Source organism: Diadema setosum, chromosome 11 (assembly GCF_964275005.1).
Source record: "Diadema setosum chromosome 11, eeDiaSeto1, whole genome shotgun sequence".
NCBI lineage: Eukaryota > Metazoa > Echinodermata > Echinoidea > Diadematoida > Diadematidae > Diadema > Diadema setosum.
The window spans coordinates 12,515,782-12,587,870 of NC_092695.1; the positions used below are offsets into that span (position 1 = coordinate 12,515,782).

General features: G+C 37.6%; 4 protein-coding genes across 4 annotated transcripts in view; 1 reads left to right on the plus strand and 3 right to left on the minus strand.

Annotated features, from left to right (window-relative positions):
• The window catches only part of LOC140235295 (uncharacterized), a 5,940-nt gene extending 4,317 nt beyond the window's left edge, over positions 1-1,623 (minus strand). The window contains exon 1 of the mRNA XM_072315324.1: positions 1,357-1,623. Coding sequence (XP_072171425.1) covers positions 1,357-1,555 — 199 coding nt within the window. The 5' untranslated portion in view covers positions 1,556-1,623. The remainder of the gene's footprint in view (positions 1-1,356) is intronic.
• Positions 1,624-10,429: 8,806 nt separating this feature from the next.
• On the minus strand, positions 10,430-20,065 carry LOC140235205 (transmembrane protein 272-like). The gene is made up of 6 exons (XM_072315238.1): positions 19,993-20,065; positions 18,505-18,628; positions 16,645-16,755; positions 13,941-14,000; positions 12,768-12,980; positions 10,430-10,734 (listed from the first exon to the last, which is right to left on the minus strand). Exons 1-6 carry the CDS (start codon positions 20,005-20,007, stop codon positions 10,526-10,528), a joined length of 732 nt encoding a protein of 243 aa, XP_072171339.1. The 5' UTR covers positions 20,008-20,065; the 3' UTR covers positions 10,430-10,525.
• Positions 20,066-26,067: 6,002 nt separating this feature from the next.
• On the minus strand, positions 26,068-45,710 carry LOC140235144 (transmembrane protein 272-like). The gene is made up of 6 exons (XM_072315180.1): positions 45,581-45,710; positions 36,296-36,377; positions 33,203-33,319; positions 31,830-31,889; positions 29,046-29,264; positions 26,068-26,657 (listed from the first exon to the last, which is right to left on the minus strand). The coding sequence occupies exons 1-6, from the start codon at positions 45,581-45,583 to the stop codon at positions 26,473-26,475; spliced, it is 666 nt and encodes a 221-aa protein (XP_072171281.1). The 5' UTR covers positions 45,584-45,710; the 3' UTR covers positions 26,068-26,472.
• A 19,392-nt stretch (positions 45,711-65,102) lies between these two features.
• LOC140235298 (uncharacterized) overlaps positions 65,103-72,089 on the plus strand; it is a 19,915-nt gene continuing 12,928 nt past the window's right edge. Inside the window, exons 1-7 of the mRNA XM_072315325.1 lie at positions 65,103-65,110; positions 65,700-66,160; positions 67,013-67,179; positions 67,830-67,997; positions 69,300-69,488; positions 70,116-70,238; positions 70,990-71,059. Of these exons, the coding sequence (XP_072171426.1) occupies positions 65,103-65,110; positions 65,700-66,160; positions 67,013-67,179; positions 67,830-67,997; positions 69,300-69,488; positions 70,116-70,238; positions 70,990-71,059 (1,186 nt within the window). The remainder of the gene's footprint in view (positions 65,111-65,699; positions 66,161-67,012; positions 67,180-67,829; positions 67,998-69,299; positions 69,489-70,115; positions 70,239-70,989; positions 71,060-72,089) is intronic.

Consider the following 72,089-nt stretch of genomic DNA (forward strand, 5'->3'; position numbering starts at 1 on the left):
CGTCCTTAAACGAGCAAATAAATGGCGATATTTTCTCATCTATTCACAGTGAACCAATTTGTTTACATTCATGAAGCATTTGCATTTTCCATGCTAACTTAATTTATTTATGATCAGATTATGATTATAATCGCTTTATTGCTTCTTTTCGTTTAATTATGTTATGTTGTACCACACTGCAAAAAGTCCGGTGTTAAATAGTGAACACCGAGCTGGTGTTAAATTTTCGGTGCTCATTTATGGTGCTAAATTAACACCTTCGGGTGTCATTTCCGAATTTTAAACTGTTTGTTGAAGAGTTTCTTAGTAACTGCACTTCTTGTTGATTTTTAATCTAAACAAGACGATCAAGAATTTTACATAAAAATACTAGATTTTTGAAAAAAATGTGAAAATAAATTTACACCAAAGTAACACCAGCTGGTGTGGTCTCTTATTAAAGCTGGACGGGTGTTAAACCATTGATATTAACACCACCAAATATCAAATCAACACCATGTGGTGTCATTTTTGAATAACACCAGTACAGTGTCAAAATAACACCAGGTACAGTGTCAAATTAACACCACGAAGTGTCAGGTGAACACTTTTCAACGCCATCACAGTGCATTTTTAACACCTGTGGGTGTGGTCCTCTCTTGAAGTTTGATCGGTGTTAGATTTAACACCCGTGGTGTTAAATCTAACACCAATGTTTTTACAGTGCATAGACCCGACCAAGACCTATAAAGGCTCATAGCCTGAAAAAAAGAAGTGCTGGAAATCCATGTCAGGGGATGTGCACTTCCTCAGTTAATTATATGATGTGTATAATTTTTATATAATAGTTATGAGAGAGAGAGAGAGAGAGAGAGAGAGAGAGAGAGCGATGCATCCAGGAATAAACTCACACAATGTACATAGGCCCATGCAAACATTGCTGACAAAATATAGGCCTAAACACCAATGAACACTAAGAAAAAATAAAGCCTACCAGTTGATAGATGATATCTATGTCTGCTGATTACTTGTGTTCTACGAAAAAAGAAACTGAACAAATCTTGTTCGACGTTCATCCATACATGTATATTCTATCAAGTACTTAATGCTTATAGTAATTCTATGTGATATAATATCATATTTGATTCGGTCCCAAAATACTTTGCGATCTCACGTTTCTAAGTTTCAACTTGTGTTTTACATTTGTTTATTCTTCTAAAATCCATGGTCAGGTATCAAGAGGCAAATTCGTATCCACTGTTCAAACAAGATGAAAAAAAAAATCACCAGGCGCTTGCTCGTCAGAGCTTTACGACCAAGCGATGTTTTCGCAGCCCTTCCTTCTTATGTAATATCGTAGGAGTTGAGGTCCCTTACCTTGATGGCCGGTGCCATTTGTCAACGTCGAGTTGGAGTGATGGGAAGAGACACCCGATGTCGAGGATCTCGAGCCATTATAATATCCCGTTCCGTGGGCGTGTGATGACGATGACGATGACGATAGCGATGGAGCGACGCTGTCTCCAATGCCGCTGTCAGAATTGCCAGCAAACCCTTGAGAGTTGGTTCCATCCATCTGTGAAGCAGAGATGTAAAATGCTGCTTATTTTCAGTGCTGACCAGTCAGGATAATTGTCAATTGCAGTTGCAGTATACTAGTAGTTGTTCCAATCAGTATTTGATATTGGCACAAAGGATCGAATTCGTTTTATTCTATTTTGAAACTGTCGTACTTTACCATTAAAATGTGACCGAAAAATTCGAGCGAACGCGACAGAAGGCAGTTTGGTGACCAAATGCAACTCCAGGCGAGTGAAGTCTCATATAATGTACTTTGTATGAGCATGATACTAGTATTCTGTCGCAATCGCTGAATTGGGAATTCCCCACTTCACAGATCATTCTAGAATCCCGTGGCTAGTCTACTTTCTAGACTCTTTTTACTTGTAGCGGTTGTTCAGTGTACGCGACAAGCCGTAATAAGATGGCATGGCACCCGAGGATTGCAATACGTCGAGAACAGTTTATACATGAGAGTTGGGCGCGTACAGTCTCACGATTATCGCGATCAGATAATTTCTTTCTCCGTTTGAAAATATCACACCAAGGAAAAAGGAACGGAATCCAGACTATCCCGGGCCTAAACTACTCCGCGACCAACCAATCATAGTTCAGACATCTGGCAAATCAAGACACAGCTGGTAGCTTCACATGCAGATATACATGCATGCATACGCACTTGAACATCCATAGGGTCAAACACGCATGCAACCATTTCCAGTTTACCATTGATGGTGTATACGAGTATTATGATATCAATTTGGTCTTTTCTTTCCATCAAGACACATACCAAGGTCCTTTCCTCCATCCCGTAGCAATAGCTTTCCCGACTTCACTATACCTTCGTATGAGGCGGATACCTTCTCCCCTCCCCCTAAACAAGCACACATACTCACACATAGGCCTACCCATGCATACGCAGGAAAGAAACAATGGAAAAATAAAACAACACTCCAATCACTACTCTATATAAGGTGCTCATATTTTTCAGTTATGCAACATGAACTCTTAAATATATATAAATATATATATATATACGAACAATCCCATAAGATTTACAGTTGCTTCCAAATCAATTCCATTCCATGTTGATCTAAATTATATTCAATCGCAAATTACTTGAAGTATAAATGTTACAACCAGTGATAGCCTTGATAAAATCGGGCAATTATTGTCCATTGCTTAAAGCGTACTATACAGTCCATATAAGCTCCTGTTCTTAAAGTGCGCAAAATTAAAAAGAAATACATGTAGTAGTAATGATGATGATGATGATGATGATAATGATAATAACAATGATAATAATGATAATAATAATAATAATAATAATAATAATAATAAAATAATAACAATAATAACAATTATGATAACACCAGAAATACACTAAGTGTTATGAAAATCCAGTCGCGAAATCATTTCTATTCTTTTCTTAGATTAAGTGCACACATTGCATTAAAGTATAATAATGTATTTCTCTCATGTCATCCTAATATTCAATAGCATCTTACATACAGTAATACTTTCCCCGTAGTCGATAAGACCGTTGGGGGCGCCACAGACGACCTCACAGCCAGGTTCCTCCATCCCTCCGTTTCCCTGTGCCTCTCTTTGTGCCTCTCTCATGCAGTCCTAGGTCTGTCCAGTTTCGCAGCTACCATAGCATACTTATGTATAGTTAAATTTTTATGTTCTATCTTTTTAATACATACAACAATCATACAGCAATCATACACGGATAAAGAATCACACATTATTTGTATCCAAATGTAGTCCTACTATATTCAGTCAGAATAGATGATTTGCATTTTGATATTGTAGTGAGGTAAAGTTACAAACCCAAAGACGTTCCTGCAGTCGCCAATCAGTGTGGATGACTTGTGTTGCGCAATCACGTCATGAAGGTTGCTTTTATCAATCTGTCTAAATATTTGATTTGGGATGTCGCAATGGACTCAGAAGTTTTACAACAGCAGTCAAGCGGACTTTGCATTTGTCGTTTAAAATCGTAACGTTGCTCTCATCGGCTTTCTAGCATTTTTTCTTTTCATTTCTTTTATTTAACAGAAATTAAAGGGGGAGGGGTGCACCTGGTGCACCATCCCCCCCCCCCCCCCTCCTGATTCACCACTGAAAACGAACTGCTCCAGTGTTCTCCACATACCAATTTGTACTTCTGGGAAGGAAGAGCTGTGGCGTTTGGGGGTTGGCTGCATACATGGAGGTATACACTGGGCAGGATTTGAATTTAACATCGTTTCCGTTTGTTTTGTTTTTTTGTCTTTGCTTTTTTCTTGCTCATTTACTCGTCGAGATTGTTCGTCACTACACAACAATGCTTCCTATTCATTGGCAAAAAAAAAAAAAATACATGTACTGGTAAGCATGATCATAATACGTATACATTGTGCAATCATACAGTCACATAGGAAGGTACCATATTGTGTCACTGCAGCAATTCTTGAAGCAAACACCAATGACAATGATTCATACACATTTGGTTTTTACTACAAATAAACCATCGTAATCACGGTGGACGCTACACATAAATTTTTCGCTCTTGTGAAGCTGATTTATTCAATGCACATTAGGTAATATGACGGTAACAAAGTAACATGTTATACACATGAAAATTGATAATCAGGCAAAGAACAAGCTATTTTTTTTTTTACATTCTGATTTCACTTTTGACAGAAATAAGAATACATCATATAAGAAAAATCACTGCATATCCAAAGAAAAAACTTTAGAGGGCTTCTGTTTCATAAATGTCAACTATGGAGAGTGTAATGTTGGTTTTGAGGAAAGGGGAACTCTTCCTCTATTCCATTGATTTAATTGTGTTGGCAAATGTCATGCATGACTGAGCAAATTCAACTTTAAAGCCAACAATGACAAGTAGCACTTTTTCCAAGTTTGAGCGTTATCATGAAGGAACATTGAGTGTCTCACCAAAACCAAAATGGAGGAGATATGTCAATGAAAGTGGTCGAATAAACAAGCCAGCCTGCATGACTGCAAGTTTATGGTCCACAAACTTCAATATGGAAACCTGTTGGATAACCTATTCACTGCCATACGGGCCAACCCACATAATCCATTTCTCTGTTCATATGCAAAGACATGGTACATTGTATTTCGCTGCGAGATATGTGTTGAATACGACAGAGAAAAATGGATTGTGTGGGATGGACTTTGTGGCGTAACCAAGTGGCCAAGCTGACTCTTATGGGTCATAAAAAGTAAGCAAAAACCTAAGCACAAACCTGAAGTCGTGCAGGCTGGCCTGTTTATTTCACCACTTTCATTGGCAGGTCTCATTCATTTCAGTGAGACCATAGAGACTCTCAATGCTACTTCATGATAAGTGCAACTTGTCATTGTTGTCTTTAAAGTTAATGTGCTCAATCATGCACGGCATCTGTCAAAACAATTAGGTATCAATTAGGAAAGAAGAAGAGTTCCCTTTCTTCACAACTACTATTGCACTCTCCTAGTTGGCATTTATAATACAGTAGCCCTCTAAAGTTGGATTACCTTTTTTTATATGCACTGTATAGTATATGTAACAACATCATATAAACTTGCTAATAACATGTTAGTTATATTCCATTTCAATTATCAAAAATATAGAACACAATATATTGATTAAGGCATGGAAACACAATTTGTCAAGAGATTCGTAAATCAGTTGTTTATTTTGCTTGCAGACGATTGCCACTTCGATATGAAAAAACACTGTAACATTCCACGATCTTAACACTGTCACAACCAAAACTATCGTGCATCACTGCTATTTTTAGACATGGCTCTGAGAGGGTTTACTATTTGGTGATCTCTGTTGATTCTATAAACGGTTTAAAGCAAGATGAGTGTAATGTTGTGAATTCCCCTTACAACGTGTTTCACATTGACTCCTGTAAGTTACGACATACAATGCACTCCTTGCAACAACTCTCTTTAAGGATAAATCACAGTTGAACAATACACAAAACAACCTCTGTAAACTATACATCACAAAAAATGAAAAATACATGCTAACCTAGCTTTTCCGGGGTCAGTACACAACAACCTAGAAGAATACAGCTAATGGCTGATAGCAACGTTGTTTCCAGAGTCTAATAAATAAACGTTCTCTCTTTAAATATCATATTCTTTTTTCCATATACTATACACAGATTAAGAGACATATGAATCTCAATAAATGGCACAAACAACTGTACATGACACTTTCTCTAGAATTACAGCAGAAAAAAGAAAGATAAAGAGCCTTAGTACTGATTAGCGAAGATAGCGCATTGAGACTGTGACAATATAATCAATAATGTACTAGCTATTCCACACAGAAAAATGTATTTCATACCTTGTACTGAAAAGTAGTAACAAGTTCTGCATCAAGCATGGCGATAAAGAAGATCTCTCAGATTCCAGCGACAGAACTGGTGAGGGACACTGTTACCTGCGTGTAGCAGTCCATCATTACCCCCAAAGGAGTTACAGTACTCTACATGAGTCAGTGAAGAGAGCCCTCTAGTGGTGACATGATGATAACCACACAAAATGAATGTTGGAGAAAGACCAAACTTTCAAGTTCACCTTTAACCACTCAGTTCCACCCATCTTGACCATCTGTTTGCAGTGTTCTCCTTTCACCTCTTCAACCTTGGTCAAATACTTCACATTGACCTTTGATCCCTGACCTCTCATATGACAAATGGCAAATTTGGTGACTTTCTGTCAGAGTCTATGGCCTTTACAAGTCTGTTCTCTAAAACTTTGTTAATACCTCTGGCAAACTTCATGCAACTTCTGGCAAACTTCATGGTGATTCATATTATTTTACGATCTACTTTATGCTTTGATGCCTGACACTAGGATGTATGAAATTATAATAATGATAATGTAACTGCTCTTATAAACTTCACATTTGCAGCATTTTTTTTTTGTTCTGATTGTGACAAATATTTTGAAATTACTTGACCATCATCAGATTGATGTTATCAGTGGCCTGAATCGCAATGACCTCTTTACTTTTTTCCAGGTACTACCACACAGTCATGGAGAAAAAATATCTGAAAGACAAAGAAACCTTAAAGAAATAAACATAAGCAAGCCTTCTGTTCATGTACTCACAAGGTAATCTAACATGCTCTAAATTTCACATAATTACATCTAAGTGACCAAAAATAAGTATGGACTGTTTCTCAAAATATTTATAGGAGCATCATTAGGCCTATTCACATGAAGTGGTCACAACGATGTTTTTAAAGTTGCCCACAATCTTGGCACAGAGGGCACCCTTGAAAGTCAAGCAATCAATCAGTCAATCCTTGTGTTTGATGAACGATTTCTCACACTTAATGTGAGTCAGCTTTACACCCTTGCTAAAACTGCAACCACTGCCACAATTCCACACAGCCAGCAATTTCTCGACATCAATCTTTAACTTGAGCTTTGTCAAAATGAAATTTCTGAGTGGGTTCCCAGAGGCAAAACATTCCACCAATTTCAAAATTCATCCCAGTGGCGACAATTTTGTCAAATCCTGAAGGTGCTGAACACATCAAAGTAAGCAGGACTGGAGCATTGGAATATTTCATATCATATACTGCCATTCTATACAAATCATTGCTTACGGCAGTATACTTCTTCATGTATAGTTAATACAAGGTGCAGTGATCCTGGTAACCTGCAATAAACCATTGTCTCAGCTTGCACTCATCACTGCATGCAAAAACACAATGTTGACATTCATAAATTCATTGACGAGTCGACAGTAAGTCCCTTATGATAATGCTTTCGATATGTTAGTAGCCTTTTGCAAAGGCGGCTTCGCAATGGACTCGCAAACGGCAGTGGACACGCGCGCACATAGCCATCTGATGGGAGCAAGCTCTCACAGCTCGCCAGTCGCATGCTGTGTATGCTTGTGCTGAAATTATAGCGAGCTCCTTTGCAAAAGGCTACTTTTGATACTGAAACTCTACCATTCAGTCTACGTCTTGGGGCAGAGACTGTTTGTTGCTGGGAAGTCAGACGCTGAGCAAACAATGTCTATGAATGAGAACATGCACATATAAATGATGTAGGACTGCACTCAGGTACAGCACCACAAACTTCATTTTCTTTCTTTAAAGTTAAAAAAAAAACAATAACAAACAAACAAGCAAAGGGAAGCTGTGTTAATACCTTGTTCCCAATCATGCATGCAGGAACTTGTATGGCAGAAAAATGAACATTGAGTTAAACAGCCTTGCTATGCGCAGAAGGTTTCATAATACCAGTAATAATCATAATCATTATTATTGTTGTTGTCATTATTATGTTTATGATTATGATGATGATGATTATTATTATCAATATTATTATTACCATTGTTATTATTGTCATTATTATTATTACCATTATTGTTATTAGTATTATTATTACCATTGTTATTACTGTCATTATTATTACCATTATTGTTATTATTATTATTATCATCACTATCATTATTATTATTACACTTAGTATTAGTATGATTATTGTATGATTGTATGATTACTGGTACTTCATTGTACTACTACTTTGGTAATGATCACCATTACTGTGGAATTAAAAGAGCTGATAATGGATAACTGGGGGAAAACATAATATGAATGAGGACTGGCAGGGTAAGGAGCAAACAGTATAGCATATCAAAACCTGAGATTAAAACACGTACCTTCAGCATGAATTTTCTGCGGTAGCCATTTTTACAGCATCACCACATCAGTACGCTGCAACACTGTGCCCCATACATGAAAGACCCAGGTTCATTAAATGACATTTCTGTGTATGTACATGTCACATTACACAATACATTTTTGTTTTCTTTTCAGTTAATTGCACTTAAAACATAATTTTTGTGTCATTTGGTATCATTTCATTTCTTTTTATGGCCAGTCCATGGTCATTGCTGGATGTGCAATGAGCAGAGTTTTAGAGAAAATTCAAGGCTTTGCTTTGACGTACATTCCACTACAAATCTATAATCATTTTTCTTTCCAATGACCAGTAGCTACATATTGTCCAGGCAGCACTTTTTCAAACACTACTGTGACAGAAACTTACAATCTACTCCCAATTTCATTGGCGAACACCGCTTGATACTCACCACACGATGAAACTACATGTGAGAGGAATGGACTTGCAAGGAAAGCTTTCATTATACTGCCGCATTTGACAATTCATCGATTGGTTTGGGTGGGTTTGTGCATTTGAGCAAAATATGCAAACTTCGCATGCAGTCGACCGAGGCGGGGGTGCGAACATGGCACATAAAGGACTTTACATCCCAAGACAGGGGAAAGAAAGTTACAACCTCCCTGAAATGGTATTCAAAGCCCTGTGGTTGGTGACTATTACTCTATAACAGAATTCATCATCTGTTACATCAAAAATTGTATCATGGTACTTGTAGTAAGAACACTTGCTTTTCAACTTGTCACAAAAACTATACTCAGCCTGAAGTACAGATGGTCTGAAGGCACTCTGAAGGCTTGCAAAATTGAAATGGATCTTATCAGACTTCCAATTAGATCATAGACCTTTGAACATTCATAAATCTCTCAACAATTCATATACTGTAATTGCATAGAGTTGAAAACTCATTACATGAATTTGAAAAAGACAACATCCTATTGTATATCATTTGCCGGTAGAAGGAAATAAAAATGTTCTGTCTATTGGTGAATATGACAAATAGTGTTCCATTACTATTTGTCATCACACACTGTAAAACAAGGTGTTTACGCTGCATGATTTTTTTTGCATATTGGAGCCGACAGCCTATTTTTTGCAGCATGAAATTTTTACAAATTGCCACTGGCATTTAATACACAGTGTAGACAAAAACTTTTGTATGCATTTCAATTCCGCGAATCTTGATCTTGAAAAGCAGTCAAATAATTCTTGGTATACAGAAGGTGATTGGTACCGGTACTTGACTCCCCAATAAAATGCTGTGAGTTTTATTTCAATCATTTCCTCTTATTGCAGGGAATGAAGCTTTTTAACTTCTATCTAATGTGTTTGTAGGAGAGCTAGGAGCATTAGAATAAACAGGTGATTTATAACTCAAACAAAATTTTTTAAAAATCTGTAGCGGTGGGGCATACGACTGCACCTGAAACAAACTTATAAGGCATTTGTTTATACTGTATAATATATATATACTATAAATAATTAGAAAGTTGTGTGTCTGTACCATACCTGATATATACACAAACACACACGTTTATTGTAAACTATGTATACTGTACATATTAAAGAAAACATTTCTGATATAATGGACTGCTAGCTTTACTTCAACGTATAATTCTATCAGAAACAAACAATGAAAAAACACCACAATGAAAAATCCCCTTTAAGAAACTGCATACAAGTGAGTTGCATTGTACCAAAAAAGAAAACGAAATCAGAATCAAAGGCACTACCTCCTCCATAAAAGAAACCAAACTGAATGACAGAGAGGCAACTGCAAGATTTTACTCTGCTTTGTTGCTGTTCCACCAATTTCAAAGCAGGAAAACATTCTTAACCTCTGAACTCTATACGTGACACTGAAGTTGGAATCATAACTACATAAGAAAGAGAAAAGGTCATTCAGATTTTTTAACAGAAGATTTGAAATATCCAACCCTATACACAACCATTAGATAGTCAACTACATACAGTGTATTTCAATAATGATTTATTTAAAGTACAGTTGTATCTCCCAATGCCCAAATAACCAACAACTCCATTCTCTTAACAAACAAATAAACAATCAAACAAAGAAAGCAAGCACAACTTTTAGGATTACATCTTTGGGAATGGAAAAACATCAAGCCTGACAACATTGGTCACTGAATCCCGTGATGATATTCTCATGGTGTGAGGCAATAAACATAAACACTGCCATGACTGGCACTGCTTCTACCTCAGCAGGGCTCATCATCTCCCTCCCTGGATGAAATCTCTCCCGTTTCTATGACTCCTCCTCATCATCATCCTGAGCTGTAGTGGCAGCTGCTCCCACAGTACAGCAGACGCAGCAGCAGCCAAGTCCGCACACGATGTAGATGACTGTGATGATCCAGAAGGAGAAGTAGTAGAGGACCGGGTGGCAGTAGTCTTCCTCTTGCTCAGGATCAGTTGTGTTGACCACACGATAGATGCCATAGACCCATACATTGCCTGGGAAAGAAAAAATGTTTCAAAGATTTAAGTTAGTCGAAAAAAGAGCAAATTTTCTTTGCTCAATTTGCCACTAATAAATTATATTCAGTTCGGGTCAGTTTCCTTCTGTTTGCGTTTGTTAAAAATTGAGTTAACGAATCCTCAGACTACATAGGTGGTCAATAGCAAAGAGGTTATTTCTCCTGTGTATTCGCTAAATCCATGGAAGTTATCGAGCAGATCCAGATGCAGACTTGCTAGGTACTATAAATTCTTCATGAGTTAAAGTCGCTTGAACACTAAAACTTGAAGCTGCCCCTCCACCCCACCCCCTGATAAAATCCTGTTTAATCCTCATGCATTTAGGTCTTCTTTTTCTTTTCTTTTTAATTCACTGAGACAAACTTGAAAAAGTCAAATGTTGGATATAAGTTGAAGGGAAAATCCAGGAACTTCCACTGCCATAAAGTAAACAATCAAAGTCACCGAGTGAGTCAAACTACAAATCTGATTTCCCCAGACCTCAAGTGGAATAGTCTTCCCACTATCTTACAACGCAAACTGACATCACACAACAACCTCCTTATAACCCCAATACCCTCTTGGTAGTTTTTGCGTGTGTGCCGTACATTAATGGATATTTACGCAATTTGACCGGTCAGTCCTGTTCCAAAGTCTTAAAAAAAAATTTTTTTTGGTGTGTGATGTATAAAGCTGCAGCTTATCAATTGCACTTTTTCTTTCTTTTTTTATATGGAGTCTACATTGTGATTCTCTGATTTCAATCATGAATACATCAAAGTTTTAAATGACTGTGGTGACTGTTTTTGGATTCTGAGGCAAGGTAGAAAATAAGCACTTGTGTGATTGCCCAGGGCAAGTGAAAATCAAAGTCAGGCTAAGTGTTTTGGAACAATAAGAAAAAATGCTTGCCAGAATTCGAATTGCGAAAGCAAAAAGTTTTGTAGCCACCTTTTTTTTTTTTACACTTTTTCCCCCTTCAAACCCACATAGTCAACCATACAGAAACTCAAAGATGATGATTGTTTAGTGATGCAATGCACTTCAATTTCATTTCAGCAACTTTTCAACACTTACATGAAGAAGCAACAATGAAATGCAACACATACATTTGACCGAACCACGTTTGTTACTCCAATGTGTTTGAGTGTGCAAATCAATGTGTACTGTTTATTCAAATGATTGTGTTTTATCATGAAAGCCTTTGACTACAAGAAATTTTCTTTATCATTTTCCTATATTTTGGGAACTTCCTTTTTGGGGAGGTAAAATTCATGTTGGGGCAAATGTTCTGCCCGTGCGAGCAAGTGGGGAAAAAAAAAATGTAGCACCCTGTCTGAGGACTTACTACTTATGTATGGCCCACTCTCTACACTTAACGTTAGCAAGTAAATCAGCAATGGTCTTGGAATTAAATCATGGTTGCACACATGACCCCCTGGCCACCCGATCTCAGAGTGATTCCTAAATATCCCCTTACATACTTTTCCTGCATTCACACTATGTCCCATGTAGGGGAGCAGTTGCAAGAGATCTTATTTTTATTTTATTTTATTTTTTTACAATTGCCTGTCCGCACTAATACTTGACTGTCCCAAAGCTGCAGGGGCAAATGGGGCTTGGGTCAGTTCCTGGCATTTGACACAAAAGTTTGCACATGTGCACAGTTTATGAATATGCCTGGGCACCACAAATACAAGCCCAAGGTCACTCTCCCTTCCAAATGTTGTCCCTGAACATGACAAGCTTTGCAGGGACACCGGAAAAAGTCCCAGTTTCTGGACCTGACAAGCTCCTGTTCCTGGACCTGACAAGCTTTGCAGGGCAAAGTCCCAGTGAACGTCCACACCACGGTTTCAGAGGGGAAAGTCCTATGGGACCTTGTGTGAACAAGGGGTATGTGTGGGTAGGGGTAGGGGTATAACAAAGAAAGGGACATATTACTAGAAACTCCCTCCCATCTTGTTCACAACCTCCTCCTCATCTCATTAAAAAAAAAAGGTTCTCTGCTGCCAATCCATTCAGCCTACCTGTGATGAAGAAGACGAAGAGGAAGCAGCCCATGAGGTGGCTGATGAAGCCCTCGTACTCCTTGCGGTGCCGCACCTCATCCTCTCTGCCACCCGGGTACTTATACCGGTTCCTCAGATCAGATAGGTTCTTCATTATGGACACGCCCCCCATGACAACAAGGAAGATCGGGATACGGTGATCAATCGGGCAACGTGTAAAGTATATCCCACCTGCAAGACACATTAGAAGCAGGATTCTCAGATGTCTACAGCAATGTCAAAGTTTCACACATAGCATTTCATAGAGAATTTGGGGGGAATTTCGAGTCAAGATTGAAAAGTTTTAGTATGACTGTAACTCTGCAAAAGTTACAATCATAAGAAAGTAGCTAGAATGTAGTGCAGAATACTTGGTACTCTGCCAAATACATGTTGATTAACTTCCACTTTTGAAAAAAGAAAAGAAAAGAAGAGTTTAGCTATCCCAACTTGATCTACATGTCGATAAGGCCTATGAAGAATTTAGAGAGATGATATAGTATTGGTGGAGATGAGGATTGGGCTTTTAACTTTTTTGCGAGACACCAAGAAACCACTGATGAAATAGTACAGAGCATACCATTCTAAAGGGAATTCAAAGTTTATTTGATGAAAATTGGTTTTGGAATGGCTGAGACATCCAAAAACAAAGTAAACAAAGCGATCATTTGTAATAAAAGGTGGGACACCTTTTATTAGGATCGCTCTGTTTTTGCATACCTCAGCCATTTCAAAACCAATTTCATCAAATAAACATTGACTTCCTTTTGGAATTACATTCCCTTTATATTACATGAGAGGTTTCTCACTATCTCTCCAAGAAATGTTAGAAACCTGAAGTTAGTTCTCAACCAAAACTATACGATCCCTTTAACTTACAAATGGAGCACACATATTTGCATGTGAATTTACTTTTCGCTATGGATATAAAAAAGGTCCAAATATTCAACTTCTAAAGCCATGTTACTAAAGCTATCTTCTTCTTCAAATTTCACTTACATTGTACATATTGTACATACATATCACAAAAAAAGAAAAAAAAAAACCTCTTTTCTTCATAACAGTGCAGAAAAACATAGACAGAGTCACAAAAGCAAAGTCTTCAACTGCCACAAAGTAACCATTTGGTTTGAACCATTGTCTCTGACTCACCAACAGCAATCATTGCAATAGGGATGGCCAGTGAGACGACCAAGAAGATGGATACAATGGCTGGAGAAAGAGAATAAGAAGATGTGATTGCAATATGAATCAAACACTTCCTCTGAATACAGTGACCTTTGACCTTGGCTTGTAACCATTCACTACTATCATTTTATCTTTCGTGGAAAAAAAAAAAAAAACTCTCTGCTTATTCTTATTTGTTCCCCCAATGTATTTACCACTGGTCATTCCCATATGAAGTTAAGATTGAAAAATCCCATTTTTAGCTAAAAGTTCAGTGACCATTGACATTAGACCTTGGTTACCATTTCAATGCAAAAGCTGTAGGAACAATAAGAAATCAATCTGGGAGTGTATGATTCAAACTGGATCAAGCTTTGTTTTTTGTTTTTGCATGGGTATAGGGGAGATGGTTCAACACATCATATGTCCAAGAAAATACTGGACACATTCAAAATTTCAAAATTTTCCACTGCCTTTTCACTTGTTTCTTCACATTTTACTAGCACCAAAATGTTATTAAAGTGACATTGAAACAAAAAAGGAAACCCAAAAGAAACTCGATTTCAAAACCGTTTGAAGAAAATGATATCAATATCACATTGGATGCAATGTCTGTTCAGCCCCAAATTGAAGCAAATACTGTTTACTGAAAGAACGCATTTGTATGGTTGACAGATATGAGAAATGTATGCATTCTCAAATCTTGACAACAAATTGGTATTGTTGCAACAAAGATAAAACATGTCGATCATAATGCATAATTGAATAACTTAAACCATACTATAAATAATCAATACTGTTGCTGGTATAAAATGAGACAAAAAAAAACTAGAAATGTCGCTTTGGCGACTGGTATGCCTCCGCCATAATGCATGATTTTCCCAATAGGTCTAGATAGTACATGTGGACAATGTGTGATTACATTTTCACGAAATTGGCAAAATACTGAAATGACAAGTTTGTCACAATGTCTTAAATGTTCACCTTCCTTGACCTAGGTTTAATTGGATGAATAGGAGAGCATGTATCTAGGGATTTAAGGACTTTAACTTGACTTTGACCCATTCATACATTTAGGCATTGAGTAATTTTCAAGGTACAGGTGTGGAGAAAAAGTGCAATTTCTGAATTGAATAGTAAATTGTTACCATTTTCATCTGGCCCTTGACCCTAAAATTCATAAGATAATCACTTTCAGGTAGAACATGCATAAGATGTACTAAGTTTCAAGATAACTTGAGCCACTTCGAGATATGGAGGAAAAAGTTAGTTCAGCACTTTCACTTGATCTTTGACCTTTTGACCTTTGAGGCAAAAAAAGAAGAAAAAAAAACTTTCCAGAAAATTTCTATTAGGTTACACATGCATACACCAAGTGTAAAAAAATAATAACCCTGCTGGCATTGCATAAATATGAGGGAAATAGTAAAATTTTGAAGTGTTGCACTTGACCGTTGACCCCTGACCTTTGACCCCATGAACCCTACATTCTCTAGATAATCACTTCCAGTCAGTACATGTATATACTATGTTCCATGAAGATACCTTGAACAATTTTCCAAGGCATGGAGAAAAAAAAGAAGTTTTGATATTTTTACTTGACCTTTTGACCTTTGACCTTTGACCTCATGACCCAAACTTTCACCAGAGAATTTTAATTGGGTAATACATGTTTACACTAAGATTCAAGAAAATATCTTCAGGCATTCAATAGATATGGCGAAAATAGTGAAATTTCATGTATTTGACCCTGACCTTTTGACCTTTGACCTTTGACCTCATGACGCAAACTTTCACCAGAGAATCTTAATTGGGTAATACATGTACACATGTATACACTAAGTTTCAAGAAAATATCTTCAGGCATTCAATAGATATGGTGGAAAAAGTGAAATTTTATGTATTTGACCTTGACCTTTTGACCTTTGACCTTGAGCATGTGCACCCAAAAGTTGATAGGCACAACTTCACCCCCTAATACACATACATGCCAAGTTTCATTAGGATACCTCAACAGGTTTTGATAGTTACCTTGTCCACAAAATTCATTACGGACGGACGGAAGGACGCATGGACGGACGGACGGACGGACGGACGGAAGGACGGACGGACGGACAACCCGAAAACATAATGCCTCCGGCACCACTTCGTGGCGGAGGCATAAAAAAAAAGACAGAAAGGTCACATTTCCTCCAACTCGCTTTTGTCCGCAGGGTTTTGAACAGTCTAAAAGGGCTGACCATGCAGCACATGTCAAGGGGCACAAGACACACACAAATATAAACTATGCACTTGACACAATTAAATACTCACGCCAAGTTTATCAGCATGCGGCACATTGATTTGCTGATGTACATGTAAGTCAACATTGCAGAGATTAGGACTATGAAAAACACTGTTGCAGATTGCGCATTCTCATTGTGTTTCACTGCCAGTCATAGAAGTAAAATACTTGTTGACTTATGCGGGGTGATGAACACAGAATTTTCCTAGGGTTCATAGCCACATAGGCCATTTGTTGACTTGTAAATGTCAACTCACGCAAAGAATTTCATTTGAAATCACATAAGCAAAAAGGAAAAAGTATAAAAAAGAGACCTTTTTTCTGCGCAACTCCTGTGATAAAGTGTAAACACATACATACAAAATACAACAAATTGCTGCTAAACAGCATCTTACTAATATTTACCTGTGCTAAGGAGCAATTGAAATGCCCTTTTTAGGTAATCTACTGGGTTGTTGGAGTCCCTTTTGGCATCTTTCATTTTGCCAAATAGCGAGTTGTAGGAAGGGGGTGCATCTGGAGGAAAGATAAAACAACACATACGACTAAGTAGAAAGGATGAATGAATGGATGTAATAATCTTTAAAAATACATCAGGGCTGCACAATAACCCATTTTTTTTTCTATTGGACCAACTTGTCTGTCGGACCAATATGTACCCAGTTTTTCCATTTCTTACTGGTCCATTCCTGAAAAAGTTACTGGTCTGACAGTGATTTTTACTGATCCTGACCAATTGATTAGTGCCTGTGTGCAGTGTTGCATACATGTAACTCACATCTATGTTTGATGTGGAAAAGAAGATCAACAATTGAGAGGAACTGAATGAGAGTAACGTGGACATCAGAAAAAACAGTAAAGATGCATTTTTTTTTCAAATAAAGTTGTAAAGTAATATAAAGTAATCAGTAGAAAGGCCAAAGCAAGATTTTTCAAATAAATAAATATCAAAGATCACATTAAAAGGAACAAAAATCAGATACGTGAATTTTCAATTCCATGTACATGACATTCAAGACGGCTTCATAATGATGATTGCAACAAGGCATTACTTATACTTGAGACAGACACATACATGCATGCATTTGCAGCCTACTATGCAATGAACTGTGTGGGATAAGCATGATAATGAAAGTGTTTATGACTGTGTTGAACACATCATACATTGCATCAATCTCATAAATCAACCAACTGGATAGTGGTGCAAATTGCATGAGCCACCAAGGGGTATGCATCAAAAGTTTGGCATTTCCATTCTACATTCATGTGCCTGCTTTGTATTGGAATTACAATCTCCTATAGATGCAATGCACACTGTAGATGCCATGTTGATGTCATGCCCTTACAAGCTTTCTATATCATGCTAAGATCATCCTACTTGCTTTCTAAATACAGCAAGAGGACATCATGTTCTTGGCTCTGAATTATTCCAGAGTTGTAACTGTTATGTAATGATGATGACTTGTGCATAGGATAAGGTCTTAGTTATCATACAACGTCCGAGTAGATCCTTGTAATTTGATTGGAGGATTGTTGGTGACATGATATTCAATAAGTACTGTACTGCATGTACTGTGTGTTGCATATTGAGGATCGCGTCGAGCATGCAGCTAGCGCAGTGTATGTGTGCGGTACATGCATGCGCGTATGTAGGCCTACTTAGTGCTAGTGTACGAGCGCTAGCTGTGACCTGTCTCTACACTGATTGCACAAGCCAGAAAGAGAATCGCAGTGGATATACATGTAAGTATGGCTATATTTTTCATACAGACTTCTAGGCCTACTTAGACCTACCCATCCACAATCCTCCAATCAAATAACAAAGATCTACTTGGACGTTGTACAAAACAAATAGTGTATGGTCTTTACTTGTGCAATGGAACGAGATTTCGCACTCGGTGAAAGATGAGGCACACTATTCAACTCGGCTTCGCCTCGTTGAATAGAGCGTCTCTATCTTTCACCTCGTGCGAAATCTCGTACCATTGCACTCGTGACCATTCACTATTTGTATACTAATTTTATAAACCTTATATCACCTTGTCTAATCTACATTCAGTTATGTCATTGAGACTAGCAATACCACTGTTTCACAGTTGAATTATAACACCATCTCCTTGACTTTACCTGTATGTTTGAAGAACATGGATTATTCTATTTTGATGTCTAGTACAACTGTACACAGGAAGCAAAACAATGCCCTACATTGTGGTTCACTACAAGACAAGACAAGACAAGATGTATGACAAAGCCATCTATTGCTACCTTGTCTTCTGGCTGCAATATTATAGGCTGGAGGAGGGGCGGCCTCTGGAGCTGCAGTGCCCATCACTTCACTGGAGCCATAGGCGGGAGGTGGTGGGTTTTCACTGATACCCACCTCCACATCCTGAGTAAACAGAGAACAAACAAAATATCAATGATAGATCCAGACAGTGGGAGAGAGAAAGAGAGGAGGGCTGTCCGGTGTAGAGACATACATTGTTTAATTATTCAAAGTATGAAAAATATGGAAAACATAGGTGTTTTTGTGTGGGACAGGAAAGGTGAAACCTTTAGACTCAATCTAACAGTGCTGGGGGGGGGGGTATACAAATATTGTCATTAAACAAGGGATCTTTTAGTGTGGAGGTCCAGTGGATAAGACAATTACACTCCTAATTATAAATAATCTCATGCATGTTCTTTGGCAGCAGCAGTGACCACTCTGGAACAGCACAGAGAAAATGACAGGCTAATTATGATGTACAAAATACACAATAATCTTACTCCTCTTTCAGCACAGGACTATATTATCAAACAGGCTACTCAGTTGACGAGAGCCTCGCAACCACACTCCTATCAGGTACCATATTCGAGAACTGAATCACATCGCCATTTGTTCTTTCCAAGAACTGTAAGGAACTGGAATTCCCTGTCGTCAGAAATTGTTTCAGCGCCATCTGTGGGATCATTTCGAAACCGTCTAACGAGTAACGGTTGATCACAGTGCCAGTGGCTAGTTATTTTCGTCAAATTTTCTATGTGCTTGTAAATATCTGTAAATAAATTGTACATTATAATGTAAATAGCACCAGTCTGCAAGAATCTTCAATCTATTGAAGGAGGCAGACTTAATCAGAAGAAGAAGAATACTTGTTAAATACTAGGACATGAATCATTACTGTTGTGTTTACCATAGCACAGACGGTCAATCAAGTCCTTTACGACCTCCAAGTTTCCACTAAATTTCACGTCTTGATGGCAATAAATATGAGTATATAGACTATAGCATAAATATATGCAATTTCATTATAGTAGCCATAGATCTAGTAGTCATTGAGAAGAACAAAAAAAAAAAAAAAATACCCTTTCAATTTGTTGGAATCACAACTCGATCAATACAATTCATCTGTCCGGAGGAATTTTATATAGACTCTAGCCTATAGATCTATATAATAAATATATATACATTTTTTTTTATTTTTTTTTTTACTTTTTAAAGGACAAGTCCACCTTCTGTAGATTGAGAGAATGCAGCAAAAGCAGAGCACATTCTACACGTCGCATCAACTAGCAACTCAAGTCATGAAGTGAAATAACACAAAATTCAATGTATGGGACCGTTCAACGGGTTTTTCGTTCTCCGGTCATACATCCATCAAACTATGAATAATTATGATCATATCGAAATGTGGTCACACCAACAACGGCATACTCGTGTGAACGACGTTAACCACATACGAAATATGCAAGTTTGATATCATATCATACCTGAGGAGCTGCCATTTTCTCGTTCAAGTACGCTCAGGTATCTGTCATGCAGCGAGTGATGGTAGGCCTGTTGTAGGTGCAGAGCAGAGCTAGATTAATTACTGCAGTTAGACGAGACTTGACGTAATCTGTATTCTAGGCGAGACTGTCACCCCCCGTTTGACGTCACTTCTATTCATGAGGCCAAAGTCTAGAATACAACATGCGGTTTGTAAAATACCAGTCAGCCATCGGACTGATAAACATCACAATATGTATAAGCGGACTTATTGTGGTCCCTTATTGTTTCTTTGTAAGTTCTCTGGATCTGATAAACAAGTTGCAAACCTGACAAGAACATCATAACGCCATAATTTACATGGCACTCAGTTTGGACACGGACTGCGCTCGTGCATAGGACACGCAAAGATCTTTTTGCATAAAGAAGAAATCCACTCCAAAATTTTATCAATTTCTTAAGAAAGAGACTCGAAATTCCTGCAGAACAGTTGAAAAAAAAAATGATCAAAATCGGATAGGTAGCGAATGAAGTAAGGCAGTTATGACAATTTGAAATTTCATAAATTTTCGGAAAACACTTCTTGTCGAATAGTTATGAATAATAAAATCAGCAAGCTGAGTGTGTTATGCTGTCACAATGATTTATTTCTTATTCTTTTCATATACAAAAATGACAAAATCTCATATCTGCTGTATGAAAACTTTCCATAAACCACCCAAAAAAAAAAAAAGACAAATGTTACCTCTGTATGTTTTGGTATGGGAAAATGCTTTTACCTGTAGGCCTTTTAGCTAAAAATGATTCTTTCCCGAATTTCATAGAGGCCTAATATACATGAAAAATTGTGAGGGCATGACACTAGTTATCAACTCGCTCATTTGAACATATTCAAGAGGACTGATGGTCAAAAAAAGAAATGTTCTGCGAAAAAATGTGACATCTTAGCATGTAATATCTTCCCTATTTCTAATCCGATTTTTTTTTTCATTTTAGGAACGTTCTGTAGGGTTTCTCTCTCTCCCTCCCTCTTTTTCCGGACCCCCTTCTCCCTCTCTCTCTCTCCTCTCTCTCTCTCTCTCTCTCTCTCTCTCTCTCTCTCTCTCTCTCTCTGTCTTGCCTAGTCTGTACAAGTCCTTATGAAAAGCCACCTCAGTCAATGCAACTGACTAAGTTGTCTGTTTTCGATGTAAATATAAACACCAATAGTTCAGTACAGTACTTTGGTATAACATAGCATGATTAAAAATCAGGGGCATCTGATGAGACTCGAACCCACGATATGATATTGCTAGCCATCAGGGGCCCGTTGCATAAAACTTACCATTGAATTTCAATGGTAACTACCGTCAAAATTAGGCATCACAGCCAATCAGCATCAAGGATTATGAAATTTACCGCTGATTTGAAGACTTACCGCTAGAAAGGAGCGGTATGTCCAGCGGTAAGGGTTTTATGCAACAGGGCCCAGGTGCCATATCCACTAGACTACCGAGCTTTCACGTCGTGAGTTCGACACCACGAGTCATCATACAGCCCACCTCCCAGAAGTTATACTTATTTGTTCATTTCCATCTGAAAAGATGGCTGGATAGCCCATCTATTCAGCTATAAGCTATAGTCTTCCATGGGGTCCAGTTGGATGTGAGGCGGAACCACTTCACCTGGTTAAACACCCTGGTATTATTTGTGATGAATGAATGAAGCAGGATCTTTTACGTGCATGAGTTATGACTCTCTCATACACGGGACCTCCATTTTAAGTCCTATCCGAGGGACAGAGTGTTTTGCCTCTTGCTAGAGGGGACGGTATATGATTACACACAGCATTGCTCAGTCCAGATTCGGGTACGAACCCGGGTCCTTACCGTGCATGAGGCAGACGCGCTACCGACTGAGCCAACTCACCGCCCATACTGCTCAAGAGTCATATAGCCCATGAGTCATGATTATCTAGTCCATGAGCTCGACACTTACGCAAATAAGGCCCCCGAGTCCAACACTATGCAAGCAAGGCCCATGAGTTCGACACAAGCAAAAAAGACCTACGAGACCGACACATCAAGCCCCGTGATGTAATGTCGGTCTCGTGAGGTTTTTTGTTTTTTGTTTTTGTTTTTGTTTTGTTTTTGTTTTTTGTTGTTGTTGTTTGTTGTTGTTGTTGTTGTTTTTGTCTCACGTCAAACTTGTGGGCCTTGCTTGTCTATACCGTCGGACTCATGGGCCTTGTCTGCCTCAGAAATATCGAGCTCATATTATGGGCCGTAGAATAATGGGCTGTATGACTCAGGCCTTTCTGCAATGTCGAACTCATGGGCCGTGTGACTCATGGATGTCGGTTTCATGGGATGACCCAAAGTATATACGAAGCAAACAAACAAACCAAATTGATTCTTGCATGGAATTATTGTTTTCATTCCAACTGATTGACAAGCTGTCCTTCATCGACTTAGAACAGTTAATACCGATCGTTCGATGTTTTTGTAGTAGCCCATGATAAACATCACGGTCATTCATACAAGGTTGGAGTAATGCATATTAATTCAAATTCATGATTGTTGTGTTGAGTTGTCCAACTCAGAACGCTTGATTATCGGTGTTCATTTCGGTGTCGAAGAAGGACAAGTTTTTAATCAGTAGCATAGAATTATAATTTGACGCGACGCAACATTGTATGAGGAGGACATGCTTTATTGTACATCTGTAGGGTATGCCATATAGTGTATATTATTTCCTGAGCTAAGTATACTTTTATGAAAATTATATCTAAAGGGTGTGTACAGTTCTGGTCGAGGTGAGGATTTAGCTTTTAACGTTTTGCGAGATATTCAGAAACCACTCTATGAGATGTCAAAGAGCATGCAGTTGTAAGGGGTATCAAAAGTTTATTCTATGGAAATCGGTTTTGAAATGGCCGAGATATCCAAAAACAAGGTGAAACAAAGAGATCCTAATAAGGTTGTGGCATGTCGCCTTTTATTATTAGCACTTTTTTGGATATCTCAGCAATTTGAAAACCAATTTTCATCAAATAAACATTGAATCCTTCTTAAAATTACATGCTCTTTCATATTTCATAAGAGGCTTTTCATTATCTAACTTAGGAATGTTCAAAACATGAATCCCCACCTCAACCAGCACTGTACAGTCCCTTTAATATTCAGATAGTTTCAGTTGTGATGTTAGTATTGAATTAGTTTTCCTTAAGTTTTTTAATGGGAAATATAGTTTAAGAATACTATGAACCCATACAGTTAGTTTCGCGTTTTTCACATGTATTGTGTGTGTGTTTCATGTTGATACTATGCTCATTTTTTCTTGTCAAATAAATAGCAAACTGTATATCTGATGTCACTTATTCGTGCATGTATTTTGATTTTCTGATTAACATCATTCATTCATAAACGTATTACCTATTCACTTATTTTGAATTTTTTAACTTCATTAGAATTCATTACTGTGTTAATAACAAGTGTCAAATAATCACAGATAATGCAATGATCTACAGAAATATCAATGAATATCATTGATCATCCATTTTGATAATCTAACTCAATTCTAAGAAAGCGCATGACTTGTAATCATACGGGTAAATCTTAATGCATAAGACAGTATATATATATATATATATATATATATATATATATATATATATATATATATAAAATGTTCATCTTGGAATTTTCCACGTGTTGGACTTCGAATGTTGTAATTATTAGAAGAAAGAGTCTCAAGTACGCCATGGATCCAACGACTACAAAAAAATTTTATTACAAAATTTTCGGTCTGCCTCAGTCCTTCGTCAGTGCAAAGACAATGATGGACAATGATAAACATGAATCATAACAACAATGCTATGCGCGTCATGCGCGTAGTGCGTTGCCCTGGAGCTGCGTTGTCAAGGAGAAAGTGAAATCTCAATGAATACTGAACTCAGACTCAACAAAAGTTTCAAGTGCTTGTTTGAATCATACTATGCTATATATACTCTTTATAAAAATACAAAGCTTTATATACGTCCTTGTAATAATAGACTTTAGCGATTCTATTTTTTTCGTAAACTTCGAAGAAAAGACGCATATAAAGCAATGATTACAAATTTGTAATCAATGTAATCTGTAATTTGTAATCATATATATAATACATACATATATGTGTAAAGATATAAATATGTATATATATATATACATATATGCGTGTAAAGATATGAATATATATATATATATATATATATATATATATATATATATATATATATATATATATATATACATATCTTGCTCTTACTATAACAACAATTAGCGGATATTCTGAAATATTGACAAAACATACAAGAGTACACATACGTACACACAGACATTGATAGTGTTGACAGTACATTGTAATTCACGTGACGAAGAAAACCATGGTTTCTTGTGGCTCCATAAACAGGATAGTTTTGTATTTCCATGTTTGCGTATATGTAATGCTATACAAATGACTGTGTTTGTTGTGGTCTTGTTTTATATGCAGGAACTACCGGTGGAATAAAGACACATAATAGCCGGTCAAACTCGCATGTCACGGTACGACAGTAGAAATCCAAATTCCTCTTTTATTGCAGTTTCCAAACACTTGTTATGTATCATAATACTTGCTATATTATGTATCATATAGATACGCTGTGGGTATTACAGAAAAAGTCAACTTTGAGATTGTTATACAACGTATACATGACAAGTACATACCATTAAGATTTTATCGCATTATGGCCATTACCAATAGCTCATAAATAGTGATGTCATTTATTCTTTATATGCAATAATGCAGCTGCACAGACGTATCACTAAAAGTCGATAGTTACAGTCTCCAACAATCCCTGGAATGACTTGCTCGAGCATGATTTCAAGTCGCTATAGAATACTTAGCTTGAGGATCTTTACAGTCACTTAAACTTTCCATGGAAGCTGCATGTGACGGAACAGATTCTCAAGAAAAGAATAAAGAACAAACTGAATACTTGTCTTATTAGTGAACCATGGCAGCAACATCATTGAGCATGGGGTTGGGGGAGGTGAATGGAGACAAACTAAATAAAGTACAGTACTAGTGAGATTAGTTTGTATATCGGGTACAGGATGTGATCTTCTTTTTTATATTACTTTTTGGTCTTCTCTTTATCTCAAAGAGTATAAGATAATAACATGAACGTTCAGCCATTGTCGGAAAACATAGTGAATAAATCGATGGTTCCAGATAAGCCGAGTTGTGGCTCCAGTAAACTTTTGACACCTATTCATATTTTTCCTTTTTTGAGATTTTGTTGTTGTTGTTGTTGTGTTGTTTTTGTTGTTAGTTTGTCCACTCTGTTCCAAACCCGCAACTAAAATCGTTGTCATAAAAGCAGGAGAAACAGACAGAAGGTCCATCGTAAATGGTTCCATGCGACGTCTTCCTTCGTTTTATTTTTAGTTTCTCTAGTTTTTTGTTTTGTTTTTTGCTATGTTTTTTTGCTTGGTGTTTTATTCATTTGTTGGTTGGTTTATTTATTTGTTCGTTTGTTTGCAACCCCTCCCCCAACAAACAAACAAGCAAACAAACCAAGTATTGCGTCTCAATTTAACCCACCGTGTATATACTTGATGAAGCACATTGCTCCTTAAAAAAAAAAAAGAGAAAAATCTGCTACGCTATGCAACGCAATATTGTAGATTCTCGAATATTTTTTGGCTTATTCTTTTCATACAAAAATGAAACATCAGGCTTTCTATCGAAAGAAGGATGATTATAACCACAAAACAAACAAAACTTTTTCTGCAAGAAGTCGGTCATTGTTTCATAACTATGGCATTAGATGCTATATATCAAAATATTTTAGTATGGTTGCAGACATTTCTAGAACTAGCATGTTGAATTCTAATTAGCTCTAACTAATACAACATACAGAAGAACAATGATTGTCCATCATTATGAAAGTGTAATGAAAATACTTCACACTGCAGTGTAAAACATGCTTCTCATAAAACCTTTCGCGTAGATCTATATTACGACGATAACATCTTCTCTGAGCAGTCTTGATTATCATTCTGACCCTCCTTAACACTCACACTCTTCTGTGAAACTTGAGTGTAGTCTCACAACTTAATTACAATGTAATTCTCTTCCAAAATATTATATATATATATATATATATCCATTTTGCACGAAGTAGATCGTTTATATTGATCCAATCGCCTGCATTTCTTAGAAGGCACTTCACATTTACTTAGCGTTAGTAAAGGCAACGACATCGATCTGTATATGCACGCATATGGATAACGCATAGTTATTTTCATTCACTTTTGAAATTCACTGGACTATACTTCGTTATAACGTGTTTAAATCTAATGTACAGCAACTCGCCTAATCCGTATCAGAATGAAAACCTACAAAGCCTTCTTGCTACGACCATCTATTCATCCCTGCATAAATATGATATGGAGAGTAAAGAGCACAAGTCCCAGCTAGTTTCCGGAGAACATGCAAGCTACACAAGCGGCCCCGCAACAGCAGCAGCAGCCGAGAGCCATGCCGATGTAGGCAGCTGTGGTCACCCAGAACGAGAAGTAATACAGCGTGGGGTTGCAGTAATCAGGGCCGTTGGGATTACTTGTGTTCGGTGCATATATGCCGTATATCCACACGTTTCCTGGTTTGCACAAACAGATCCATTTTCAAAGAGAAAATAGATGGCAAAGAGTAAAAAATTTGTTATACCTATATCTGCAGAACCGCCTTTTGTACATCATTAGATCATGTTTCACATAAACACGTTATATTTTCAAAGAAACAAAGAAAACGACACAAAATACTGTATAGAATACAAGATGGCAATGAAGAAGAATAAAAACGTAAGGGAAATTATAGAGAGAAAAAAGGAAGAGGATTTAACAGGAGAAGAAAACGAAAAGGACAATGAAGTAAAAGAGATATCATACTCAGGAGCAAAATTGACCGAGGAAAACAAAAAACAACAACAACAAAAAGACAAGGAGAAATGGAGGAAGCAAAAATAAATGAATAGATAAATAAGTACATAAATGAATGAACAAATAAATGAAAATAAATAAATAAATAAACAAATAAACAAACAAACAAACAAGTAAATAAATAGATAAATAAATAAATAAATAAATAAATGAATAAATAAATAAATAAATAAATAAATAAATAAATAAATAAATAAATAAAGAGAATTAGGAGAAGGAGAAGCCTGGCTTTGAAGAGGATGGTAAATGAAGAGGAAGAGAAAACGGACAGGATGGTAAGAGCATTGTATTTGTCATTTTTTTTTAATACCGTGAAAGTAATTATGTGTGCATGGTGTGTGAAGAAGTGTATGCACTTTGGCGATTAATGTATGTAAACACATTACCTATAGAGAGTCACACATGCGACCTAGATATTATTATTGAGACGACATTTTTCTGTCCATAATACTACTCAGTAATCTTCCATAATCTATACTCGCCAGCTTGAATTTGAAGAAGCCACTAAGAAAAAACAAAACTATGGTAACAATTATATCTAATTAAAGGCATAGCGCTTTTTTGTTTCATTCAGATAAACCAACTTGATAACATGATATACGAATTCATGCATGTAAACTCACATACAAGAAAAAAAAAAAAAGATATCTAGCAAGCCCGCCTGAGGCTTGCTCAACATGTAGGCAACGAATGAACGCAAACTGGGCGCGAATGACAAAAAACAATGTATTCAAGCAAACCGCTTCAGTTGAACGATTCGTCACTTGGTCCTCATCGCGTCTCATGAATTTAAATGAATTCGTGAAGTGACCAGACCAAAAAGTTTTATTGTAAATTCACGTTTCCTGCACAACCTCAAAGAACAGTTTCACTACTCAAGTAGAAAGCTCACGAATCACCAATTTTGTTTCCACCCGTAGCACAATTTAAGGGGACCTCCGGATGATTTTCAGGCTTTTACATTTGAACAACTATATATAAATCAAACTGAATACAGAGTTGCAGAATTTACAGTGATTGGGATAAGGAATGAGAATGTTTTCAAAATTTATAACAAATTGCAATGAACAAGGATGATGACATGACAGCCTCACCATAAGAATGCATGAGTTGGGGCTCAAGGAAGCAGAACAAAAGAAGAAGGCATGCATAGATTTTTCACAGGTGAACTTGTCGAGCAAGCGGTATTGTAATGCAATTACACTGTTACATTTCTGAAATATATGAGGCTCTGATGTCATCAGCACTGTTCAGTGTAATTTGTTCAAGATTTTCAATTCATTGGTTTCTCTTCTCAAGGACCACAATAAATTCCACGAATCTGTACATGGACCTGTTGATTTATGTACTACATGATGTGAAATTATGAAAATCATCCGGAATGCCCCTTTAATGATTCTGCAATATGGAGACAAAATTCACAGAGAAGGAACTGAAAATTATCCAGATTACCTCAAGCATGTCGAAATGCCGGTTTATTATAGTATTGACATTCACTATAATAGTGTTTCAGATTTCTGTTTTGTTCCCCAAAATATCAATTAATGAGCTATTCAATTAACTCACTCCTATACTAATCATGCCAAAATCTGGAATCCATGCTTCCATGTCTTTTCCATGCTGTTCCAATACGTCATAGGAGCCGTGTAAATATTCTTGTCGTCTAGAACAATTTTGTCAGTTTTTTTTCCTCATGATATGGAAAGCTTAACTTTGAAATATCAGGGACAATGAGGGGATACAATCTTGGTAAGCCACGATATGGGCTGACAGCCAGTGCTGCTGATTCAAGCCCTTACTTTGCGTTTATGGGAATGGAATAGCGTGTCATCTTTCTTTCTCTGCCTTTCTTTAGGGACCCCTAATATATAGACAGAGTTGGAATAGACATAATATCCATTCGTTGTTCCATAATGTTTGTTATTGAAATATGTTTTAGATATTTTACGTATCTTCATCTGCTGTATCAATAGTCTACTCGTCTAAGTATGAATTTTACGGAAACATACCAACAAACAAACAAACAAACTGGACGTGACGTGTCTTACCAGCGATGAAGAAAGCGAAGAGGAAGAGGCCCACAATGTTGCTGACAGCACTCTCCCCCGTGCTGGGCTGGAAGCTCTCCTGCTCCTCGGGCGGCAGGCGAGATCGCTGGAAGCGAACCTTGAGGTCCATGAGGCTCTTGCACGAGTACACGGCCCCCATCACGATCAGGTAAATTGGGATCAGGTACTGCACCGGACAGTCGTCTTTGTAAGTGGCGCCTGCAAATGATCACGTGATCAGAACGGCCCATAAGTGCAAACTGATATCATAATGTTTTGGGCGTGTTTTTTTTATGGGGGGGGGGGAGGAGAGGGAGAGTGAAATCAGAAATCACACTTCATTTACTTTCTCGATCTGCACCAAATTATTCTTTTGAAATCGTATAAAGTATCATTTCATCGACCCAGATATCATATATCAATAATGAATTTCTTTGTTCATTGTCACAACACTTATAGCCGATTGTGGTGGTAAGATTTTGCCTCATGCATCTACAATGATTTCTCCTTTTTTTTTTTCTTGTGTAGTCAAATGCATTTCATAATGCAGCATGTTTTGTCTAAATGCCCTTTGTTGTGTTATACTATAGCGAGAAAATACTGAAACCTTGACCACAAATATCAACCTCTCCTAACAATGCAGAAAATAATCAATTTTCCATGATTTACATCCGTAGAATATCATTATATCATGAAATATCATCATATCGGGCTTGTATAAGAAAATGTCTTTTCATTCAGAAGGCAGTAAGTTTGTTAATCATGAAAGGAATAGACATCATGCAGAAGCAATAATTGACGTGTGACATGCACCAGAGGATATAGAATATGAATAGAAAAAAAAAAAGAATGACAACCAGTTTTTCATGATAAAGCTATGTACATAATGTGTTAAAATCCAGCGGGTAAATATTATTATTGAAATTGACGCATTGAATCAATGACATTCTTTTTTATGAAATAAAATCCAATTCTGATGTTTTATTACAGGGTTGCAATGTTATTTCAATGCCTCTCCAATAAGGTTAAAAGTAGAAGGATGCTGTAATCACAAGGTGGTGTGGCATTTGATCAAAATAGGTCTATTCTCCATTATTATCCGACGGACACAAGCACAAAAGAATAGCCGCACTGCAAGTCGCCTGTGTGAATGCACGTTATAACGAAAGAGAATGCAAGGAAAAGATACATGATAACCCCTCCCCCCCCCCCCTCTTTTAATACAGACTTTATATACACAGTATGGAGTGTGGTATCAGCATAGGACGCCTGGATGAGGAAACTGAGGTTTTGCCTTCATACAATTTCCTCTTTTTTCTTCCCCCCCCCTTTTTTTTTTTAATTTGACAGATGCACCGGGGATCTCGTGATCATAGAACACTTGACTGCATGATTAGCCAATCGCGGGCTCACCCACTGACAATGACTATAATCACGTGTTCCCAGGTACGACGTACTTCATCAACCTTTGCGTACGTCGATCAATGTAACACTACACGGTAGGCCTATACAAAGATTTTTGCGTGAGCGTGTGTGTGTGTGTGTGTGTGTGTGTGTGTGTGTGTGTGTGTGTGCGTGTGTGTGTGTGTGTGTGTGTGTGTGTGTGTGTGTGTGTGTGTGTGTGTATATATGTGTGTGTGATATGTGTGTGCGTGTATGCAAAGAATACCCTTTGCATTACAAAACCACTGTACAGATAGTAATGGGTGGGAAGAATATTCTCTTGTTGAAATATGTAAAACCGATGGCATATAATTATGCAGAAAGATATACTAGCTTACTCTCATATCAGCTTGACGGATAATATGGCTGTCTCAAAGAAACATGTAAATAATAAGTCTATATTTTGAACATTGATTTCTCTCTAAATCCCTTATATTGGAAATCAGTCTGTATTTAATATTGTGGTGAGGGACAAATCGAAAATGAGGCTTAAAAAATAGATTCACTGCTAAATCTACCAGATTGAGATTTTCAATCTAATTTTGGATTTGTCCCTCATCTCATTCTGGGGAATTTAGACAGTTGTACTATTATACAGAAACTTTCATTGTTAACTTTGTTTCAGATTTGTCTCTCCTGTTTTGGCTTGCTTTGGAGCTTTTTTTTTTCAAATCGATATTTACTTGGACTTTTCGGAAGACTTGACCCGAGTCCGAACTGTTGCAAGGATAAACGACTTTCGTCACCATCATTATCACCATAATTATCGGGTCACTAAGCAGTCTCGCATAAGAAGACATCTTCTCCATGACAAAATTCGAATATTATTTGATACAACTAACAGAGAAACAAAAACGCTCGAAAGAAAGATATGAACTGAGAATTATTTTGAGTATGCTGTGCTGTGGAATTGGGAATTGTTCACGAAGTTGCTGGTAAGCGTAGTATAGGGTGAGTGCTGCTACATGGAAAACATCAATGAATGTCCTAACAAATTTTTCCCAACATTTCAGTCGAATAGAAAATGTATATGGGCTCTCCTCCCCCCCCCCCTTTTTCTCTCTCTTTATTATCATGTGTGTGTGTGTGTGTGTGTGTGTGTGTGTGTGTGTGTGTGTGTGTGTATTTCTGTCTGTTAATATACTAAGAAGGCGTTTTATCCTGGAGTCAAGGCGTCCTATAAGGCGCAACCCCCCTACCCACCCCCCACCCCCCAAAAAAGGCTCCTTCATAATGTCATATTCAGCTGTTTCTACTATAAGTGAGATACATAACCAGTTTGAAACCTGATTTCCTGATCTATATAAAGTGAAATCGAAGAATTAATTCATATGTACTTACCAATGACAATCATTGCAATGGGAATCGCCAGAACCAATGCCATCAAGATGGTGACGCAAACTATTGCATAGAAAGACATGAAATGAAAATAAAAGTATACAATACTTCTGTATGTTTTCATTTCTTTCGCACAGTAGTTACGAGAAAAAAAAAGTAGTTTGGAATATAAATTTGAGTACATTTTGAATTACAGTATTTGCTTGTATTCCGAAGAAAAAAAATAGTTTCCTTGCACTAAAAATCTAGCATGTATTGTCAGTCACTAATATTTTTTTTTTCTAAGAAAAGGGTCATCAGATGTTTGGAGAAATATAAGTTCGGTTCGTGCATCATGCACTGGATCGATATCTCTTGCTTCTGTTTGTTTGTTTGTTTGTTTGTTTGTTTGTTTGTTTGTTTGTTTGTTTGTTTGTTTGATTGATTGATTGTTTTATCTTCCATCTGATGAGATGTCTGGATAACTCATATTCAGCTGCACATGATCTTCCATCGGGTCTATGTACTTGGGGCGGCTACTTCACCGGATTATGCACCCTTTTTTAGACTTACTTCGCGTGGTCTTTTTATGGATAAAGTGCTTTGCTATGAAGGGTACAACCGCTGCTATACCAGTGGACTCTAACTGGACACCTTTACAATTAAGAGCCCGTCTTTTTAATCAATGATCCACAACAACTCCTCTATGAAGAGTGATTGCCCTCATCGCTTTATGATGAATGTTCCTCATCTTTTATTTTTTAGGCTGTACACAAACATATGCACCGACAAATTAATCCTCATCCCTGTCATGACATTTTCTTTCACTGAATGTGATTCCATAATATGCACAATGAATTAAAGGTGCAATATTTTCATGTCACATGCTGCATAGATTTTGTCGATAATCAAAATGTTACTGAAGATTTCTTTTTCGATGCCGCCTACTCAATGATGACATGCAGGTTCAAGTAGCGATGACTAAGAAAACACACACTCAAATACACACACACGTCTGTCGTTTTGAACGTCTTAATCTGTTTGCACCGTGATATTATGATTGTAAGTTTTTCAAACCTTTGTGTATTTCTGTATAATTCTTTTCCTCAGTTTCAATTTGATTTCTTTTGTCCATTGTATATACTTTTCATGTTACACTTTTCCTGTTACACTTTGTGACTTTTTTGGCGTTCGTTTGTAATTATTATTTCATGTTTTTATTTGCATTCTCTTCATTGTATGATTTCTATGTTCTGTTATCATGTCACGGCCTTGCTGAAAAACAACTTTTAGCTGATAGCAAGCTTTCTATCGTGGTTAAATAGATAAACTAAACTCAACACACACACACACACACACACACACACACACATACACTGGTTCGTTTCTATACATACGGGTGTTCAATAGCAGTTTGCACATGGCGGACATGAAGCTGACGGGGTTGCTGTTTTTCTCCTTGCATTCTTTGAGCTGGCCGTATAGAGACTGGTACGAAGGTGGAGGTGCAGAGTCTGCGAGAGAGATAAAAAAAGGAGTTTTATAAGTAAACCTTCTACACAAGCATCACTGACCATAAAAATGCTCAATTTGTATACGACACAAGACAAACTTAATACTATATACACACTAACACAGAATTATACGAATTGTGTGTCTACTTGCATAGTACCTACAGACACATTGCGTGCGTATATGGGATGAGATAACGATAGATACATATACGCGAATTTTTGTACTGAATAGACAATGCAATGCTTTGATCATGCAATGCGTTGTGGAAAGTTTTTAAGATATCCTTGCAGTGGAAGGTATAATAGGCGGGACCCACAATACAACCTTTCATTCAGCCCAAAATCTTGCTGGCATTCAGGATTGCATTTTTTGTAAGCAGTTTGGTTTCATATCCAGCTTCTCAGTTTCTCGTCAGTATTTTGTCGCTTTAATGATGCACGTAATTTGACTCTAGTGTGTCTCGTCTCAGAGAAATCAATTTGACCTCGCCAGGGCCAATATATTAAAATGCAATTTCCATTTGAACTGTTGAATTGGCTGCGGCTCACGTGTCTGAGTATATAGCTTTAACTTTGCTGGTATACCTGGATAACGGTGTAGGTAACCTCATTCTCGAAAATATAGTTCCTCTTATAGATGATACTAGTATTCAATTCTGCTTCTTATAGTGTAGTCGAAACTGCCTAATCAATGCATGGTAGTATCAGCCTCGCAAAGCAGCTTGGGAAGGTCAGACTTTCCACTGAACTCTTCTTGCCTCATTAGCAATGCGTTACACCTTGAAATTCTGTCATGTACAATTATGAAGGAACAGCAAGGTCATTGAATCTTGCTCAAGGGTTCACAAGATGGACATGACTGAGTCTAAAACCTTAATCCACTTAGGCCCATGCATACATCATACTGGTTCCATGTCAGTTGCATCTTACGTCTATACAACAGTCCTTCCCAATTCTGGCTTATTGTCGTGTAATCCACCACCACACCATGATTGACCATTATTGTGGAGTTATCATTGTGATCGTATCAAATCTTATCGGATCTTATCATGATGTGGGTCAGTCGTGGCAATGATGTTGATCGTAGACAGTTTTTGTACCTTTCCAAACTTTTCTAGGATACGTTACATCCGGTAAAGCGGGATTCCCACTATCACGATTGGCGCCACGATTGAAATCGTGATCTCAATCGTGAAGCAATCGTGGTGATCTTATTAGATTTTATCAGATCTTGAGGTCAATCGTGGCAATCGCGTTAATCGTAGAAAAATTTTGACCGTTCAAAAATTTTCTACGATTAACACAATTAATTTTTGATCGTGATCATCGCATCGGATTGTCTTGGCTCGTATCAAAACGCAGCAAATCTTATCTAGTCGTGCTTCTTAATCGTGTTGATCGGGATCGACTTTTTCACTTTCCTGCTGCTTATTCTGCACATTTACCCTTATTATACTCGCAAATCGTATATATCTGGTATTCCGCGAGGTTGAATAAGGGAGGGGTAGTACAATGAAATATAAAACAGCACCACTGAAACATCCTCCAGAAGCAGAATGTCTAACATACCCCACAAAGTAACTTTTGTGACTTTTGAAAAGTGACCATTGTCGTGGATGTAAGGGCACTCGTTCATGACTATAAAGGTCACTGTCATTATGATTTTGCTAAAGACTTTTTTTTTTAAGTGACATCATTTTATGGGAGTCACTTTTCTGTTGTGTGTAGGTCGGTTTTGTTAAACACTGTTAAATAAAACAATAAATCAAGCCAATCCAACCAAACTTTCAATACCCCATGATGAGATAACGACATTTTGAAATAAAAATGCATATGATAATTATATACTATGCGAATATGAAATCAAACACACAAGCAATGCCATCAGTTCTGCCAACTTTCTTATATTGAGCGTAATACATAAATATGTTAGCATTCAAAAAGATCCCATCCTCTTTTTTTTTTAGCTTCAATTTCATCATACACAATTATTTTCTTCATGTATTTCAAAGGAAGGTGAAAACATTTGTCTTGATCTTTTTTTTTTCTTGAGAAGATGGGGCAATGATCTGATCTTGTGTATTCTTTTTTTTTTTTGGGGGGGGGGAGAGGATGAGCACGTCGATTCAATAATCTATCAATTTCTTTCCTAGGTTAAATTAGAGGAGGGACTTTCTGAGGTTGTGGCTGGCCAAGGTGATGTTTTCTATCTCATGATAACGTAATCGTCATTCGCAACACTGCAAAGGTCACGTTCTCATCATCCTCAACCTGTCAACCCTTGCCATAATCAATGGTTGTGGATAGTAAAGGCCTCATCACTCTGCAGAAGTTGAGGAAACAATGAAATCCATCGTCAGCCGGACTATAACATTCCCATTCGGGTCTAATCGCACCTTTAAATGGGGGTCGCTTTTGATCCCGATCGTGAAAGACATCGCATCTTATCTCAACAATCCGCATTAGTTCGCGGTATTCGTATTGGAACGTATCAGAACGTAGCTGCATGCACCAAATCGGGGATCCCGATAGTAATGATGATGGTAGATCGGGCCCAATCATGGACTCAATCGGGACAATCATATCGGATCGTATTTGAACGGGAGACCAGATCGTGACAGATCGTATTGCTTGCAAAAGACCCATCGTGACCATATCGCATCCAAGTGAAGCAACACATATGTCTCGCATACCCTGCTCGTATCCAAACGTGAAATTTCAGACGAGTTCAACGAAACTTCCACGATCAGTTACGAATGTCCAATCGTGGCGTTCGTAATAGATCGCATGATAGTGGGAACCCTGCTTTAGATTTGATGCCGTAACCGCCATTACTTCACGATTCAGATCACGATTTGGACAATGGCGCAGATTGTGTAGACATGAACAAAATTGTCACGATCAACTGTACTATTAGGGCTATAGTCGTGGCGTGAGTGATAGTGGATCGCACAACCAGGGGGAACCCATCATTACCTGTGCCGGCGGCATCGTAAGACGGTGGGGCCTCGCTTGGTAAGATGCCCTCTGTTGAGTCAGCGGCCTTCTCAGGGTCACTCTGAAATGACGGGGAAAAAACAAACAAATAACAATAAAACAGAAACCACAGCAAATGCACCTCAAAACACCCACGACTTTAAAGCACATTGCATTTTTCATGACAGTACATTGCCATGAAAACGTTCCTTTGAATATACTTTCGACTTCAATGAAGAGTTGGATTATACTTAATTTGCTGGGATCGTAACACCATGAACATAGTAAACTGAAAAGGGGATGTGGGAAGGGAAATCTACTTTCAACATAAATTGATTGTGCAATAAGTACGACGACAAAAACATGACACTTGCAACTTTAACCACTTTTATAATCGTGTTCCTACACACTACTCTCAAATGTGGTCTTTTACTTCAGAGCTCACTTCTATTCCCTTCATGTGCAACTGCAACAAGTTTCGATATTTTCTAGAACTCCCCCCCCCCCTTCTGTCCTACTCTTGCAAGAGGGTTGGTATCACATATACACGTACTATAATGCCAATGTCAAGAAAAAAAAGGCAATTTTCAAATTTTAAACTGAAACATCAATTTCAAAGTCTGTTCGTCGTCTGTCATAAAAAATGATACTGATGAATGCAATTTGAAATGTGGCTGTAGCATTTAATACATTGAACCTTATTGGATTTTGCATTGTGGTTGTAGAAGTATAACCTTTTCACACTAGATTTTCTACACTGTGCATTGTGGTACAGAAATATATACAGTCATATCTGATTCATTGAATTATGCAATGTGGTCCAGAAATACACTTAGTCATAAAAACATTCACTGAAATGCGCGTTGTGTCCATGTATACTGCATTTACTAAATTGTGCATTCATGTCTAAAAACAAAAATGTATGAGTCGTATAGTTGCTAATGGAACCCTCATGAAGGGAAAACGAAAACAAAGCAAAACAAAAATACTTCTAGATCTGAATACTTCTGAAATTTGCTTTAAAATATCTTTCTTCGATTGAGGATGTCCAAACTGTGTACAAAAAAAAAAAAAGAAGACGTTCAATATCACACCCATACACACTGTCAAGGTTCATTGCACACTGAGGCGATAAAATTTTGCCTGCGCCCTTTTTACCAACACAATATTTTCATTCCGTACAAATGCTAATCCGTACAGATACAGCTGTACATATGGCTACTAATCAATTACTCACTCGCTGTGTACAAAGGTTATTTTTTCTTCACATGGCTGGAGCATTTGTTTGATTTCTCAGGCAAGAGGGCGGGGATTTTTCATCACAAGTGCAAACAGATGTTGTCTGAAACAAGCGACTGTGATTTGCCTGGTTGTTCCCCTTGTGTTAAGGTACATCGTTATTTTCCAATGATGCAGCTTGCATAAAAACGAAACCTGGGCGCTTTGAAAGCAAAGACTCACCAAGACAATCTAAAACATGTATGCAGGCCTATATATGTAATGTGTATAACGTGTGTGTGTGTGTGGGAGTGTGTGTGTGTGTGTGGGAGTGTGTGTATGTGTGTGTGTCTGTGTGTGTGTGTGTCTGTGTGTGCTTCATGTTCAAGACAGTGTTAGAATAACAAATACGAAAAAAAAAAAAAACAAACGGGTCCACCGTTTCATTCAAAACGAATGGCAGGTTAAAACACGTACATCAGTTTACATTACCGCAACACAAAATACATACATAGGCCTATATGTATATAAATATATATATATATATATATATATATATATATATATATATATATATATATATATATATATATATATGTGTGTGTGTGTGTGTGTGTGTGTGTGTGTGTGTGTGTTTTGAACTGCATTTGTACCGATTTTGTTCACGTTACACCCATATATGGGTTGATTTATCAATGATTTGAATGAAATCAATAAATATCAAGGAAAAAAAAGTGTGCGCGAGCACAAACAAGGAAAAATGTATGATTATTTATCCTATTTATCATATATATATATATATATATATATATATATATATATACTATTTTTTTTCAAGAAACAAGTGGTGGAATGTGCCCAATTGCCTTGAGCAAACTATCGTGTCCCCGCTGGCAGGCACTTTGCGAGACTGTGTTTAAAACAACAACAACAACAACAAACAAACAAACAAACAAACAAACAAACCCGGAATTCGTTTTTGGTCACACGAGTCATAATGTAAGATTGACATCTTGTACAATGTTTGTGTATAATGCATTTTGTCTTTATCCGATGTTTTGTTAAGTGAATGTTCAAGTTCAAGTTCAAGTTCTTTATTTCAACACTTTCATTCAAAAAAAAAACATCACGATGAATACGCAACAAAGACACATTAACACATTTACAATCATACAATTCTCTGCAGGACAGAGGAGAAAATAGAAAAGAAACATTATAAAAGTGCATGGGCACAACATGAAGGCTGATTGCATTATATGAAGTTGGACCCCGATGACAAAATAATTCATTCAGATTTGCATATCAATAAACAAACAAACACACACACACACACACACACACACACACACACACATACATATATTATGAGGTGACACATCGCTTTGTACGTGGCAAAATCATTGCAAGTTATGTAAATCTAATAAATACAACTTATATCTCTTCTTGAATTGATTTTGTGAATGGTAAATCATTCCATACCAAAGGGCATCTATAGAAAACAGAATTTTTGAGCATTGAGGTATACGTATGGACGGGAGATGATAATAAGAATTTCTTGTATGATAATCATGGATGGACCGATTTAAAATGAAATATTCTTGCAGAGAAGTAGGGAGGAGGTTGTGTGAATTCTGTGCACCCACGCTTTCATGAAACTTGCCATTTATTTAGACAAGGATGTGAAAAAGAAAACACTAAGGCAGAACTTCAAATTCTGGGTACAGTCAAGGCAACATTATTGCCATATTATATTAATGCATAATGTAGGCTAATCTCACTTGTCGTTAGCAACAGCAATACAGGGTAGTTAATACGCCAATTGTACATGACTAATGTGCTCAAAGCTAGCGCAGAGAGAAAGAATGAATTACTGTATGTAATACAAAAATCATTACATGTACGTGTAGATGCAAATTTGGAGTATATGCCTAAATTGAACAACAATAATGAGAAATAAGAAATTGCATAATGTAGAGATGCAGATCTTCTGGAAAGCATTTTTGAACAAATGAGTCTCGAGGGCAGTTTTAAAACAGTCGGCATTCGAAATATAATGGATAACTACTTGAGGCAACTCATTCCAATAAAGGTAAGGTCCAGCACGTGCGAAGTAACGACCCCCCCCCCCCCCATGATTTCCAAGTTTTTGGAACAACAAGGAATTCATCTTATATATATGTAAAATGACTTATTAAATCGTGACCTGCAGATGGCCTGATGTAGTGAATAACGTTAAATCCGAGAACTTAAAGAATCAGCAGTTGTCACAACGTACAATTCCAGGCAGGATCTTTCTTTTTATTGAGCCATGCATCCATATCTGTGCTGTGATAGTGAATATAAACATGCCTCTTACACAGTAAATTGATAATTCAATTGGCGTTCTGAGTATTTTTTTTCTTTAATGAAACATATCTGATCAAGGACCTGGAGCTCCTTGATCTGATTTGGATGTCCACCGGTATGCACTTAATATTGAATGGGGTACATGTGCCGTCTTCTTTAATTCGTTCATAAGAAGCATTGGATTCTGGCATGGCGTCGAGATTGGTCTTGTCAACAACATGTTGACGAGGGTCTTTGGTGCGGACAGTTGGTTGCCAACTCGCTCGGTACAGCAGAGCTCCTATCAAGCTGTTGGATGTTACAGAGAAGTTTGAACTTTTTTTGAACGTTTGAACTGAGAAGTTGGAAGTTTGATGTTGACTCACCTCCCTGAATGTTCTTAATGATCCTATTATACTGGGCCCCATTTTATTAAAACTTAAAATCGATTATAAGTCAAGGAAATCAACGGTTACTCTCCCAAATCAATTATAAGCCCATAAAGTCAATGACAACTTGCAATCATCTATATCTTCTTTTTATCAAGAGATGTACAGAAACTAACTGAAATCAATTGATATAACTTCCTCCCGAATGAAATACAACTTTGCAATATCAATCATAACTTATCATTCCAATCAACTATATGATATGCCTAGAGACCGTCTGGGTATAAACTCAATTGTAAGAAAGATTGCTGTAAGCCAAAGTGTAATTTCTAGTATAACTGGGGTTTTATCACAAACTTTCGTCGGTCTAACTGCTAATTTTCTCTAACATTAAGTTCCATTTTAGCCCCTAATATGGTCGGTTCCTTGTTCCTTCCTTTACGATCGACATGCATCACTCACGTAGCTGCTGTACGTGCACAGTACAGCAGTAGCAGTAGGCCTACAGCAACCACCCACTTTGCTTGCTCGGCGCCTTGGGGGCACAACGGGTGTTGGGTGTTGGGTGTTGGGTGTTGGGTGTTGGGTGTTTTCCTCATATTAAGTTACTATGTATTAGAATAACAGTTGCCCATTTTTTTTTTGTTTCTTCCAGTTCAACTACATACTTGTTACCTCACGACTAAATATACATTACCTTGCAGATTTAAAAAAAAAAAACCTAGACAAAACAAATAAAAAAGACGCACTCGTACATTCCTCGATATTCAAACAAACATAATGCACTTTGTAAAGAGGACACGATTACTATATAGAGGGACATAGAGCATTGTATTATAAATAGGTCTACGTGCTTCCCTTATAGGTTTGACAGGAATCTGCCTTTCATGAATGGTTTGATTTGTTCCCGGCTACAGCTATTCAATCACTCTTAAGGGAGTGTCTTTTTCCTTAGTCAGAATTTGTGATTCTTTTGACATAGACCACCATCAATAGTGCATATTTTTGCGTCATGAATGGAACATGGGTATCTTTTATTTGCTTACTCCTAGTCTTGTCCTACACACACAGAAGCCATCCCATGTTATCAAAATGGTTCTATGATATTTCTGCTTCTGCGACAATATTGCTCCCATGAAATATCTCCACGCAAAGCCAAACATTACTAAATTTCTACCCACAAACATAACCTTAGCCCTAATCCTAATCCTCACATCAAACTTAACCTAAAACCGTATCACAACCCCAGCCCTAACCCTACAGACCTTGGAGAAAAGTAAGGCCGCAGCAATAAAATTGTCGCAGGAGCTAATGCCCTGTCACCTAATCAATAGTACGTGTGTATTACATTTTGATTGATATGATATTATGATACATCATGTGTAATGTAATTATGTCATGTGTCTATGTTGGTGTGTGCGTATTGGGATGGGAGAGGTTGTGGTGGTGAAATCCTGTTGGTTTCTATAATACGAAGGCTGTTGGGATAAATCATATGATCTGTTCTACATCCTGTTTATTTCACTACCATCGTCAATCACTGCTATACGTATTCAGTGCACAACATAGTGAGGGGGCTAACTCTAAACATGCAGAAATTATACTACATGAGTAGATCGTATAATGATTTTCGTGCACGTATTGAAATATAGAACGTTTGGCGATACACTACTTTAAAAGCGCGCGTTGTATGTTTACAATAACACCACATGACATTTGGCTTTGCTCCTGTTTACGCTGCGTTTATGAAATCAGCACGATGGGTTCTTTCCCGTTGAAGTACTTTTAATGTCAAACAATGACCTATATATATGACCCATACATTACAAATTGTAATTTGTTTTCAGACATTTTAATGATGGCTATTATTTCTTTCCCATCATTAACAGTGAACTCTTCATATTGTTTAAGCGCTGAAATAGACTCACCCTTCATACAATGTACAATAAACGCAATATTATTATAATTCACTGACTTGCGTTTTGCAGTCTGTATATGATACTCAAGAGTGTAATACCTCTGAGTCAACTCTTGATAAATTCAGCCATGTTAATTGACGCCTCACGCAGCGTCAGGAGATTGATTTTTTTTTTGCTACATTTCTTTATGGTTAATGCCGGCATACATTAATTTTGGTACAATGGCAAATTATTGCTTTAAACAACAGTGTATAGAGCATGTTTTGAAAGGCTTCGCTGAACAAGATAGCAAGACGGTCATATTATCATGCTGCTAGGGAAAATAGTCACATTCTATGTATCCATTTCTCTGTGAGGCTTGTTGCTAGCATACTCCTATGCACATCGGAAATGTATGCCGACAACCGTATACAAACCCCAGCAAAACTAAATCGACGATTTTGAATTGATGACTTTGAACTGGCAATCAGCTACTGAGCAAACCTACCCCATCAACAATTAACCATTCCTATACGCGATTTCCGCTGCAGATAGTCTATATAGCAAAGAGAGAATGACAGGAAAGACCTTCACGAGGCATATCCAGGAGCGGATCCAGGAATTCGGTAAAGGGGAGGCCCCTTTAGAAAATTAAAGGGGGCGCACGCACCCCTCCCCCATTTTCCTTATATTTCTTTTGTTTTAAATAATGATAAAAGGGGTCGCGCGCCCGGTGCGTCCCTTCTGAATCCCCCACTGACATCTTCATATAAATATCGTGAGTAGTATACTTTGATTTCATAAACGTTTGATGAGAAAAACCAAAAGTTCGTCAACCATAATAATTGAGTAGCGTTATCTTATCCTCTCAGTGATCCTGTATGGAGATTTAAATCATAGTACTGATTGTTTTTTCTTTCGTCCAGCTATAGGAGTTGACCAGGCTTGTCATGTAGCTCGACTTGCAACCTGTGTAAGAAACATGAATCTTTTTGGAATGTACTTTTACACTGCCAAGCGTGTATTACATTATCTAGGCTCAATGCAAGCAGGGAGGTGAGACAAAACTTGTCATCTAGCAGGAAACTCGAAGATCTATACATAAAGTATTGTCTTTCCCCTTCCCGCCCCTCCCCCTCTCTCACTAGCAGTGTATCTCATATCCACCATCTGTATAAAATAATCTATATTTCCATCTCTTCTCTCCATTACGCCCTTGAGATATGGACAGACAGTGTTCCTTATACGGCTGTGTGTCTTTACAATTTACATAGGATAGTCAAATCCAAGGTCATGAAATGGAAACTTACACACGCGTTGTAAAACTAATGCTTTTTTAATGCTTGAAAATGCTGGTCATACTTTGTATAGAACAGAGCAAACGACTAAAGAAAGCATCAACGGATATCAAGTGCACTGATGGTTAAAATGGAGTGCCTCAAATTCATAATCACTGCACCGCGTACAATATAAAGCCATCCTCTGAATGAATGAAATACACAGTTTAACACTACTATTTGAAGATATCATCATAAATGAAAAGTGTATATTACATTTAGAGTTTAGACCAAAAGGAATCGATGTGCAACATATTATTTGCCTTATGAAATCATGCCGACCAAAACAACAAAACAACAATAACAAGTCGATAATGAAAACTCACTAACGATATTTCTGAAATAAATCTGTTAAGTCTGGTTATAAATTTCATTCTATGATGAACGTAGCTTAAATCTCATATAAAGGGAGGGAAGTGATGTTTACGCGTGCATGAAATTCAATCTATGGGACCTTGTGAATAATCGGCTTGATCTCTTCTGCAAACACGAAATGCTGGCGACAATACAGACTATAGACCACAGGCTGTGATCAGGCGGGCATGTAAATGGCGATATTATTTTGATGAGGCGATCATGCTGAAAATCTTTAAAGCTATTCCTCCGATCATTCAGATCGCGACCAGAAAGCTGGTGTATGTGTTGTTAGGTGAACCAATTAAAGGAAAGTATTTTTCTTCCCTCAATTTGATGATCACTGATCAATGTTGGATTAAGATCTCGTGGCTGTGTGTGTGTGTGTGTGAATGAATGTCTCATATCCCATTAGGCCTGCAATCCGTGCAGGTATAAACATATTTCTACTAAAATGATATTGACTTAAAAGTCGCATATAAACATGATATATCATAAGCCACATAAATACACGCACACATACATACACACACACACACACACACACACACACACACACACACACACACACACACACACACACACGTCTATGCGCGTACATGCAAGAAGGTACCTCCTTGGTACACGATACTGTAGAAGTTGCAGGCGTGGTGAGTTATGCATTGAGAGAATCAGGACTTCACACAGCCTGCGTAATGAATATCCATGAGATAATCTCTCGCTTGCCTAAAAAAAAAAAAAAAAAAAAAAAAAGGGGAAAGAAAGAAAAGGCGTTTTCTCCTGAACAGTAGATTTTCTATGCGGCTGGAATCACGTGTAAGCCTACTGCATGAATAGATGATCCTGCACACCGGAACATTATAGCAACAAGCAACACAACATGCTGTATTAGACATGAATCTTTGAGAGAAAGGAAAAAAGTTCGAATCTTGCCACTGTGCTGAATACATAAATTTAGCAAAGGGGGGGGGGGGGTGGTTGAGATATGATGATACTAAACCTCTTAACGCTTCGTTTTACGACTCCATTGTTCAGCAGTAAATTCGGTATCAAGGAAACAGGTACGGCCCTACCCTCGATCTAGCTGTCTCCATCATAATGGAAGAACGATGCTATTGAAAGAGGTGCAAGGCGAGCGACTTTGTACAGATTGTTTTGAATGTATCATAATAGCTGTGGAGGCGAGAGAGAGAGAGAGAGGGGGGGGGGGCTCATTGTTGATGCATGTGAAACATATACGTGCATGTATATGGTCGTGTTTAACTGTTGTGTTAACTTCACAACAAGAATTTGGCAGGATGCCATGGCCAAGATTTGTTGGTAGTCAAGTGGAAGTAAAAAGGATAGTAGTCATTCATGATCGCTAAATAAATAAGTCTTTTTCTTCTTCTTGTATTGTGCAGAACCTCGGAGAGGTAGTTCTATATACATCGTAAGATGAAGTATATACGATATGAGATATAGGGCCTACGGATCTTAACAAACCTGATCATGCATCTAATGATAATGTCTCATCTTCGTTTTATATGTTAATTGATAGTAAATGCCTGTCTTTAACACAGGGTTATTTGATATCCAGGCTGTGAGGTTATTCTGAATACATACAGTGTTGTAGGCCTACCTAGTCTCTGTGTACAAGACAGATCGATTTAGCGGAAATCATTATCTTACATTCTCTGGTCATCTTGCAAATATTGTCGGCCCTTTTCTGTACAACTAGCAGCAGTGTACGACCAAATAATGCATGTGGTAACCAAAACTTACCATTTTTTTGCGATGCTATCACCGGAAGTAGCGTATGGTAAGGCCCAGAATGCGAGGGTACACACTTTGGCGTCAAGGGTTGGTATAGCACTATCTAAACACCTCTTCGTATGTCCTGTTGAATGGCGTACGAACACCAATAACATCCGATCACCTCCTTTCTCGTGACTGAACGCACCCTGCTGATGTACGGAATGCTGGCTGTACGTTGTGCCAGCTTTTATCAACTTGCCGTGGCAGCTATAGATACATTACGTGCGTCCCGTGAATAAGTGCGCATTCTTCGCACAAGCGTTCTTGCGTAACGCTCCGCCACGATCAGATGCCACACCCGAACATTGATTGAGTACGCTGATAGCGTCTTGGTCAGTACATCAATGAGAATTCTATTCATCACTCAAAGTATTACCTTCTCTTCACCATACAGCGAAAGGGCCTTGAAAAAAGGCTACACTCAAAGGTGATTAAAGGGACTTTGCAGTACTGGTTGAGGTGGGGATTCAGGTTTATAACATTCCTAAGTGAAATGAGAAACCTCTTATGAAATATGAAAGAGCATGTAATTTTAAAAAGGATTTAACGTTTATTTGATGAAAATTGGTTTTCAAATGGCTGAGATAGCCAAAAAAGTGATAATAATAAAAGGCGACAGGCCACGCCTTTTATTAGGATCTCTTTGTTTCACCTTGTTTTTGGATATCTCAGCCATTTCAAAACCGATTTTCATCAAATAAACTTTTGATACCCCTTAGAATTACACGCTCTTTGACATCTCATAGAATGAATATCTCGCAAAACGTTAAAAGCTAAATCCTCACCTGAACCAGAACTTTACACACCCCTTTTGCTCCTCCTTCCCAACATCTTGCTGTTTGAAGGTAGACTTGATCTCTCTGTTTCTTTCTTTTAATCCTAGCTGTCCTCTTTAAAGGAGACATCCCTTGGATCAATTTCGTTCTTTATTCACATACCACGTATATTCGCAAATCATAAAGGATAATGGTAAGAAGCACGTTTTGTCCGAGGTTTGTTTTAGGCCTGTCTGCACATCATGCCCAAATTGAGTCAATGAATCATGCAATAATTCATTGTCAAAATCGAGTACTTATTTTGCGATGTATACTAGCGTAATGTGCCAAAGAAGACAATAAAATTGCATTAATCATTGACATGACATCATTTATATCTCGACAAGGGCAGAGTCTGAAACCTGCGAAAGACCTATTTCTCTCTCTCTCTCCCTCTCTCTCTCTCTCTCTCCCTCCCCCATTATTGGTAAAACTGAGCAGTGGAATAATGAGTGTACTATTAAGGGGAAAAGCACAACAACAGCAACAAAAACACTAGAATTCCATGAAGTAGGCCTTCTCAGCACAACATCACGCAATAATAATGATAATGATGATAATAATAAAACAGTCCGAGGCAGATGAAGGGGCGGGGGGGGGGGGAGATAATATGATCCATCAAAAAAAGAGTGGGCAGATGAGGCACAAACGGGTGGGTTTTTTTATATATATTTTAAAAGAAATATAAATAAGGATAAAACAATTTGAACCTTTTCTCAAGCGAAGAGTAACTTTTACTTTGTGATTAAAAAAAAAAGAAGTTATTCACAATCCTTGACGAACTAACTTTTTCCTTCCCTTCATTCATCCCTATATTAATAAAGAAGACACAACGTTAAGAAATGAAAATAAAGTTATTGTTTTCAGAAATTCGGTTTTGTCTTTATTTTCAGAGTGCCCTGATTGAAATTTTTCACCCATTTCATTTTGTTTGCAGAGTATAAAAGATGAAATCAATGTCAAAAGTGCAGAGTGTGCAGACCCACGAGGGTGTGCTGTCACAGTGCCGACCGGGCACTGTGACAGCACACCATCTGGGGTCTGTACACTCTCCACCGGCACTAATTTCATTTTGTATCACTGGAATATACAAAATGAAATGGAAAATAAAATTCAATTATTCAGGCTCGTAATTTCGGGAGTGTTGTGAAAGTGTGAAATGTGACATCCATTTCACTTTGTATACATCACAGTATACAAAATGATTTCAAAATAAAGTTTGTATTGGTGTGACGGCGAGGCGTGTCCCATATCGCCTTGTATGCAGAGTATACAAAACGATATGGAAAAATATCCAGTTATTAAAAGACACAAAACACTCAACCAGACAAGACACAGTATCATGTGCCACACTCAGGGGGTGGGGTTTAAACAAGAGTACACTCTTGTTTAAACCCCATCAACTGGGTGTGGCACATTATTGATACTGAGTCTTGTCTGGTCGAGTGTTTGTGTCTTCTAACAACTGAACTGAGCAAGAGTGTGCCACACCCAGGGGGTGGGGTGCAGAGCAAGCGTGTGCCACACCCAGGGAGCAAGAGTGTGCCATTTTGGAGGGGGGGGGGGCACTTGCCCTTGCACTGTCTTGCGAAGGACTATGATCATAACTTGTGAAAACTGTTCATTTTACTATGAGCACGGGCAGAGCGCGCGAGCCACTTTCACTTTGACATTCGTCTGAAAATTATTGTATTCATTAGAAACTTAAACGTGATCGCATTGTTCGAGCAATAAAAATTATTCTTATATGACTAGAAAGCATAAAAGAAAGAGAAAATGTAAGGTTTACTAAAGGTGTGTTTCAGGGGGTACACTCGAGGACGCCCCGGCTACCATCTATTCAGTAGATTTACTCATAAGTAAATATTAGTGTATGGATATTTATAATGTATATTAATACTGCATTATGATTTTCGCCCCGTTAAATTTGCATTTTCAGTTATGAAATTGACAACTTTTAGATAAGAAAAATGCCTTTATTGTTCGTTTTGGTCTTTGAATAATTGATTAATCATTTGTTACAGTGGGCACTTTCGTGCTTCCGGCGCCCTTGCATGTAAGTATGCTTAAAATAGCAAGCTGGCAACCCTACAAATTAAAAATCTCCCTATATACTGTGGGAGGGGGGATGCCCCCCACACCGCCCCCACACCACCCCCTCTCTCGCTTCTCTCCCTCGCAACACCCGGTTCAGCCCCTGAAACCCCCTCATTTACAATTGGTCTCCATGTATCTTGGCCAAACGGCAATGAAAGTGTACTCGCTGGGAAAGAAAAGCATAATAAAAATGCCTTTTGATCTTCGTCAGGCATAAACAGTATGGAGGGATTGCAGTATTTGGAGGACTGAAAAGGAATATATTTTTGGGGAAAACAGTATTTTCCGTTTTCCTGCGATATGTGAAGTAGGCTATGTGTAATCGAAAAATTGGAAAAAAAAAATAGAGCATGTAAGCAAGCACGCCGGAACACTTGTGGTTTGGGGGGGGGGGGCAAAATCTCGACGGGGGCACATTATGTGACGGTGTGAGATCCTCGGCCAGGGAGCGAAGCGATCGAGCGGGGGTAGGGTAAAAGGGACTTTTTGTAACGACATAGTACAAAATTCGCGTTTACGGATCATTTAAAAACAAATTTCTAGGAGATTTAACATAGTGGAAAAAACTGCCCTTGCATGTAAGTATGCTTAAAATCGCAAGCTGGCAACCCTAAAAATGAAAAATCCCCCCCCCCCCTCGCTCGCTTCGCTCCCTCGCAATACCCAGCTCATCAGCCCCTAACCCCCCCCCCCCCTCCCCGCTTGGAAGAAAGCTAGATCCGCCCTGTTATCATAATCATTATATCCATTATTTTTATGAGCCGGATGTTGTTTGTGGAACATTGGTGTAACATTGGTTTTTTGGTGTACATTAATCCATGAGTGCTTTTGTGGGGGTGTATTTTCATAAGTTCGTGAGCTAGAGTTGAAGTGTACAAGTTTCACTACAAAATTGCTGTTGTAAAGTCTTTTTGTTTAATCCATGTTTCGAAAATCGAGGAGAAGGAGGTGCGTCTCATTTGTTAACGCCCAGTATGTGTGATTGTGACGTGCTTCTATCATACATGACTTATAGTCTAATTAGCCAGCGTATTGTTATCATTATAATGCATAAATGTGTTTAATGAGAAAAAAAAATGATGACAAAACTGTGCAAATGTAGGCACATTATTTCTTAAAGCTTCTGGTCTTAAGAGACTACCTTTGTGCTAAAACTGAAACTATTTGATAAATGTTACAATCTATATAAGTTTTTTTCCACTGAAAAGAGACAATCATCCAAGTAGATAAATTGTAATCATAAGCACCAACGTTCGCTCCTCTGAGATCCACTCTATATAGCCATAATGTATAAATGCCGTGAACATTGGACAGATAAAATTGAGGGCAGTAGACAAGTTGCAGTAGATGTTTGCTCATTTATGCATGTAGCAAATAGTCGGGGAAAAGCCTCGGGATGCGTTTTTTTTTTTTTTTTAAAGACGGCACAGATTGGGGCATGGCGCGTGTTAAACCTATGGGAAAAACGTTGGGTTAGGGTTTATGGTTAGGGTTAGGGTTAGGGTTGGGGTCAGGGTTAGGGTTAGGGTTAGGGTTAGGGTTTGATGGTTAGGGTTAGGATTATAGGATTAGGTTTAGGGATAGGGTCCCCAATCTGTGCCGTCTAAAAAAAAAAAACACGCCCCCGGGATCAACACCTACTTAATCTCTTTAAAGACTGAAAGAAGTCTGTCTCGGGGAGGACATGGGTTCATACAAAGTTTTATAGTGACAGGTCTTTTTCAGTTGCTGCCCCAAGAATGTGGAACTCATTACCACAACATATCTGTCATTGTCTGTAAGTCGTCTTCATTGGTTTCATTCAAATCTTTTTTAAAGACTTATGTATTTGTGAACTGATTTTTTTTCTTCGTTCATGTGTGTTTTTTGAAAGTGATTTGTTAATTACATGTATGTTTTGTGCATAACATTGTAAAGCGCTTAGGGAACATTCACTTGTCTTTATTATCTTTATTATCGTCACTATTATTATTATTATTATCATTGTTATTATTATTATTATCATCATCATCATTGATATAATTATGGGCAGGTTTAAAACCCCAAAAGGAGTATATAGCCGATAACTTGCGATTCGGTCAAATTGAAGACGAGTGGTATGAAATTTGACTTGCACCCACTCAAAGTTTGAAGGAATGAGTTGTTTTTTTTTTCTTTTTTAACTACAGTCCAGTCAGTCGAATGTTCCTGCTGTCAATTTTCTTGTCATATTTGTCATTAATTGTTCAGATTATAACAGGTTTATTTGTGGCAGACATTTAATTTGCATATATTTGCGGCATATTAAAGTGATTTTGGACTTACGTCGGCGACGTTGTGTCTGGATTGAGTACTTTGTTGCAATATGAATAAAACCACAAAATAGGGGAAACAAACAAAAGGATGTCAAACCAGATTATAACTTTCATGCTATATAGGAAATGATGTCAATCCACACATTTGTTCGTTTTATTTCCACTTTTTTGTTACATTTTATGAGTATAAAGGGGACCTGTTTGAAATTTAAGACGCAATCAACGTCCAATAATGTCTGGGTTTAAGCACTGACGTACTTTGGACGTGTCATAGCAAATATTTTTTATCCTACAAAATGAAGAACTGACATTATGACATCATGGATGATCGTTACTCCGGAAGCAATGAATCCATCTCTAATCAGTTTCGGGTTCTGTCTGTTTCTCGGTTTTAGTCAAGCACTGTCGGGGTAAAAATGACTTTCTTTGAATATTATCTATTGTGTATGGAAGAAAACAACGGAGTACTCCCACAAGTACCTATTGCTAGTTTGTGTGTGTGTGTGTGTGTGTGTGTGTGTGTGTGTGTGCGTGTGTGTGTGTGTGTGTGTGTGTGTATGTATGATTAGATGATTAACATGTTGAATGCGAGAATTACAGCCCTATTTTGTCAATACGAGCGTAAGTACCCAATTAGATTCTCAATCAATGCTTATCTCCTTATGTTCTTTTATTCTTCTCCACACGTGCTGTAAACAATACGAAAAAGAACACTAAAATCAAGCAAAAGAAGAGTTAATTTTTAAATATTGAAGTTGATGAGTCTGATACAAAACATCTTTGCTAGACTTAGCACGTGTTTCCTCGCGTTGGTTGCTTTATGATATACTAGTACACAGAGTGCGATTGGCCTTCTGACAGGCGCGTGACCAGTAAACTTCTTTTCGAGTTTGCTAGGCACTGGCGTCTATAAAATCACGAGAGAGAGAGAGAGAGAGGGGGGGGGGGATTTTGCATGTCGGGGTAAAACAGCCGAGCATTCACGTAAGATTGAAGGAAGAGACTATAAATGCTTGCCGAGGGAGCAGTTGTTGACATTCGGCGTTTCATGCATCCCGCCACCATTCTCCACGGTGACGTTCTGTGGACGGACGCATGTTATCACTGGTCGCACCCTCGTCAAGAAACTCGTTCGGTAACTTGAAGAGCTCCGTTAATTCTCCATGAAGATTCGACCAAGGACGACACTGTCGTCATATTATTTTCGTTAGCTTTGCCTTGCTAATCATTTCAAATCTTATAACCTGTTGTGCATGAAGATATCTGTGTCTCCGTCAGCGAAACAAGCGGGAAATAATGAATGTCTTGGACGAATCGTCTTCTCTTATTCAAAGCTGCTTTTTGGATGGTTTACCCATTCTGAATCTGACGAATGACGTGGAAAAGGCCAACGAGTACGTTAAAGATGACGTAGAAATTATAAGCAAATCATTTATAATGCCCTTCATTGCTGTTTCGGGCATTTTAGGAAACAGTGCTTTCCTTCTGGTTGTTTTGCGCGTAGAGGAAATGCGAACGATTACGAATTTTTACCTAAGTCATTTGGCTGCCGCTGATGTGATGTTTATCGTCATTGGTCTCGGGGAGAAAATATTTCGTCATCATTATTCACCAGTGGCGAATGACTACACGGTTTTGGGCATCGGATGCGTTATAACCATTCTCCTCGTAGACGCGAGCCATTTTGCCTCCATTTTATTTGTGACTACTGTGTCTTTGGAAAAGTATTACGCTATTTGTAAACCACTGAAACATCGGCTTTTATCCGGGAGATCTCTCATGATGAAGGTAGCGATACTGAATTGGCTCTTGGCCTTTGTGTTTTCGTCCATTCTTATCTTGAAGCACTCAAGAATGTCTTACATGTGCGTAATCTGGCCTTCGGATGAAAATTTCATCGGATTTCCAAACTTGCTTGGAAGCTGTGCAGCACCGAACGATTCTTATTACGTCATCTTCAGTGGAATCGACACAATACCTTTCTTCCTTTCCATGGCAGTAAACATGTTTCTCTACTTCAAAATCATACGTAGTCTTAACCAGAGAATACACGTGGATCTGTTTCGCAACGGCAAGCAAGCGCGCATCGTGCGGTCTCGTAACGCGGTTGCGCGCATGCTCGTGATAAATGGAATGTCCTTCTTTATTTGCATCGCGCCCTACCAGGCCATGTCCCTAATGACACTGATTTCTCAAAATACTGCCAAATTACCCGAACAGGTAGCGATTGGTATTGTGATCATACAGTACATCAATTCTGTCATTAACCCTTTCGTGTACAGCATCAGCAACTCCAATTACAGGCGGGCGTTTAAGCGAGTGTTTTGTATCCACAAACAGGTCCACGCTCAGCAAATAGAAACAAGGCGCCAAGTTAGCGTCGTGCAGTGACGTTTCATACCTTGAAACAGGACACGTTTTTGATTGAGGTGTAGAAACTTTCCACTACACATTGAAGTCTTTACATTGAGAATACCGGTTTCGCATTGAGAAAATAACCTGAAAGTCATGGCGGACCACGTATCTACGCAATGAAATCATTTGAATGCATAAAAATGCTGACTATTAAAAGAGGAGAAGACTTTTTTAATATTCACAAAGATAAAAAGCAGGTCAAAAAGTAGGGATAAGAAATTTTGACGTAGCATCGACAGCGGGAGACCAAGAAGTCATGTCGCTTTGAAGCAAGCAAGTTTGCGAAAGAAATTATTAAGTGTATTTTGCGGGTTCGTTCTGGTGGATCGCCGTTAATTTCCTTCTTCAATTAACGTCTTTCGGATTGGATGCAGATATTGGTGTAATAATCAATGATCATTGACGACTGTACACGTTGAATGAGTCTAAATGGTTTATAAGTAAAGCTTAGTTATTGCGATGTTTACCGCTGATTGATATACGTATTAAGTAATGTTATTAAGAGCGTGTAAAATGAATTATGAATTTATTTTTTATTTACTTTCCATCAATTAATATTTTTGTGAAACATTTCCAATGCTATTATCTCAATTTGAATAGTTCTCTACAGACAACATTATAAGATTTACATTATATCTTAGTACTAGGTGTTGCAAAAAAAAAACATTTCCCACTTTTGATCCTTTAATAGTTCAAAAACTATACATCAGATAACACTGTCATTATTATGAGTAATGGCTGAATAGTGTACAATTTAGTTGGTGGTGATTTGAATATGAGAGCATGAATCAGTTTTGTTAAATTCATGATTAAGTTTGAAGTTAAGTTTCAGATTTTGGTCAAATTTGAACCCTCTGTACAAAATTGAACTTTCCACAAGAACCAATGATGTGTATGTGAGTGTGTGCTTACAATGACCCTGAACAATAGACATGAATACCAGGAATACCACCTTTTCAGAGCTCTGCTGACTACACTTCTGGACTCTTACTCCAAGGCACATGAATGCTTTATTAATAATTCATGAGGGATTGCCGTGGGCACTCCTAGTCTAAATTCATAGTAAAGGGTAAAATGCATGCACACGAAAAAAAAGGGAAAAAAAAGAAAGAAAGATAAGTACATTTTTCATGTGCTTGCATACACTACATTTCAGGATGAATAAAGCCTAGCTGTGACAGTGGAATTTCTCATGAATATGTGATATAGAGCAGCATTCCAATCCTGGCCATTGTTCAAGACCATTGTCAAGGTGTTAACCACGCACTGCCATCCGAACCAATCATGATCCCTGTGCAAGATTAAAGATTTGTACAGAGAGTTGAAAACAGACCAGAATCTGAAACCTAACATCAAAATAAATCTTGAATCTAATGAAACTGATTTATGCTATCAAAATTAGTTATATGTTTATCCTCAATCAATGCTACTATGTTTGGGCTGGCATGCTTCCAAGCAACGACAATCCAAACTGCTTTTACCAGTCGAGACCAGCATGGTAATAGGCCTATTTCCTTTCCTAATTGTCCTGCGTCATTCTTCTGTGTAATGCATGTGTATTTTATTTGAACGTACTGGTGTGCTGTATATGTTTATTTGTCAAATGATATCAATAATGATAAAAAAAGCAACGACAAACCATTTGGGAAGCTACTTCCAGGTCACCATGGATACATCTTCTGAGGAAGCATGCTTAGGACTTAAAAACGATGACGAGTGACTCAGGCTGGACGTTACTATAGGCGTGTTCACATCAGCCCGATAAAAATCCAAGCTCGAGATATTTTTCGCGATCGCAATTATTTTAGCGCGCTATTTCATTTCCTATTCACATCAGCCCGAACATTATCAAATAGCGCGCTAGTTCGCATTGATTGTCCTGCTATTTCGGAAATTTCCCGAGTTGGACTCGAAAAATTTTCTCGATCAGTTAGCACACTAATTTGTATTCACATTATCAAATAGCGCGCTATTTCGTGATCGGGTCAATTTCCCAAGTCAGAAAAAATAGCGCGCTATATCGAAACATCGGGCTGATGTGTAAACGCCTAGTGTCGCTCTGTTAGCAGGAATGTTTAGCCGGTCTTAATGAAGCATTGTGTTGCTCGATAGCTTTCCAGAATATTAATTGTTGATTGTTCAAGCCGCGTTTATACAAGAATGTAATCATCTTGATAGTTATTGACCCAGAAGTAAGATTGATGCACTTCCTCGTGGACTGTATATACATTACTTTGATTAAATGGCGATCGCCGTTTGCAGTTTTAAATAACTGAATGTTAGATTGAATTCAGTGGAATTAAATTTTAGATTAAGAATAACAAATGTTTTACCTCCTCTCTCGGATTTCATCTGTGGAGGGGAGAAATTGTAAAAAAAAAAAAAAATTAAAAATGATAGTAACATCCGCATGATCACACTGCAAAACGTTACAGTTCTCAGAGATCGCTTAAACAATGTTTAAACATACCATTGATGGACACTTACAGATGATAGAAACATAGAGACGATTTACACAGTCAAATCATCAACAGTGGTATTAAGTATATTCACACGAGGATTGACAAGGGGATTAAAGACTTGGGGAAAGGATATTGTCTTCAACAATGTCTTGCATTGATCTAGAAAACTAACATATTTGACAGGTATGAAAATGTTGTCCCATTCATTTACTGGTCCATCAATAAACTTTAATCACGAAATCTTGTCTTTTTTTAATCGCTTCGGAAAGCGATAATCATTATATATCTCCACTTGAGCGAATAATATGTTCTTGATGGGTAATACAAATCAAAGCATTGGTTGATACATATTTTTACTTCATCATGAAAGAACGTACAGAAACAAAATTATCTTGAATTATAATCTCACTATATTTAACTGCATGGAAGTCAAATGAAGTTAAGCATAATGGCGTGGAATGATAACAGTGATTTCACTGTAAACAATATTGGAAGGTTTGTAATCTTATTTGCACCTTATGAAAGCCTGGTAGAAGTCTATTTTTGGTAATCTGAACGAGAGAGCATTATATAATAAGACTTGCATTATAGAATGCATATTTCTTTATGTCTTATTTGAAACTTATTCTTTATTGAAACCTAGCAGATTTACAAAGATGATGGACGTATTCGGAGATGGATATTATACCATCAAAAGATATCCCGATATTTTTCGTATCGTGGGAGGTGTGATTTGGTTTGGCACCACGTGTAAGGCAAACATTTATTTTTGTCCAGACAGCGTAGACGATGAGAGAAATCCAGTACCAGACACTCAAGTTTTCCTTCATCAACTTGAGTTTACTTTCACACATCCTCTTGCTGATATTTGCTACATGTGCAACCCAAAATTTCCCTGTTAATATAGTGCTCCGTCTTGACAGTCAGATGCTCTTTGCAATAGAGCCAGTGTAAATGACATACTTAATAAACGCCATCAGGGAATAAGTTATGCATTGCACAAGAGGAAATATCTGCAGCATTATTGGTAGTGTAAGCTTTTTTTTTCAGAGCAGAGTTTTTCGGGAAACAAGTGCAGTCAATGATTCGAATTAACATTTTCCTAATATTCGTCTAACACACTCCGATAAATCTCCAAGATAAATCTAAACTTGTTTACTGCTTTGTCTGTAAATATAGATCTTGTATATTCTAGTATGCAATCATAATATCAGAATCTTATGGCCGGTCTATAGTGTCAAAATGAGCAACACCAATCTCCCTTATATATGAATAAAGCTTAATCATTATGTATCTATACCATTGTTGAGAAATATGACAAAAAAGTCTCTTTTCTCACTTCCACAAGCCAGTGTCAACGTTAATGTCAATCATTTTTTTATCACAGTATGAATGCGGACACTATAATAAAAAAAAATTAATCTTTGCTTCAATGTGCGTTTAAAACATTACGTGATAAAATCAAAGAGAGTTGCAATTCGACCATTTCCCACTAAAATCACGCTGACGCTGCTTTTTTTTTTTTTTTAAATATGTCATGTTGCCATGGCGACACATCAATTTTCAGGTGAGCAGTGTGGGCAAGCACACATCATTACTGAACGCTATAAAAGAGACAGCGACAATCCTGGTTGCTAAACCTTAACTTCAATCTATGTTTGGGCATTATATTACAAGAGAATCAAAAGAAAACCATTTCGTTACGGCTGGGTATTTTAACAAGGAATTTTGGAGAATACAAGTGATATATACTTAGCCAATATGATGATGAATTTGATACTTGCGACCGCCGGCAATATTTTATTCCCCTCTTTAGCTCTCTTTATATATCGTAGGCAGGGAACGAAGGTACCATATAATTGTGGAAATATACGTGGGTGCCTGCAAGGTATACACCTGTGTATCAAAACTTGCATGCACGGCCTGGACTGCAAACAAAGGAGTGGGAAGGTTTCGTGAAAGCTTTTTCTCTTCTTTCTTGAAGATATGAAATAGTGTCCGTATGCAAACAAGGTCATAACACATTATGCTAGGAGCATAATTCACAATTTCGTATATTTCGCCTTGATATAGGTAATTATATAAGATTATGTTCATCGACAAGATTACCTTGCTTAAAGGAATGGTACAGTTTCGGTTTAGATGGGGCTACAGGTTTCCAACGTTGTTTTTTTAACTGCCTTGTTCTTTATCGAGTTTGAATTTTCTGTTTCACAGATCGTTTATCATCGTTGTGGCATCACGTTTCATTTCGACGGTGTACTCGGAACATAGTAGTGAAAAACGAGACCTTCTTGTCAATCATATACCTATACACACTGTTCAAAGAAGTGTTTGTCCTTAGTAGCCATATACGGACAGGCTATTTTGTGCATTCTCTGTCGGCTCCGTGGTAGCATCTTTAATACCGACGACACCGAAAAGCAAACAAAATGCCAGTCATTTACGTCACGTTTTATGAAAAATACGCAAATCTCAGGGGGCAAATCGAGATGGTGATGTCTACTCGAATGCTTCCCCCACTGATTAGCTTGAGTAAACAGAGGAGATGGATCCTATTTGGAGGTTTTATTAACTTTTGGAGCACTATAACAATTGCAAGGAAGACAGAAATACGACAATCAACGAAATTGACACCTGAAGTTTCTAGCCGTTTACGCTCTCTACGCAAGGGGAGAGCGTGGGGTGGTTTTAAGGGCATTAAATATGCCTCTTGTGTGCTTGCGCACGTTACTTTCGCTTTATCAACAACCACTAGAGTGTACATCGTATTTAAGAAACGGTGAAGGGCCACAACGGAGAAGGACACAAAATGTGACATCTTGTGTGTGTCACACAACGTTTCTTCTTCTTCTTCTTCTTCTTCTTCTTCTTCTTCTTCTTCTTCTTCTTCTTCTTCTTCTTCTTCTTCTTCTGGTTAAGTCTGCCTCCTTCAATAAGTTGAAGATTCTTGCAGACTGGAGAACAAAGACTAGCCACTGTGATCAACCGTTAGTTGGTTAGGAATGCTCCCACAGGGGTCTGTCACAGAGATTTGCTAAGTCATTGTATGTAAAGTGTTCGTAGTACTATTACTATATCAGTGTATAGCAATTAAAAGTTTTTTTTTTTTTTTTTTAATGATACTGGTAATTGTATACGGTGTTTATTTTCTCACTTTTAATTGTCATCTCTTAATGAAAACAATACTATGATGAACACAAAGGATAAAAACATGAATAAAATATTCGATATCGATTAAAATTCCAGAATTCTGTTTGTTTGATATTTCCTTTAGAAATGAAATCCAACTTGAACATGAATTGTAATATCATGGGATAATAACATTTTCATTGTACCTTTCATTTGAATGCATTTGTTTCTTTATTGATATGAAATTATCAAAGCAGAATAATACCCAGATATACATGAGGACTAAGCGTCTGCAGCAATAATTAGCAGAAGTGTTTGGAATCCGTTCAAAGTTCAACAGTAATGAATTTTTAAGTTTCGGTGCCGCCATAAAGAAAGTTCAACATTTTTTAAATTATCATTAAATTATCATTAACTATGATTAAAATGATCTTGACATATCTCTTCTAGAAAGCAGGAGGACTATCATAATGAGCTCCCTCGTGGAGACATGGTGTATTTAATATTCTTGTTTAATATCTCTATAAGATTTATAATGTTTGTTTTATGGTAATATTGTCTGGGACAAATTATTTGTATAGGGCTCCATTTTTTCTCTCTTTCTTTTTTTTTTTTTTAAACAACAACATATCATTACCCTTCAATACTAATGTCAGTAGGCCTAATAAGTTGAGGCAATGTGTATACCTACTTTCCATATAAATACAGTTTTGTGGAATTATGTAGTATATTTTTTGTATTTTCTATATTTTCTGTATATCGTTGCCCTGCAGTGAGGTAACAAACTGTTCTCATCCGTGTCAATAATGGCGGCATCGAAACCTCGAAAATTTTCAACTTTTAAATGGATTGTTTGATACTCCTTAAATTTCACGGGTGTGTTTGATGGATTGATTGATGCACTGTAAAAACATCGGTGTTAGATTTAACACCACGGGTGTTAAATCTAACACCGATCAAACTTCAATAAAGGACCACACCCACAGGTGTTAAAATGCACTGTGATGGTGTTGAAAAGTGTTCACCTGACACTTCGTGGTGTTAATTTGACACTGTACCTGGTGTTATTTTGACACTGTACTGGTGTTAATTCAAAAATGACACCACATGGTGTTGATTTGATATTTGTTGGTGTTAATATCAATGGTTTAACACCCGTCCAGCTTCAATAAGAGACCACACCAGCTGGTGTTACTTTGGTGTAAATTTATTTTCACATTTTTTCAAAAATCTAGTATTTTAATGTAAAATTCTTGATCGTCTTGTTTAAATCAAAAATCAACAAGAAGTGCAGTTACTAAGAAACTCTTCAAAAAACAGTTTAAAATTTGGAAATGACACCCGTAGGTGTTAATCTAACACCATAAATGAGCACCGAAAATTTAACACCAGCTCGGTGTTCACTATTTATCACCGGACTTTTTGCAGTGTGGATTGATTGATTGAAATGCTTATTAACAACGTTATCGCAGCCAAATGCCGAATTGTGACATTTAACAGCAAATGAATGAAAACGAAATACATCAAAATAGCTTTGATCAAACAAACAAACAAGCAAAGTGCACATAAATGTTCATGATGAAACAAAGTAAAATATATGAATTGCTGGATGAAATATATAATATAAATAGCATTCTCCTTACCATAACTATCACATCCACTTTGACTAGAAGAATGGACATATCCTTGGCACAAAAAACTTGTCTCATTTACGCCTAGTGTATAATCATATAAATATACATTTGAACGAAGCTATGATTAGAATTCAATATTCAGTTCAATTTTATTTCAGATATCACCTTTTTACGATACATTTGTAAGAACAAGCAGACAATATACACTGTGTAATACAAAAAAAAATGTATAAAGATACATATATTGAAATATGTGTTCAAACCATTTATGGGAGATGTAGACTGGTTATAAAGCCTTCTGTAACAAAGTCAGCAGGAACATTTGTACATAATTTATTGTTCAGTCATAAATATAGCAGACTTTTTAATTTATGGTTTGCAATATCACAGAAATGAAAATGATACAGTATCACAGAACTACTGTAAGTATCGTGAACATTATAGATGATGGCTGGCGTGGGAGGGAACATACCGAATGTTCCACCCGAAGGGTTTAAAATGCTATTGAGGGAGGTTATAAGTCCCGAGACGAAGTCGAGGGACTTATAGCCGCCCTCAATAGCATTTCAAACCCTGATGGTGGAACGTTTGGTATATGTTCCCGACAACAAAAGTCATCATCTGTTATATCATATGGGTTAGTAAATTATTACGCTTTCGTACGTATTACAATAATCGGTCATCTGCTTTTTCACATTGTATGGAATAGGCAAATTTATCCTATCGATTGCGTGAAAACTGTGATTGTGTGGTCAATCGTTTGATATCGTTTGTCATTTGTTACGCGAAAATGTTTTCCCATGGGAGAACATTAAAAAATTTTCTGCCCATGAGCGAACATAACCAATGTGCCTCCATTACGTGACTGTGGCTGTTTAGCCAATCACTAACCGGTATTTGACTAACCCATTTAATATACAAAATTAATGACTGCATTAAAATATTGTAGATGAGATACAGACCATTTAATTCAAATTCTTTGATATAATTATGTAAAACAAAATGGTAGCAATTGACTCATCTTAAAACTGATAAGAGAATGTTGTGTCGTTGCAATGTTTTCTGTTGTCTTTTATGGGAGAATGAGTGTGAGGAGAGATGTAAAATGACAAAAATACATGGGAGAGCAAGGGAGAGAGAAACAAAAATTATCGAAGCACCCGCCTGTGGTGCTGGACAACGTAGAGGGCGAAAATACGACAACAAAACAAATCGCCGTTTGGAAATCCCCGAGTAGCGCGTATTGTAAATGGAGGAATGAAGTCATCGATCTACGCAATAGGAGGTAAATATTGGCTAGACTCCATCTACATTTCATGAATACATGTCGCAAGGAATCTGTGTGTCGAAATCACGTTGAATTCATGTAGCACGGTAAGTTTTACGTTGTGATGAATATGCAATACACGTAGTAACACAAAGAGATTGGGTAAAGAGTTGAGTTGGGCTTGAGTTGAGTAGGTTGAATGATTATGCACACAAAGTTGTAATGGAAGTGCACATAAAGAATATCTTCTGCGCTCTCGTATTGCGTCGCGTGGTCGTCGCCAAGGTTGCCTCGTTGACGTTGTGATGACCAGTGCAGTGATGTTGTTGCAATTCTGTGGAGTGTTGTCGTTTCCATTAACTGAGCAGGTGGCTTATCTTTTTATGTACCGGTAATTTTTTTTTTTCTTCAGTGACTACTTTATCACTATCCGTGTTTAAATGGTAGATCTAGGCCTAAATCTAGAACACAACTAGATCTAGAAACTATAAAGTTTAATTGATGCTCCATTGATTCTGTGAGAGTGTGAAGCCTGTGGCGTGGGTGTCTGTGAAACTGAAAGGCATTTTCAGCTGTGCGAGTGTTGAACAGTGTTCTTGAGCTGGGTATAAAAACTGCGAAACACAGCCCGAACGCAAAGCGTTCGGGCTGTGTAGGGAAGGATATTTAGTCACGGTAGAGCTAGAGGGTAGATTCGTGGGTAAATTCCAACTTATGTACCATGATTAAAATTTCTTCAATTTAAATAAATTACTTATAGATTTGGTCCAGTTGTTGATAACATTTGCTTGGATACGTTTTGCTCCTACAGTAGTCCCTTTCTGTAAATATCGGAGACTTCAAATGATCCTGTCAAGAGGAATCTGTGAGAATGACAACTGCTCCGTTCAACAGATTTGAAATCTGTGTGCATGAGCTAACCAGAGACTGTGGAGTGCAATGTAGCCTTTTCACAAGGCCTTCTCGCTGTATTGCGTTGCTTTCTGGATGAATGAAGAAGCGATATCCCACCCGAGTGCGACAGCGTGAGAGCGAAAGGGCCTTGTCCAAAGGCGAAAAACATTGCGCCTTTCATGCATTTTCATGTCGCCAATGCGCTATATGCCTTTGCAAAGGTTATTTCGAAAAACAAAGGGATGAATGGGGAGAATGGAGATGGACTCGTACAGTCGTAGAAAAATGTCATCAAGACCGTAGGATCAGTTTCAAAGTGTGCAAGTGAACGGCAAGTATGAATTAGATAAAAGACTTATGTAGAGTATGAAAGTAAGCCTTTTGCTGGTGAAATACGTAACTTATAGAGCCACAAAAATTTGGGATTGACTTCCAACGTTCAGTGACAGCACTCTTTCAACTAGGGGGCACTCCCATAGTATACTGTAAAACGAGGAATGTTTGCGTGCATTATAATTTTGTGAATTTCGCGAGCGCCAAGATTCGCGAAATTAAAATGCACGCGAAAGTTCTTGTCTACACTATATGCATTGAATGCCAGTGGCAGTTCGCGAAAATTTCATGCCGCAAAAAAGGCTGTCAGCTCCAATTCGCGAAAAATTCATGCCGCGAATATATCGTGTTTTACAGTAACTGTGTACAAGGAGCGCCCCGGGGTTAGGTATAGTATTACCAAGTCTACTACTCATTCACCACCTATTTTTAGATTGACCACCCTTGTGCAATGTCTTTCTCACGTATAAATCAAAAGTACGCGTTGGACGGGGTGCAATACACTAGAACATTCGAACATGAATACAAATCAAGAGAAATTAGGGAGATAAATTTTACAGGTAAATAACCTCAGGAAACAGGAAAAAAAACAAATTGAAGAAAATCGTCATTAGTAGTAGTAATAGTTATACACATAATTATTGTTAACACGTATGTGCCCATTCGCTGGATTTACATGCTTTTCAATGGGAAAACGGGCGGTTGATTAAAATGATGAGCTTGCGCTGGTGTACAGTAACAAAATATCACTTGTGTTTGTCGCCGATAATTCGGCGCATACGGCCTGCATTACGAGTCAACAATCTGAGCCCTGGATATGAATCTGCAGTATTTTCTGCCTCAAGTGGAATGAAATTAAGATGAAACTGAAGGATATTTTCTAAGATACAAGGTATTTACTAAAAAAGTGCTTGATGAATAGTAGGTCCAACTATACACTAACCGTAACCGTTAGCTCAGCCTAACCAGATGCCGTGCTTGGCGTCAGACAAGCAGTCCCGGAAAGAGTCAGATATATATGTACCCCCAGCTCTAGTTTAACATTCTAAAAGAGGGCAATGTTTTGATGGGGGTTGAGTAAAAAATGGGGCGTGGTATTTTTTTTTTTTTTTTTTTTGGGGGGGGGGTTGTACTAAAAGAAAAAAAATTAAATAAAAAAAAGGCAAATATCTCTTCTTCTAATCTCTATCACTCTTCTTCTCTACTCTTTCCCCATCTCTCTCCTCTTACATGCTCTCCGTGACTGCATGCTTGATGTTCTCATCTTGTCTGCAGAGGGCACTAGACTTTCTTCTGAATATATTACTTTCGAAAATAGATGCAGTCAATCTCGGCCAATAAAGGTCTCAGCCCAGCACAACACAGACCTCTGGTTAGCCCTCTATAGATTTGATTGTCCCTTTAGTCAACAGATCTATGCATTATGTGCCTAAAACAAAAACCCTGTAATTATTCAAGGAGTTGGGGTCAGTGTATCTGGGGTCCTAGGACACCGGGTCCACGTCACCCTAGGAATCCGGGGTCTGCATTACACTAGGACACCAAGATCACTGTTCTAACGATTGTTGATGTGCGCATATCACCCCAACATGTTCGTGTGCCTTGGAGTTGGGGTCGCCGGTGTGGTTACCAATGGACAAAACGTTGTTCTTTATGTGCTGTGGTGCGGGGCTTGTTTACAGTATATCTAGCTTGTTTGCCACCAAGGGCCGGGGAGGGAGAGAGACGGAGGTAATTTGCATGGGCTGCAAAATGAAAATGTAATGTGCATAGAAAAACGCCATTATGTGAATGAATATTAAAAATGAAAGATATTTTTGTTGGGTAGCATGCAAAGTAGCCCGCAGGCTGACTTGCAGACATTTACATCAGTATGAGAATATTGTTCTACAAAAAATAAAAGATGTATCTAGGGTAAAAAAAAGGGGAAATATAAATCTTAAATATTGCACAATGAAATTGACCTTTAAAAATAATGACTATGCCATGTACCACCACACATGTATATACATTCCGGTGTAAATCGTTGCTTGATTATACATGTACTTCTGAAAACATACAAAAAAACCCAAATAAAATCAAACTAAATCCAGTACTGAAATCAGATGCCTAGAACTCATTTTGCTCATTGTATGTAATGCACATAATGCCTGTGTAAGTTGTAAGACCTAGTGTGTAATTGGGGAAGAGAGAGAGAGAGAAAGAGGGAGGTTTCATAGCAAGGTTCAAAACTGAATTGAAACCTAAAACAGACAAACTTCCGAATGAGATTCAGAATTGTATGCCTATTGGTAATTATTACACTAAGAGTAGTACCATAAAACAGTACTACATGTATTCATTTATATTATAATGCAATTTACAGTAATATAATCATATGTAACCATTTATCACAGAAATATATCAAAACTTTACCAACAGTTTGTGGTTACTGAATGATAAACATCCATCCTGCATTTGTGACTCAGATTGTGGGATTTATTGCAAATGCATCACAATACTACTTTGATTAAAACATAGACCTGCTCTGTAGAAATCAAACAAATACAAATCATTGAAAGTGATGATTATTTACATAAAAACCAGGACATCTGAAATCATTCACACGTGTATTTTGGTGAGCATTATTTGGACGACCCGTGTGAAATTTTTGGATACCTTGATTTCCCATTGCCGCAAAAATCTGTGGTTTATGTTTATTCATTAAAAGTGTGAATTTTCCCAATGTTTTTCTATCCTGTAGAAATCATCTGGAAAACGGCTTTGAGAAGACAAGATCTAGTCCTTCAGTCATGGAGGCAGAGGCAATTCAAAGAGAGTTGTCTTCACTCTCAGATTCCGACCTTTGCAAGGAGCTCAAGTCGGCTGGTCTTTCTTTCGGGGGCATCTCGAAATCGACCAGAAAATTTTTCGAGAAGAGACTCGCAGGGCATATCCTGAAAGAGAGGGGAGGATGTGAGGGTGGTGTAGACAGCAAGGAAGGTGCTGATGCTGATCAAGAAAATACGGAGGTGAGAGATGAGTCCAGGAAGAATGCTGGAGGGCGGAGTACTGGGGAGGGTAGCCCGAGTGTGCAGCCATGCGAAAAGGAGCAGGTGCAAAGTAGGAGTGCGCCAGCCGCGTCGTCGGTTCCCGGGGGTACCTACTATGTGGTTTGCATTCCCGGAGAAGAAGGACAGGAAAATGGTGGTGCTGAACGGTCAGGTAATCCCAAGCATTTAAAGCACAGATAATGGTAGCAATAGAGTCTTCTTTCACACAGGGCTGGGAGATATTAAGGGTTGTTTGAATATCAGAATCATCCAATACAAACAGTATGCTCAAATTGTACAAAGAGACATACTGTATGTGTATTTTCAACTTCTTCTCAGTCAATCTCTTAAATACGTGTAGGTGAACAAATTTGCCAAGATCAAGACATACTTGTAATGGTCCTGATTCATTACAGACAGAAGATGGATTGCAATTATTATCTGAGAACAATTAGCTTACTCTCCTCTCTCATGATTGGTTTTGACTTGCTCTGTTATGTTTATTGGATTGAAGTCCAGCTAAGTCGATGACTTGACACTTTAGAATCTCGGCCTTCATTAGTCATAAGGATAAAAGTTCCTTCTCTTGTAAAAATCAAATGAATGTCACCTTAGTCAAGATTTCAAATTAAGTGTTCAGAATTTGCACAAGAATAAATATCAGGTCACCCATTTCATTAATTATGAAACTTGCACAGACATAAATGAGCCATACCAAAATACCTTTCATTTCCAAGATATCTGAATAGGAACTTTGAGAGGCCTACTTAATTGTTGAAATGTATAGAATGTATATCTAAATGTGCCATTATTTTCTAGTAAATGCTATGAAGTGCATACAGGTTTGTTTGTTTGTTTTTTTCCGGGTACCGTACTTCATAAAAAAATGTTGAAAACTGTGGAGATTAACATTTGCTTTTATGTTTGATTCTTAGCACATACCTCTAGACATGTTTAGAGTTTACCCTTACAAATGCATTGCTAAATTTTGTGGATTAAGTGCCATTTTTTGTTTCATCCTTAGCAACAACCAGAATTATCCAGAACGAAAAAGAGGTTCGGAAACTGATGAAAGAGAATGCTGAGGTAAGATTCAAGCCCTTCAAAAGCCTGGAAGCAGCACAGAACTTTGCCAAACTTCAGACGAATCTGACTACCCCAAAGAAGAAAATTGATCAGCCTAGCAAGGAGGTAAAAATGTATTTTCTATTGTTCTGTTTGCAACAGCAGGATTTACATTTGTCCTGGTGTTATACGATTGTAATGTCCAAAAAAAAAAAGGTGATGTATTGTTCAGTATTTTTTTGCAACCAGGTTGAAAGAACAATTAACCAATTTATTCAGGATTAATGTGATTGATGAAACATCTGAGTCACACTTTACATTTGGGATTACTGTGTATTTTTGCACCACGATATGTTGGTTGAGCAATTTATGTTTTATTTTGTTAAATGCTTTGAGCATCATAATGGGCTTGAAAGGTTTTATATATGAAAATATTTGTTATCATTAATTATATTGTCATTGTTTTTATGACATTATTTTGCTTCATTTGTGCATATTTTATGTACTGTTGCAGTTTATGAAAAAACAATAAAAATTAAAAACAAAAAATAGTATCATCATCACTAAGGAAAAACTTTTTTTTTTCAATACTTGTTTTTGAAAAACTTTTTTTTTTCAATACTTGTTTGAAACGTGACCCAGCTTAATAACATGATTGACAAAATGATTGATTGATACTTGTGCAGTGCAACAAAGTAAGTGGCAGTAAGTTGAGGCTTTGTGCTATAATTATGCTGTATTGCTTTGTTTTTATTTTTATTCTGGTGTCATGTTAGACCCAAGCAGCCAGTGAAAGGGCAAATAGCTACCGTACCCCAAAACCACAGCAGTTGAATGGCCTGAGGTTCGTCATTGAGAAGCAGAATGCAGAGAAGTTCAAAGAACTTGTTTGGTCCAATCCACGTTTCTTAGTCACCTCTGTGGACACACCTACATTCCTCCATGTAAGTTCCACTAAGTGGCATGTGACATTTTCCATCCCTTACCAAAGACTTACGTAGACGACCATGTGAATACAACTAAAAGAATTGATATGTATGATTCCATTCCAGACTGCTGTGTTACCACTATGGATTTAGAGTTTGTGATGCTTATGTGTATGTTTCTTTACTGCTCTGTATGATCATGTAGATAATTATTTCAATTTGTTTGGTTTGTTTGCTGATTATTTGTTTTCGGGTCGTCCGTCCGTCCGTACGTCCGTACATCCGTCCGTACGTCCGTCCCGTTTTGTTTTTGTCGATATCTCAAGAACCGTGAGGTGGTTTTGCATCAAACTTGGTATGAGGGTATATCCTGGGGGGATAATACTTTGTTTGAATTTTAGGGTCACGGGGTCAAAGGTCAAAGGTCACAGGTTATTTTGTGAAAAAAAAGGTTGAAATTTCATGTTTTTCTCCATATCTCGCAAATGGTTCAAGGTATCTTCCTGGAATTAGTATATATGCATGTACCGATGGGCAGTGATTATCTAGGGAAGTTGGGGGTCATGGGTCAAAGGTCAAGGGGTCAAAGGTCAAGGTCAACTCCTCAAAATATCACTGCTTTCCTTATATTTATGCAATGCCTGAAGGATTTTTTTTTCAACTTGATGTATGCATGTATAACCCAATATATATTCTGTGGGAAGTTTCTTGCCAAAAGGTCAAAGGTCAAAAGGTCAAGTGAAAGTGCTAAATTGCACTTCTTCCTCCATATCTCAAAAGTAACTCAAGGTATTATCATGAAACTTACATATTTATGCATGTTCTACCTAACAGTGATTCTCTTTGGAACTGTGAGGTCAAAGGTCAAAGGCCAGGTTTAGATAATACTATTTTACCATTTGATACTGAAATTATACTTATTATTACTTGTATATTACTTATATTATACTATCTCAATACCTTGAAAATTACTCAATGCATAAACTTATAAAAGGGTCAAAAGTCAAGTAAAAATCATCAGTTCCCCCAAATACCTGAACTCTGACGTTTGAATCATTCATCCAATTAAACCTAGCTCTAGGAAAGTGAACATTCAGCACATTTGTGGCAAACCTGTCGTTTTGATATTTTGCCAATTGTGTGAAACGTTCATCACACATTGTAAAGACATTGTACTATAGACCTATTAGGAGAACCATGCATTATGGCGGAGGCATACACCAGTCGCCGTAGCGACATTTCTAGTTTTAAAGATATAATGAAGGAAAAAAAACACCAAAATATTTAATACCTGATAAACACTTCTGTTGTCTTGCGCAGGATGGTTGCAAGTACAATGCTTTGCATGTTGCAACCATCAAGAATCTTCCAGAAATGCTGAGTCTCATTCTGGACACCTTGGCTAATCCTGAACTTGCCGCTTTGCTCTACCCAAACGACACACAAGAAGCCATCGCTAGCAGGTGGAACTTTGTCACACACCTGTACCTAAACTCCCCAGAGAAGGGGGTAAGTATTTGTGTGTTGAGGCAGAATGATGACATGTATTCTAATGTTAGATGGATTTGTACTCGTAGACATTGTTTACACATCACCTTATTCATTTTGTTATATATGCTGTATGTATGTATGTATGTATTTATGTATGTATGCATATATGGAGTAAGATGATGTAAAATCAAAATTATTAGCTTGTTTCCAATGCAGTCATTTTTGCTTCATAGTTGATGCCAGTAGCCTGAATGGATGTGAAAGTAGATTTCACAGAAAAAAGAAAATACCCAATTTGAACTTCAGGGCTGCAGCCAATCAGAAGAAAGGATTTCTGTAGAGTCTGCATTTGGTCAGATTTGTGTGCATATTAGCAATCCCTCAAATTTTGTAGCACTGATTTCTCAAGATCTCTCCTCCCCAATTTACAACATTATGTATGGCATTAACTTGTAAGAATGGTCATGTCAATACAAATAAAGTTGTGCAGTCTGCTGCTATGCCATTTCACTGCAGTAATTACAATTATTGCTAGTTTCTTGATTTGGAAAGCTTTGTGTTTTATCATGACCCTGGTCTTTGGTGTTTATAAAGTAATAACAGGAAGAGGCATGATGTGCATTTACTGTCAATTTTTCCTCGTAGAATTCAGAGACACCACTCCACTTTGCCAGCAAATTTGGCTACGTGGAATGTGTACAGCTGCTCCTGGAACACCCTACATGCAACAAGAGAGTGGCCAACAAGTACGGTCAGACGGCATACGAGGTATTGAAATGGTTGCTCATGCAAGTACTTGCTGAAATATACCTCCCTTTTTTGAGCACTGTGGTCCAAAATCTGAGATTAGGTCTGAAAATTTTGCTTTTCTTGTGATGGATATAAAGTTCTACAAGTTTAATGATGTACTGCCATAGACTCACTAATCATATGTCAACTGTTATGGGAAGGATTAGGCCTACTGTAAAATAAGATATTTTCATGGCATGAAATTTGTGCAAATTGCCACTGGCATTCAATGCATTATAGTGTAGACAAGAACTTCCGCATGCACTGTAATTTCTCAAATGTTGGTTCTTGTGAAATTTGTGATATTAAAATGCCCATGAACATTTCTGGTTTTGCAGTACTCTAAATAGATTATATGAAGGGTTTGAGATGCTACTTATGGAAATTATAGGTCCCAAGATGAAGATGAAAACTAAAATTTTTCGATCATATGGTATGATATTCCATGTGTTCAATCATTCTCTTCATGGGAGAACATCCCACAGTGTGCTGGCTGTGGGAGGACATATGATTATAATCATCCAAAGATGCAAATGTATTAGACAAGGCTGTGAACTGTTATGCAGTGTCATTCAAGGCTTGGAATTGGCAATCCAGTTTTATGCAGTAAATTTTCACTTAATCTGTGGTCAGCAAATACAGATGATAGTGTCATTAAGATGATGTGAGATGTATTCTTTGGAATTTTATGCACATGAACATGTTCTTTGTTGTATCATGAAATACACAGATTATATGCGCGAGGTACAAAGGAGATGATAGAGAAAGTGTCAAGTCAAAAATCACTGAACTCTTGGATGGTAAGTGTTTAAAGAGAAATATAAATGTACATTTACAGGTAATGATGGTAATAGTGAAAATGATTGTAATTACATTGTATATATGAGTAATAAGAGTGATATGAGTACCAGGTGATATTCCTGTCATGCACAAAATCTTGTGTTGTGCAGTATGTCTTTCTTCCTTTTATGGATAACTTGCTATTTCTGTCCTTTGGACTCTTCCTGTGTGTTAACTTTATCCTGTTAAAGCTACATTCCATGTTTATGTCAAGATACTGTAAGAGTCAGTGTCATTGTTTTGAACATGACAAAAGATCATAAAAATATTGCTCCACTTTGTTAATGTTTTCATGAAAGCAGATATTTAATGTGCCTGTATGTGTATGAATATTTTAACATTGTGGCAATTACAAGTTTCTGAAAGTCCTGGTCAGACAGAAGCAAAGACTAATCACTGTCTTTTCTACTGTCTGTGACAACTTTTACAAAGGTTTCTGTGCCCAGCAACCAACCAATTGGTGAATGGTTCTTATCAGCTCAATATTTTCACAGCTGCACTTTAGTGTCTTGACTGAGCGGCAAGTTTTTTTCGTCTTCAAACCATTGTCGAAAGTTCAGCAATTCTAATTGCAGTTGTCGACGATAGCCATTTTTAGCTAACCTGAGCCAAAGGCTCAAATGAGCTATTGCGATTGTTCTTCGTACAATGTGCGTCATCTGTTGTGCGTCGTCCGTTGTCCGTCATGCGTAAACTTTTTACACTTTCATCTTCTTGAGAATCCCATGTCCAATTTTCATCAAACTTGGCAGGTAGCATCCCTATGGAGAGAGGATCTCGTTTTGTTCAAATGGGTACCATGCCCCACCTGGGGGCCCCCAAAATTAAGGAATCTGAAAAAACCTTCTTCTCTAGAACCAGAAGTGATAGAGCCTAGTTAATACTATGAAGTAGTACATTGATGACTGTAGTTTCAAGTTTGTTCATGGCAGAATCAGGGGTGCCCCTTTGGAACCCAGGGGAAGGGGGTGGTGAGAGATCTAAATGTGG

What these genes read in the sequence shown, in the direction of transcription:
- LOC140235205 (XM_072315238.1), bottom strand. An exon ending in TATTGCAGCCAGAAGACAAG is followed by an intron (nt 16,756 to 18,504) that starts GTAGCAATAGAT and finishes TCTTTCCTCCAG; the next exon opens with ATGCACCCCCTTCCTACAAC. An exon ending in TCAATTGCTCCTTAGCACAG is followed by an intron (nt 14,001 to 16,644) that starts GTAAATATTAGT and finishes CTCTTTCTCCAG; the next exon opens with CCATTGTATCCATCTTCTTG.
- LOC140235144 (XM_072315180.1), bottom strand. An exon ending in CATTGCAATGATTGTCATTG is followed by an intron (nt 29,265 to 31,829) that starts GTAAGTACATAT and finishes GATCATTTGCAG; the next exon opens with GCGCCACTTACAAAGACGAC. An exon ending in CTTCGCTTTCTTCATCGCTG is followed by an intron (nt 26,658 to 29,045) that starts GTAAGACACGTC and finishes TGTGCAAACCAG; the next exon opens with GAAACGTGTGGATATACGGC.